At 37.0% G+C, this 72,089-nt stretch overlaps 2 long non-coding RNA genes across 2 annotated transcripts in view; both read left to right on the top strand.

Annotated features, from left to right (window-relative positions):
* The window catches only part of LOC148126842 (uncharacterized), a 51,972-nt gene extending 47,736 nt beyond the window's left edge, over window positions 1-4,236 (top strand). Inside the window, exon 5 of the long non-coding RNA XR_015741627.1 lies at window positions 3,646-4,236. This is a non-coding gene — a long non-coding RNA (uncharacterized LOC148126842). The remainder of the gene's footprint in view (window positions 1-3,645) is intronic.
* A 27,516-nt stretch (window positions 4,237-31,752) lies between these two features.
* On the top strand, window positions 31,753-69,742 carry LOC148126841 (uncharacterized). The gene is made up of 2 exons (XR_015741628.1): window positions 31,753-31,872; window positions 69,382-69,742. It is a non-coding gene; the product is annotated as an uncharacterized LOC148126841 (long non-coding RNA).
* Window positions 69,743-72,089: the final 2,347 nt, after the last annotated feature.

The following is a 72,089-nucleotide window of genomic DNA, read 5'->3' as shown; positions in this document are numbered from 1 at the left end:
TAGAAGGGCATGACTTGTTGCTGGGATGGCATGCCTTCCTCTGGTATAAGGGAACTAAAATGCAGGGGTAATTTAGAAGACATTACATTAGAGAGGCATTGTTTTTGAATTGGGAGAAGATAAAAAGATAATATTACTTAAAAATTCCATTATGGATATCTACTATTGAAGCTTTTTCTTATCCAATAATATACAAAAAGGAAAAGTTAGGTATGGTGAGATATTGAATGAAAAGGGTGAACTTAAATCTATGCAAGCATTGGAAGAACAAGGTGTAAAAATGAATTGGTTTTCATATTTACAAATACAATCTAGATTTGAAAAATATTTTAAAACAGAAGGTATTTATGATAAGTTGACTGATTTAGATAAAATTCTGATGGGTACTGATGAAAAGTTAATTAAAAAACTTCATGGACATTTATTAGAATTTAAGTTGGAGGAAGAACAAGTCAAACAAACGATGATTGCTTGGGGGAAAAATTTTTGGATATGGGATTGATTTAGAGAAATGGCAAAAATTGTGGTCTCAAAATTATAAAATGACAATGTCACCTGCATATAAAGAAAATTTGTATGTTTTACAGGTGGCACCTACCCTGACGCAAATTGCAAGAATGTTTAAGAACAAATCGGATAAATATTGGAAATGTCATCAGATACCTGGTTCATATTACTATATGTGGTGGACATGCTCGGATGGAAAAAGATATTGGACTAAAATCCACACATGGTTGGAAAAAATGATAAAACAACACATAGACTTTAAACCAGAGATTTATTGGGAATTATACTGGAAATATACAATAAAGAGCTGAAATATTTGATTGTAAATGTTTTAACAGAGGCTAGAATTGTATTTGCTAAGAATTGGAAAAATGAAAAAATTCCTATGCAGGAGGAAGTTATTAAGTTATTAAGAAAATTATGGACTGTGTTGAAATGAGTAAATTGACATTTGAAATTAGAGAGCAAGAAGATAAGCAATTTTATATGATATGGGATTTGTTTTATCAATGGTTGGACAAAAATACATGGTAACGTAATAGATTAGATAATTTTGTAATAGAAGTTTAATAGATTGATATAAAATACAATATAGACATATATAACCATTGGATGAAAGTACAATATAAATTTTAAAATAAAATTTGGAATATCTTGTATAAAATGATGGAATAAATAGTTTAGTTATGGATGATTAATAACTGATAAATATATAAGCGTATTTTACTTTGACAATGTGAAAAATTATATAAACTGTGAGTAATGACTATGAAAGGATAGCACAAAAGATTTGTAACCAACTGACACACTGTATGTATGTAGAATGGAAGATGGTTTTATGTTTTTATGTTTTTATCTTTTGTTTGTATATGTTTGTCTTAAAAAATAAAAACTTTTATTAAAAAAAGATAATTGGGATTTCTCCAAAGTTGAATGTCCAACCAATTGACAGATTCAATTTTGTTTTAATCAAAGAACTAATGTTGATAGCCCACTCAGATTTTCCATTTATGGAGGGCAACAGCAGAAGCACAAATGAAGTGCTCTTTCTTGTATAAAGGATGCATCTGGTCAGAAGAAATAAGGCTGTAGAGCAAAGGGCTAATGAAAATGTAGGCATATCAAAGGAGGACTCAGATGATTCCACGAGTATCTTAATTAGAATATAGAAGAATACCAAAAGTGTGCCAAAAGAAAACATGTAATCTTTACCAAGCATCTTTACCAAGACACAATGTCTTCTGAAAACACTTCCAAGTAAATAAAAATAGTTTTTCAGCTTTAGCTGGCAAGGTAACAGCCAATCTGCATCATTAAACGAAACATATTTGGGAGGAAAAAATGATGCACTGAAGATAAACAAATTTTAAGCACTGGGAGATATCCATTTTGCTCAAACCACAATCAATGTCTTTAAAAGGACACTATGTTTGCTTACTTTCTTTTCTAACCACGTTTGGAAATCGTTTGTTAACTACTGTTCAACTGTTAGAAACTTTTGAATTGACAAGTCTGAAAACAATGAGTCATCCTTAATGAAAGAAAAATTTAACTACAAGTTTAAGAGTTTTTAAAAATGAAATAAATAGCAAAAAACTAATTTAAAGACTTTGAAATAGGATTTTGGAATTAATTATAACTATCCTTCCTGTGGGAAAGTTGACTTGTTTTGAATATAAAAGAGATAAACAATTTCAAAAAATGGACATTAGAGGAAACTACAAAATTTAATTAAAGGAGAAGAATACATAAACCTGATAATCAGCTATGGAATGACACAAAATATTAATAACACTGAAAATGTTGAAGGATACTTTTGAAAAATGGAATCAGAACTTAATATTAACAATATCAATATCAATGCTTCTTGTGGATAGACTATATCTGAAATATATTTTGAAAGAAATGGCAGAAGACATATAAATAAAGATTATGTTTTTATTTGACAAGAGACAGAATTAACAATGAAGGGCTACAAGAAGACCTGGAAAAATATATTTCATCGGAAGTCAAAAGGAATTGGCTGATTTTTAAAAATCAAAGGGGAATTATAAATAATAAACCAAAAGAGTGACCTGGTTAGTTATTTTATATTGGATTTATAAAAGAGTTTTATTAAAGCATGGATCAATCTGTAAGAAGGGGTAAAAAATAAAATAAGAAGAAATCAAGTTCTATGACATTACTTCAGTGAACTAAAGATTAAGATTGTTAGAGGTAAAAGGAAGGAATATAAAGTTGACTTATTTGGTCTGATTTGACTGAAATGACAATGCTTTATGAATTTGTTTATAGATCAGCTGTGACATGGGATAAAGAGATTATTGGCTTTAAAAATTACTAAAATTGTTTATACTTGTGATGAATTTTTTCATATATATTCTTTTTCTTAACTATATTTTCTTTCTTTCTTTCTTTCTTTCTTTCTTTCTTTCTTTCTTTCTTTCTTTCTTTCTTTCTTTCTTTCTTTCTTTCTTTCTTTCTTTCTCTCCCTTTCCTTTTCATTTTCCTTCCCCTTTTCCCCTTTCCTTTCATTGCCTTTCCTCTTTCCTTTGCACTGTCTCGTCTTTTGTTCTTTCTTTTAATTAGTATTAGTTTTTACTATTCTGATTATAATCTTTAATTTAAAAAAATTACTGTAAAAAGAGTGCCAAAGTTATAAGGGGCTGTATGTACATGAAACACTGGCTCCTTGTCCTATCTTTTTTAGTCCCATTGCAAGTCATTTGCAATGTGCCACTAGCAACAAAAGCAAAAGCAGTAATAACCAAGTCATGCATTTAACTGGTGTTTGTTGATTCCCCCGTCTCAAAGCTGTAATTTGTGCTACTTACCCTCTCATGGAAGGCAATGGTCTCATTTTACATTTGTGTCTGTCCCAGTGACTTTTTTTCCTATGGTGCTGGTTGATTGCTACTGTTTTTCTTGTATGATTAGATTTAAATGAAGAGCAATTTTTTCACTGATGTGCTAGAGGCTTGTGACTATTTCGAGAAAAGAGGCTGATGTTGCCCAGTGAAAATTTCCTCAGGACAGCACCTTTCTAAAGCATTGGAGTATGATTCCTATTATCTCTGATAGGGCATATCTTTCTAAACCCTATGCCTTCTAAGGGACTAATCTCCCATCCTCCTCCAGCAAGCCATATCTTTCCAGAGAAGATTTCCTTAGCCTAACACCCTTCTGAGAGACTGTGCTGTGCTTTCATCTTCCACATCGATGGTCTAAAGAGAAGTTGGCTTGATAAATATTCCAATAGGAGAACACCAGGGAATAGAGGACTGTAGGCTTTGTTGGAAAGTTGAACAATTTTCTGGAAGAAAGGTGATAACAAGCCATTTCTGCAGTTTCTTTCCACACAGAAAACTACATATTTAAATTTATGTAGTCATCGAAAGCCAAGTTCAATTCAAAGGTGTTATCTTTCTAATGAAGATCTAATTAATCTCCATGACTATAATATAGAATTGCTGCATATATTCACCCAGGCCTCATAACATGATTCCATTTTTCCAGATGTAGTTTTACCAGTAAATGTTATAAATTATGAAAGGATATTCCTGCCTTATCTTTTCACTTGGCCCTTACCTAGGAGAGAGTATTTGCACAAACTTGTCACCACACAAGGGTCAATGCCAAGTTTAGGTTTGAACTTGAATCTTGATAGTCCTGATCGGTGGTGGGATTCAAATTTTTTTTACTACTGGCTCTGTGGGCCTGGCTTGGTGGGCTTGGCTTGGCTTGGTGGTGTGACTTGGTGGACGTGGTAGTGGAAGGATACTGTAAAATCTCCATTCCCACCTCACTCCAGGGGAAGGATACTGTGAAATCTCCATTCCCTCTCCACTCCTGGGGGAAGGTTACTGCAAAATCCCACTCCCTCCCCATGCCACTAACCTGCTTTCCAGCTCCATTCTCCTGCACAGAGGAACAAAAGATGACCCAGCCAAGCTGGGACTCAGGAGGCAGAGAATAGATGGAGGCGGGCCCAGTCAGAGGTGGTATTTGCCGGTTCTCTGAACTACTCAAAATTTCTGCTACCAGTTTTCCAGACTGGTCAGAACCTGCTGAATACCACCTCTGGTCCTGATGCCAACTCACACAGCTACACCGGTATGTTTCCATTTAGAATTCATTTAAAATATGGAAGTCAGCTCAACCCAACTTTTTGGATTTGACTTTTTAACCAAATGCTGGCTTTTGCAACAATTAATTCATAATTCCCACAGGACAGTAAATAATAGTGTCCCTTTCCAGTCATAAAGCTTCAATTCATCTTCTCCTGTCACTTTTATCCTATCTCCACTCTGGACACAATTCATACATGGAGTGACCATTAACCACAACTGATACCTCAACAGAGAAAATTATGGTTTCACAACTGTGACTGAATTTCACGTATGATGAGGCACAGGAGAAGCATCTTGGGAGTCTAATCTAAACAGACAGATTGAGGTCAGAGAGTCAAACAGATATAGAAGGGAGAGAGGAATGAAAGAGAAAGAAAAGCTGAAAGAGAAGATGATAAGTCCCTTGGAGGTTCTTCTGTTCCTTTTTTTTAACTGCATACCAATTTAGGCATGGGGGTTGGGCCCACCACCAACTACACAAAAGCAGCCAAAAACTCCAAGCATTCGCTTCAGTGAAAGACCCAAAATGACAGCATTTAAAATATTCAGAGCAGTACATCATGGTTGCTATTTTCTTGCTTCTAGAACATTTTGCTTTTTTTCAGGTTTCGCATTCACAAACCAAGCAGTAACTGCCGGTAAAGGATGCTGTCAAAGATATATTATTGATAGTGGTCAGGAGGGGAAAACACTATTAAATATAAGTTGAAGACTTGATATCTAGGCTTTATTCTCACTATTCAAAGAAATAGTTTTTTTTCAATTTCAACATGGGCATCAAACCTTGAACCTCCACCACAGTCGTATCTGTACAAATATCCAGGAGAAGCAAGCATATGCTAATTTGTTTTCTCAATTTACCAGTGCTTGTCTGGGTAATCTCAGGAGAGTCAACATAAACTCAGCCTCGAGCTCAAAGAAAGCCTCGAATTACACCTTTGCTATTGATTTAAGTTAAAAAGAATCAACTTCTGTGTGAATATTTTTTTGGGGGTGTGTGGGAAAATGGCTTTGTTACATTTGGCTTTCCTCATTTTAATTTTTTTATTAGGACTAGAGGCTCCAAGTGATGGAAGAGGTTTAGGGCTTATTTGAATCTCAAACAGAAGTTAATTCAGGGATTTTTCAGAAATACTGTACCCTTGCATGAATACTTAATAATGGAAGCAAACTCCTGGTATTCCTTGAGTGACGGTGGCCTTCTAAACACAATATTACCACCTGATTTAATAATTACCAGCTGTATGCCAGCTGCAGACCTTTTCCACACTGTATCTATCCTCACTTTTAAAAAATAAATAAAATAAAGTTTATTTAAGATTCATATATTTAAACCATTTAAAAAGAAAACAAACAAACATATAAACAAATATATATACAGCAAACACAGCAAACTCCAAGACCAATAAACACAGACCAAGACTCCCAACCAATCAGGATGAAGAAAAAACCATTCTGGCACAGCGTAGGCTAGCACCAAATTTAAAACAGAAATGGCTGTGAAAGTCTGACTCAAAGACGAACCCTATACAGAAGCCAGATGATGGCAGATGAAATTCTGCCAAAACATTGCTACAACTTTAAAAGCACAACTATAATGATGTGGGAAAATACCCGAACAAAGCTGAATACCATAAATATATATACATCTTGCAGCAGGTATTGAGCATTGGTTACATTTTTCTTTTCTTTTTTTCTTTTACCCCATAACATTGATGTGATCTACCTTGTTACAATACCTTCTCGTTCTTTTAATGTTTTAATTTCACAGAATACTTTATGATTAAATGCACGTCCTTTGTAGTTTCATAAGTTATTCGGTTGTCAATTGTTGCTTTTTCTTTAACCATTCGTACCAACAGTTCCAAACTTTGTAATATTCACTATCTTTGTTGTTTTTTAGTAATTTGGTTAGGCTGTCCATCTCTGCACACTTGTGAATTTTTTTAATGACCATCTCCTCTGAAGGGACAATAGACAGTTTCCAATTTTGAGCATAACTTATTCTGGCTGCTGTTATAATGTGCAAGATTAAATATTGATATTTTTTTTCTATTTCTGAGTCTATCATACCCAGCAAAAAGATTTCAGCTTCAGGTTTTACTTCTTGTTTAGTTATATTTAGAATCCAATTTTTGATATTTTTCCAAAACTTCTGAGCATATGGACATGTCGACCACATATGGAAGCATGTTCCCTGGACTCAGTTACACTTTCAACACTTTGGGTGGAGGTTCGGGAACATCTTAGCCAGTCTCGCGGATGGCAAGTGCCAACGACACACCATTTTATAGAGATTCTCTTTGTATGAGGCTGACATAGTTAGTTTGTAATTTATTTCCCAAATATGTTCCCACTTGTCTAATTCAATACTGTGGCCCACATTTTTTGCCCAAATTATCATACACTCCTTGACTGTTTCTTCTTTTAATTTATAATCCAATAGATATTTATATATTTTATTAATCAATTTCCTTTCCTCTCCATGCCAAATTTTATCTAATTCTTTGTAGGTCATGTTAAAACTTTGTAGGTCATGTTAAAACAAATTGTTCTTTATCTTTTTTATAATGCGTTTGTATCTGCGCATAGGGCCACCATGCTATCTCTTTTCCTTGAATTTGTATTTGATTCCTACCCTTTAACTCTCAGGTTTGATGTAATAGATCTTTATATCTTACAATATTACCAAAATCTAAAATTTTTGGATGTGTAACTGCCTCCATTGTAGATAACCACAGTGAGACCTTACAGTAATGTACTTTTTTATCTTTTCCCAAATAGTTAATAACACACTCCTTATATAATGCCTTTGAAAGTACAAGTGGTGTTTACTCTTTCCATCTCACATAAATGCGTGCCATCCAAGTTGGAGATCAAAGCCCTCTAATGTTAAGATCTTTTTATTTATCAAATTAACCCAGTCTTTGAGCCAGGTTGCTATCGCATCATAGTAGTATGTTTCGAAATCTGGAAGACCAAAGCCTCATTTCTTTCTATTGTCCTGTAATAATTTATATTTTATTCTGGGTTTTTTCCCCTGCCATATAAATTTGGATATATGTTTATTTAGTTCTTCAAAAAAGCTTTTTTCCAACTTGACTGGCACCGTCTGAAATAAGAACAACAATTTTGGCAAAATATTCATTTTTACTATTCCAATACAGCCTAATAGAGATATTTGTAATTTAGCCCAATTATCTAAGTCTTTAAATATTTGAATTGTTAATTTATCATAATTATCTTTTTTAATTGATGAGCACCTAGCTTTCAGCCATATCCCCAGATATTTTACTTTATTTACCACCTGTACCGCTAATCTGTTTGTTAGTTCTTCCTTTTGTTCATTTGTACATTTTTTTGTTATCATTTTTGTTTTTCTTTATTAATTTTTAACCTTGCCACCTTTCCATATTGTTCTATTTCTTTCATCAAAATGGGTGTCGTTTCCAGGGGATCTTCCACTATAAATGCCATATCGTCAGCAAATGCTTGAAGTTTGTACTCCACTTTTTAAACTTTTAACCGCCTGATCTCTTGATTTTGTTGGATTTGTACCAGTGGTATCTCTTCTGCTAATATATAAGGTAGGGGAGCCAAGGGGCATCCTTTTCTTATACCCTTATTATATTACCCTTATCCTTATATTATCTGTATTTTCCCCATTTATTAATATTTTTTGCAGTTTGGGTATTACATATTGTTTTAATGAATCCTAAAAAAAATTCACCAAATTTCATGCCTGTCAATTGTTTAATAAGAAAATTCCAATTCAAATTGTCAAAAGCCTTCTGAGCGTCTAAAAACATCAGTGCCATTGTTTTAGCTGTGTGTACTTCACAGAATTCTAAAACATCCATAATCATTCTTGTATTTGTCTTCATTTGTCTATATGGCAGAAACCCACTTTGGTCAGTATTAATAATCCTACTTAATATTTTCTTTAATCTTTCTGCCAATATTATGGCCAAAATCTTGTAATCTACGTTTAAAAGTGATATTGTCCTGTAATTTTGAATTTTTTGTGGGTCTGATTGCTCTTTGTGAATAAGGGTTATATATGCTTCGGTCCATGACTTTGGTATATTAGCACTATCCAAGGCTTCATTATATAAGTCTGTCATTAACTCCTCCAATAACTCTTGAATCTCCTTATAGAATTCAGACGGAATTCCATCCGGGCCCGGGCTTTTATTTAGTTTTTGGGCTCCAATTGCCTTTCTAATTTCTTCTATGGATATTTTATTATTTAAAATGCATTTCTCTTCATCCATAATTTCTGGTAATTTTTTTTCCTTCAAATATTGATTAATAAGTTCTTCTGGTACTTCTTCTTGATTGTATAGATTTGTAAAAAAGTCCTTGGCAATATCTTTCTTTTCCTTAGCCTGAGTACATACTTTCCCTTCTTGGTCTTGGAGAGCTACAATCATTCTTTTTCCTTGTTCTTTTTTTATTTTATGGGCTAACCATTTCCCTGGCTTATTTGCATTTTCAAAATAATTTTGTTTTACTAATTTAACTTCTAAGGACAGGTCTTCCTGCATACTTAAATTATGTTATGTTTTACCAAATCTATTTCTTTACTAGTATTTTGATTATTCGGATCAATTTGTCTACTTACTTCTAAATCTCTCCACACATTTTGTTGTTGCCTTTTTTCTTTATTCTTTTTAATACTATAGCCAATAGTTAAACCTCTAATGTAAGCTTTTGTTGTATCCCAGAGGTTTTGAAGGGACGTATGCTCTCTCTTATTTATTTCAAGAAATATTTTCAATTCTATTCTCACCATTTCAATATATTTGTTATCTTTTAGTATACTATTATTAAATGTCCATCTTCCAATCATTCTCCTTCCTTTCCACTTAATTTGAATAGGGTTATGATCAGCCCATACATTTGGCAAGATCTCTATATTTTCAGTGTTTTCCATTAAGCCTGGGTCCATCCATATCTGATCTATTCTAGACCAAGAGTGATGGGAATTGGAAAAGAAAGTATATTGCTTTTTTGTTGGATATAGTTCTCTCCACACATCCTTCAAATTTAATTCCCTCACCATGTTATTAAAAGAAGTTGGGAATAGTCTCCTTTTATTTTTTTTATTTTTTTGGAGCTTTTATACTCTTGTCTGAAACAGCATTTAAATCTCCTACAATACATACACTTGTATATTCAGTTTCTACTATCTTGTGATAGAGTTTATTACAGAATTCTTTTTGATTTACATTTGGGGCATATACTGTAACTAACAAAATCTTTTTCTGATTTAACATTATTTCTATAAATAACATTCTCCCTTCATCATCCTTGTATACTTGTTTGTGTTGCAGCCAATCTTTTATATATACTATGATACCCCTTTTTCTTTGATTTGAAAGAGCCCAATGCATTTTTCCCAAATTGGTATCCTTTAGGAGGTCTGCCTGTTTATCTATGATGTGTACTTCTTGTATACAAGTTATGTCTGCATTTTGTTTTTTAAGTTTTTCAAATGACTGGTTTCTTTTTAATGTTGAGTTTAAACCATTGATATTAACTGAAAATAGGGTGATTTCTCTGTTCGTGTTACTGTCTGTATAGAGCATTTTTTGTTTCTTTCCTTGTGCTGGGTTCTCTTGTACTTGGTCTGTTGTCCTCGTCTTTTCTAAGTTTCTGAGATTCTGACTGTGGTGCAAGTTCTTTCTCTTCGGAGAGTTGTTCTTCCTGACTTCTTGTACTTAAATCTTCTCCACTTTCACATTCTTCCTCAGGTCCCAGATATTGTTCGTGAAATTGATGTGCTTTCTCTATTGTATCGATTTTATATTTTTTATCCTGCCATGTTACTAGGAGCCCTTCTAGGGTGAGCCATCTGAACGATATACCATTCTTAATTGAGATGACAAAAACTGATAGCCCCTTTTTTGCTCCCTAACTCTCCTAGGTATTTGCTTCAATGTTACCACTTCATGATCTTTTTATATCAGTGGCTCATCTCTGGTCTTGCCATATAACATGTCTCATATCATCTTTCTTGTGAATCTGATGTGGATTTCTCGGGGTAGTCTGGGTCTTCAGGCGTAATGGGTATATACTCTATAGACCTCATCGATGTCATTCTAAATTTCCTGTTTGTCTTTCTGTAGGGCTGTTGCTATCAAATTCGCCATTATTTTACATAGATCTTCCTTTTTTATTTTTAACAACATTCTGGAATCTCAAATAAAATGATGCTTTTTCTAATTCTATATGCACCATGGAATCCCGAAGTTCACAATATAAGATTTTCCAATTTTGTTCCAATTCCTCTAATCTCTTTTCCACTACCTCAGTTCTTGTCTCTACTGTGTTTAATTTTTATTCACTTTTTGTCATTGTCTCTTGCATCTTTCCAATTTTATTATCCAAATTTTGTATCTCATTCTTCACTCCTCCTATTTCCATTCTCATTTCTAATTTCATGTCTTCGTGATTCCTCATTATCAGTTCATGGGTTTTTACCATCATTTCCTGCATCATAGCAAGTGTTGACTGTACTGCCTGCAAACTTTGGGTGGAACTTGTCTTTTCCACCAGTAACATTGCGTCAATCGATCTCTGTCCCAGAGGTAAAGATGTCACTGTTGTAGGTTTCTTCCCTGATTTTAGATTTGTAGTTGTTGTTGCCATTTTAACTATTTGTTGAAGCTCTCTCCAATCCACCATCAACTATCCCTAGTAAAGTTATATTGTCTTATCCTTTAAATACAATATACATATTAATATATATATATATATTGTTAAATAAGAGTTTTCTATTATAGATAGTCCCAGACAGATCTTATTTCTATTTCTTAAATGGTCAAATATTCTAAAGTTTAGAGAGTTAAATATTAATCCAATATATATATAGTTAATCCACTATAAATACAATTAAATAGATACCAGTATGCTTAACCAGAAAACACCAGACCTATATAATCATGTAATTAATGTAAATAGTTAAATCACCCAGTTCATTAATATATTTAAATATATGAATTTATCTATTTTCTTAAGATTATATATTTAATCGAAGTAAGTCTAATTTCTTTTTTCCCCCCTAGATTTCTTATATAGTATTTTTAAACAAAAATTGTTTGAACAATAAGATAAGAACGATAAGATAAAAATAATAATATTATATAATTATTCTTTGACCATCTAATTCATATGATTATAGAATCACTTTCCAACAATTATTCAATTAATCCAAACAGTTCAATCAGTATTAAGCAATATTCTGTATATGAATTTCTAATATATTTACCTCTATCAAATTAGTTTTCTACCAACGTCAGTTAAATAGGTTTGTATCTTACCAATATATATTAAATCAGATCCAGGGTTTTTTTGTTAACTGTCTTACAACAACTCTTAATTCCAAATGTCCTCATTCCAAGTTGCACAGTCACTTTCTCCGTTTCGTTTCTTCTTTCTATTTGTGCATTTTCTTCTTACTCTTTTGTTCTTTTACTCCCACACGGTCACAGTTCCACTTATAAACCTTAAATAGATCTTTCTTATCTATCCTCACTTTTACATGTAACATTTCTTGATTCACAAACTTTCATTGGACCATCGTTCCCATCAGGTATGATAAAGACTTTCCCAAAGTGCAATTCCTTTTTTTAAAAATAATTAAAAATTGGTTAATTTTTATTAAATGGTATGTTCCAAGCAGAGGGCTCTTCTACCCTGTAATATAAAAAGTGTTGCCTGTGGGGTTTATGCAAGTCTATGTATCCTTCCCTATTCAGTACGATGGTTATCCTCTGCTTAATACTAAAACCCATCCTCTACCTTTCATAGTGGTAGAATCATTAGGCGGGGGGGGGGGGCATAGGTCTTATTTAATAATATGTTACATCAGAAACTGCTTCTATTCGCCCTAGAAAAGATAAAATGGAACTGCCTGGAAAAAGTTAGGCATTCTAAAAGTTGTTTGGCATCTAAGCACTACCCATCAACAGCGATAGCACACTGTTTGTGACCTTGCAGGAAAATCAGTCATATATAATAGGCTGTGCATCAACCATGTCACATACACAAAACTTTCAGGAGTTGCCATTATACGTATGAGGGAATTAGTTCTCATTCTTCCTATGTTGAGTAACTCTGTCTAAAACTACAGTTAAGAGAGGTTGCACATGTGCTTCTTCATAACCAGAAAAACCAGAGAAATAAGATGGAAGCAGTCAGGTGCTGGTTTTATGATTATAAGATCACCCTTTACCTCAGCTCACTACACTATTGACATGGATGTTTTAGAAAAAGCACTCTCCCCCCACTTTTATGTTTTGAATGTAAGAATAGTAAGTGGTCAAATCATAATGTCAGATTTGCCATCATGTCACTTCAGCCCTGCTTCAGTTCGATGGCATCCATCCATAAAAGAGGGGAGGGAGGAACAAGGACATATAGGGAAGGAATATGACAGGATGACAGAAATCAGAGGTGCCAGCCTGGAGCAGAGCCTGAAAGATCCAAAAACACAAGTGTGAGAATCGAATACAAATGCCCATGAAAGAGGCACCAAACTTTGAGATTGTTACCAGAACACTTAGTTTGAATATCACTGGACATTTATGAAAGGAGCAAGGGGGAAGGGCCCTGGAGAAGGGAAAAGCACTGAGTTTACATGGGAACATTCAGATGTGGCTTTGCATACATTGTAACCACTTGGCTTTAGTAAAAGTACACATTTGATTAAAATGGAGTTGAGGGTCTTTCTTTCTTAAATGCCCAAGCTGGGACAGGCCTGACACATGATGCCAAGCCAGGAAGAGGAAAGTGGATGCTAGAAACAATTTCTCCAGAGACAAAGCATTCTAGGGAAGCTAGCTTGGATAGCAAGATGGGTACCATATCAATAAATAAATTCCTTACAGTAAGCGACATAGTTGACACAGAAGACACAGAGGGAATAGAGAACACCCAGCTCACAGCATCTAACACCATGTACCTTCTCCTTTCCACAAAATTTATGGAAAGTGGTTATGATGGAAAGGGAAAGAAAAAAGGGCTTAAGGTACTTCATCAAATCACTTAAATCTCCATCCTGTCGAGTTCCCTTTCACATTGCTCTCACTCAACTCAACCACTGAGGCAGACATCAAGCAGGTTATGGGCCTTACCATCATCAAGGACAGTAGCACAAAGATGTCACTAGTCAGCTGAATATGGTAGATGTGCTGTGTCAATATTTGCAAGGAAGAGGAAGGCAGATTTGGTCAGAAACATCACTACAGTTAAGTGAGATAGGTATATCAGCAACCAGGTACAGACCTGCAAATTTTATATTTCTCCTTCCTCTTCCCACAAATCTAACGTAAGCAGAAATGTGCCAAACAACCATTTACACAATTTGTTCTGGATGAATTTCATTTCTCTGGGTATCTAACTTTGTGCAGCTATTAGCATTTTTAAAATCCATGCTGAAGATTTCTTGCTATATACAAAATCTTTCCCTAAGACTAGAAGAACAAAATGCACTTGTATTACTCTGAGGAAACCCCGCTGCCTAAGTCCCCTTGAAAGGCAAGAGGCCACCAGCACTAAGCAGGCTGTATTGGCTGGTGAGGCCAAGTTCCATCACATGGAATTGAAACACAAACATGGAAAGAGGACACCAAAACAGAGAATCCTGGCATAAGAGCTCCCATATTCCTACTTGATGATATTTGCTCTCTTCCTCTTTGTCTGTCCATATCTACCTATGCCTACTCCATTCTTTGTTTCTCTGCATGATAGCCAAAAGAGCTGTGAAAGGTTTGGGATTTCTGGAGAATCTGTGTTAGTGCAAGACTACTGCTTGGGCTTCTATGACCTCCATGCCAATAGAGTTGTGTCAGACCCACAATATGGCCCTGGGGAAAGGGAGAAGATAGAGATTGGACTAGAGCTACAGGCACATTCATGGGGTGACCAGCAGGGCAGACTATATACATGTGGTGTCAGAGGATTATGAGTGGTTAGAATGCAATACTGCAGGCTACTTCTGCTGACTGCCAGTTGCCAGCAGTTTGGCAGGTCGAGTCTTACCGGTTCAAGGTTGACTCAGCCTTCCATCCTTCCCAGATTGGTAAAGTGAGGACCCAGATTGTTGAGGGAAATACGCTGACTCTGTAAAGTGCTTAGAGAGGACTGTAAAGCACTACGAAGTGGTATATAAATCTAAATGTTATTGCTATGCTATTGCTATTATACCTCCTCAAGCCCTCGAGCTGAACATGCCATCCATATATCTTCCTTTTGGAAATCTAACATCTCCATGATTGAGTCACTCATGCTGCCATATGGGTCTTGTGCCTTGTAGAAATGGGTCAAAACTTCCACTCACTTCAAATGGATTATATGAGGGATCATCATGAGGGTCAGAGACAAACAACCATTTTAGTGGTAGTTGGAATGAACTTATTTTTCCCCTTTTGAGAATGCATCCGTGAGGCCCATTTTCATAAATAGAAATGCTGGAATCTGACATGCTGCTGAATGCGAGATTCCCCTACAAGTAGCCCTCAACTTACAACTATTTGTTTAGGACATTTCAAAGTTACAATAGCACTTAAAAAGTGACATACATCCAGTTCTCACACAACTGTTGCAGCATCCCCATGGTCATGGGATGAAAATTTGGAAGGTTGGCAGCTGTCATGTATTTATGACATCTGCTGTACCCTGGGGTCATGTGATGGCCATTTGTGAGGCTTCTCAGTTGCTTCTGACAAACAAAGTCAATGAGGAAAGCTGTATTAGCTTAGCGACTGCATGATTCACTCAACAACTTAGCAACCATGGCAAAAGTAATACAATTGGCTGCTACTCACTTAACAATGCACAATGGAAATTCTGGTTCCAATTGTGGTCATAAGTCAAACATTATCCATATAGCTGTGGTTAACCAGAAATAACCATTCTACATTGACAAAGAACAAAAGCTGGTTCTTTGCTTGGTTTTCCTTTTTCAAAATTCTTTAATGGCACTTTACTGAACCACAGTCAGAAGTACTTTAATGTCTAGGTTGATTATTATATTTCCAAATTGTAAGGATTTACAATTTATAAATCACTTTATAAAGCCTTATAGTAAGGCCACACCTGGAATACTGCATCCAGTGTTGGTCACCACTTTACACACACACACACACACACACACACACACACACACACACACAGACACAGAAAAGATGAAACTTTGGGAAAAGTGCAAAGAGCAGTTAAGATGATTAAAGCCCTAGAGACAAAATCATATGAAGAACGCTTGCAGGATCTGGGTTTGTTTAGTCTAGAGAAAAGGACTGGGTGGGTGGGACATGATAGCAGTGTTCCAGTATTTGAGAGGTTGCCAGAAAGAAGAGGGGGTAACTTATTTTCCAAAGCACCAGAGGGCAGGACAAGAAACATGGATGGAAAATAATCAAGGAGAGAAGCAACCTGGAATCAGGTGGGATAAAAATAGATGTTTTTTTTAAAAAAATAAAACAAATCAGATATTTTTTTTATTTAAATTGGATTTTTACAAATTTAAATAGGATTTTTTTATTTTTATCAAATTTATTTTAATAAAAAGCTTTTGGAGTAAAATCTATCTAAAGATATTTTTCTATTTAAGATGCATTAATAATTTAGTTTATTCAGCATGAAATGGAGCTTAATTATGTAGCATATTCTGCCATATTTACATTTTTGGTAAACTCACTCAGTGAATCCAAGCTCTGCAAGCTAAATAGGAAACCTTCATTTCGTTTGCAAATAATAATATTAAAGATTCTAACTACTAGCAAGAATGAGTCCTTACATTTAAAGAGCACCTGTCATTTCAGATCCACCATGGCAGCGCCTGTTAGTGGGCATTCACTCACCTGCTGTCCGCCATGTCCCTCACCTTGTTGTGTCACCGCTGCATCACCAGCTGTCCCATTAAAGTGAATGGGACTGTTGATGCATCAAAAGTGAGTCAGAGGAGGAGCCACTATGGGACAGAGAAGATGACAGTTGCTCTTTAAAAAAAAAAATGATTTAAATCGAGTTAATTTAAATCAAGCCTTTTTACTACTGATTTAAATCAAATCCTGCCTGGAATTAAGGAGAAACTTCCTAACTGTGAGAACAATTAAACAGTGGAACAGCTTTGCCTTCAGAAGTCGTGGGTGCTTCATCACTGGAGGTTTCTAAGAAGAGACTGGACAGTCACTTGTCTGAAATGGTGTAGGGTCTCCTGTTTGAGCAGGGGGTTGGACTAGAAGTCCTTAAAGGTCCCTTCCAGCTCTATTCTGATTGGTCGATTGGATATTTTATTGCAAATTTGGTTCATCAAGAACTCCTACCTTACTTTTCTTAATGGCAGCCTTCCGTATGTTTCTCTGGATTTCTTTTAAAATTTGCTTCTGAGTTTTTGATCCTTGAGGTCAGTGGTATCAGAAGAGGGATGAGAAAATTATAAAAGTAATGCTGTGTTATTGTGGTATAATCCTTTTCTACATGCATTAGAAAATAGAATAGAATAGAATAGAATAGAATAGAATAGAATAGAATAGAATAGAATAGAATAGAATAGAATAGAATAGAATAGAATAGGTTTATTGGCCAAGTGTGATTGGACACACAAGGAATTTGCCTTGGTGTAAATACTCTCAGTATACATAAAGAAAAGGAACATTCATTAAGAATCAAGAATCATAACATACAACACTTAATGATAGTCATAGGGTACAATCAACAATCAAATCATACTAGGAAACAGTCAAGATAAATCGTAAGGACACAAGCAACAAAGTTACAGTCCTACAATCACAAGTGGGAGGGGATGGGTGATAAGGAGTGATGAGAAGATTAATGGTAATAGTAGTGTACACTTTGTAAATAGTTGAACAGTGTTGAGGGAATTATTTGTTTAGCAGAGTGATGGCTTTCGGGGGAAAAACTGTTCTTGTGTTTAGATGTTCTGGTGTGCAGTGCTCTATAGAGTTGTTTTGAGGGAAGGAGTTGAAACAATTTATGTCCAGGATGTGAGGGGGTCTGTAAATATTTTCACAGCCCTCTTTTTGACTCGTGCAGTATACAGGTCCTCAATTGAAGGCAGGTGGGTAGTAATTTTTTTTCTGCAGTCCTAATTATCCTCTGAAGTCTATGTCTGTCCTGCTGGGTTGTAGAACCAAACCAGACAGTTATAGAGGTGCAGATGATAAACTCAATAATTCCTCTGTAGAATTGTATAAGCAAGCTCCTTGGGCAGTTTGAGCTTTCTGAGTTGGCACAGAAAGAACATTCTTTGTTGTGCTTTTTTGATGATGTCTTTGATGTTAGGTGTCCATTTTAGGTCATGTGATATAGTAGAACCTAGAAATTTGAAGGTCTCTACTGTTGATACTGTATTTTCTAGTATTGTAAGAGGTGGTAGTATGGGAGGGTTTCTTCTAAAGTCTTCCACCATTTCTAGGGTTTTGAGTGTGTTCAGTTCCAGATTGTTCCGGTTACACCATGAGGCAAGTTGTGTAACCTCCTGTCAGTATGTAGATTCACTGTTGTCTCGAATGAGACCGATCACTGTTGTGTCATCAGCAAACTTCAGTATTTTAACAGATGGATCATTTGAGATGCAGTCATTGGTATATAGGGAGAAGGGAAGTGGAGATTGCACACAACCTTGGGGGGGGGGGGCTGTGCTGATTGTACAGGTATTGGATGTGATTCTGCCTAGCTTCACCTGCTGCTTCCTTTCTGTTAGGAAGCTTATGATCCACTTACAGCGGTATCTGAACACACCGCTACTTGGTTTAATTTACTTAGAAGAGTGTTTGGAATGATGGTATTGAATGCTGAACTGAAGTCTACAAAGAGGACCCTTGTGTAGGTATTTGGAGATTCAAGGTGTTGTAGGATGAAATGCAGAGCCATGTTAATAGCATCATCTGTTGATCTATTTGCTCGGTATGCAAACTGCATGGGATCTAACAGTGGATCCGTGATGGTTTTCAGGTGGGACAGCACAAGCCTTTCAAAGATTTTCATAACTACAGATGTTAGAGCAACTGGTCTGTAGTCATATGTCATATAATACGGGAGGTTTCAATTAACGTCAAAGCAATGTTTACTGCCTTGATGCTCTCTCTCTCAGGATGTCTTTTTAAAATGGGGTTGACCTGGCCGAAAGGAAGAAATCCCAGAAGTTGTAATTTAGCTCCAGGCTTGCAAATTACAGCAGCCTTTGGGGAGTTTTATGCAACATTTTGATCAGAAGTAAACCTAATTGAATTCAATAAAATTAACTCGTAAGCAAAAGTGTAGGATTGCAGACTTAGTGACTACATTTAGTACTTCCAGATTTCTTCTCAGCCCAGTTTCTGTTTTTGAAGCTTTTCAAAAACCGAATCGCTTGCTTATTTCTCAGCCCTGCATTGCAATAAAAATTACTTTTAATTCTTCTAAGCTACTTGCCAGCCTGGAATCTAAAACTTCAAAGTTAACACAGTTGTTAGCAATATTGGGATCACTGAAGTGGATATAAGCATCTATCCCAGCAAGTAAAAATTATTCTGTTCCTCTTTCCCTCTAGGACAGCCTGTTTACAAGATAAAGCTTAAATGGGAAGTGTTTTCTTCTGGGACACTGAGAGCCATGCCATCATTATCTCACAATGAAAAGAAGCCCTTTGCATTCTTTTTCTCATAAAGAAATAGGACAGAGGTGGGAAACAAACTTAAAATATAAATGGACTGCTATTACCGTTGCTCTGTCAATAGATGTCAGTAAGCCTATTATTGGGGCTCTGTTGAGTCTGGGGCTCGTGTCTTACTGAGGTCATTCTATAATTGTTCCTTTGATGAATATGGTGAAGATCTGAGGTACTGTATGATAAAGGTGGGAAGCTATGAAAGTGAAGTTTGAGGGGGGATGAATGGCAAAGACCAACTTTTATTGAGGAAGGGAAACTACTAATAATTTTGTAGTAGGATGTGAAGAAGGCTATTAAAGGTCTTCACTGAAGTAGAAAAAATATGTAGGAACTGAGTTCAGTTCATTAAAACTGCCTGAGTCAGTTCTTTCAGATTTTTTTATTTTTGGGGTGATCTGATGGATGGAATTTTGTTAGGACTGTTTGTCAATAATTACATCTTTAACAAATAGTAATATAGCTTCTCTTCTGGTGCCCTCTCTTTTTATTATTTTAGGGTTTTTTTCCCAAACACTAGGAGCTCTCCAATAACTTTGGCCTTTGCATTACTGCATATATCCCAAAGATTTCAGCATTAGCTTAGCTAGCTATGTTTTTAGCCAGCAGTCTGCTTTTGGTTCATGCAGAAATATTTGTTCTCTTGTGTGGACAAAGATATTCTCAATATTTTTCTCTGGTAACAGAGTTCAGAGGAATCTTTTTATTAAGTCCTTCTGATGGTCCAGCTTTTACAGCCATATTCTGTAACTTCTATAACATATACCTTTGTTGTTCATGTGAGGTCTCTGCACTTTAATATTTCGTTTAGATCTGTCACATTTTTCCCCAAGTAGGAAATGTCTCATTATCTCATGAGTGCAGCTGCCACCTGGGTGAATTTTAGATCCTAGTAAGATCGTCTGTTCTTCATCTTCTTTTCCTGCTATTTGAACAGGGTTGGCACTGCCGGTTTATGTAATTGTAGCTTTTTTTAATAGTGAGCAGCAGACCAGAATTGAATACTTTCTTCTTTCACCTTCTCTATTCCTTAAGTTTTCCTCAGACATCAGAGTAATGCCTCCAGCATATCCTAGGTCAGGGGTTGCCAACTTTTTGGACCTCAGGGACCACCAAACTCATAATTAAAAATCCCGTGGACCACTAATATGAATTTTGATTAACGGTGGCTTGCTGGTGTTGGTGAGAAAGTCAGTCCCATATTCCAGAGATGCATTAGTCACAGGACTGGCCCTTTGGTCATCCTAGAGCAGCTCATCCATGGCAGGCTGGTGCACCTGGATGGAGGAGCAGCTGCTCCAGGATAACCAAAGGGCCAGGCTTGTGACTACTGCAGCTCTGGAATATGGAACTGACTTTCCCACCAACTTCAGCAAGCCATCCTGGGGCAGATTTCCCTCCCCTGCCGTTGCTTTTACTTTCCAGTTCCAGCTTGCGTGGCTCTACTGAAGGTAAGGTTTGTGCTTGGCCAAAGATTGAGGGCCAGCGGGTGAGTGGGCCATGTGGGTGGCACAGCCTTGTGTTCCCATGAAGTCTGGATTAACTGCTTTTGGGGGAGTGCTTTGGGGGACATTTCTCTGTGGACCACCAAAACTTTCTTGTGGACCACCAGAGGTCCCTGGCCCACCAGTTGGTGACCACTGTCCTAGGTTATTGATATTTCTCCCAGCATTTAAAGTATATTTTAAAGTCGTTTGTTTAATCAGATTTAGCTCCATCTTTCATTCTAGCAGCATACAGTACATACCTTCCTCCTATTTTTCTTTGTGAGATAGCTTGGGCTGCAGAGAAGCTAGCTCAAAATCATCTAGTGATCTTCTGTGGCTGAAAATAGGATAGAATAGAATAACAGAGTTGGAAGGGCCCTTAGAGGTCTTCTAGTTCAAGCCCTTGCTTAGGCAGGAAGCCCTAGACCACTTCAAACAAATGGTTGTCCAATCTCTTCTTAAAAACCTCCAGTGTTGGAGCATTCACAACCTCTGCAGGCAAGTTGTTCCACTGATTAATTGTTCTAACTGTCAGGAAATTTCTCCTTAGTTCAAAGTTGCTTCTCTCCTTGATTAGTGTCCATCCACTGCTTCTTGTCCTGTCCTCAGGTGCTCTGGAGAATAGCTTGACTCTCTCTTCTTTGTGGCAGCCTCTTAGATAATCAGAACACAGCTATCATGTCTCCCTAGTCATTCTTTTCATTCTTTGCATACCCAATTCCTGCAGCCGTTCTTCATATGTTTTAGCCTCCAGTCCTCTAATCATGTTTGATTAGAGATGACTTGATCTTAGACTTCCTGGTTCTTATCCAGCCTCTTCAAGACTGCCCCCCATGTGTTTTTTTTTTAATTTAAACTTCTGTTTCTTTTTTCTGCAACTTTTGTACAAATCTTGTGTGGACAGTTAAGATACCACCCCTTTAAAGTAGGCCAGGTCAGAAAACAGCACAAAGACTCCAGGGATGCTACATTAGTTTTGAAGGGTGTCATAACAGAAACTTTAAATCCGGCTTCTTTCTGACCCCTCTTATGCCAAAAAAAAAATACAATACAAGGTTCTTTTGAGTTTCTTTCTCATACTTTCTCCAGATTCAGACATCTCATGTTACATAGTTTTTTGAAGATTATCTGTGCATATCGCTACATAAATAAAGTAGCAATACCTAACTTTGGTTCAGTCCTTTCCCCTTTTGGGGACCATATAGTTCAGGGGTCCCCAAACTTGGCAACTTTAAGACTTGTGGACTTCAACTCCCAGGGAGTTGAAGTCCACAAGTCTTAAAGTTGCCAAGTTTGGAGACCTCTGATTTAGCTGATCCATATTCTCTTTGGATTGTTTCTTCTTGATTGTGGTGCACATTCTTCATTAAGTAGATGTGATGCCTAGTACATTCATTTTTACAGGGCTAGTGATATATTTTATGGACTACATAATTAGAAGCCTTAGATTTAGAATAAAGGAAAAAACCCAAAGCTAGTCCTTTGCCTTTTCCACTATGTACTACCTATCAGTAATATAATTTTGGATGTTCTCCTATATCTGCTGAATTCAGCGTCTACACCTGGCAATTTTTGTTTCAGGTACTGTTAAAGTTTGGATTGGAAAATCTTCATTGTAGTATAGCACGGAAATAATTATTCAGCAGTTTAAGTATTTCTTAGTTGTTTTTCACTGTTAGCAATATACATTTATCTTTTCTAATCCCTTGACTACTGTTAGGTTTTTCATATCTGCATACAAACCACATGTGGTACTTCTACTGTGTCATCTAGTATGATTTTAAGCACTTTTTGCTGTTATTCGATCAATTCCTGCAGCTTCATTAGCAAGATTTCCTAGGGTCCATTTAATTCACTTTCCAGGATGTCTGGCTCTAGTTCATTGATCAAACTTTTGTACATAACATCAGTTTGAGATCTTGTTTTTCCAGTTCTACTGTAAATAATATTTGCACCAGCTTTTCTTACAACTTTTTTCTCCAATAGATATTGCATTAAAGTTTCAAACAAAAATCATTTCTGTACTTTGGTTTAATAAACTTCTTTCCGTTGAGTTGTGATTTTCCATTTCTTTGCTCTGCTTATTGAGATCTGGTTCTCCTCTTACTCTTTTCTGGAACTCTGCACTTAATTGGGCAACTGTCCTGTCTCTGTTGCCCTTTCCTTTCTACCCTTGTGAGTCATTCTCAGGGTGCCAGCAGCCAGCCTTTGGCCTTCTTTAGCTTCTTGCATTTCAGGATATTTTCTTTGCTTCAGTTTTAATGATGCCACAAATCTCAGGCCAGAGTTCTTCAGGCTGCCTATTTATCAGCTCTAATCCATTAAATCTATTATTTATTTTTCCCGCCTAATATAGAAGATTGCTGTGAGGTTGTATTTTGTTGTTCCAGCAATTTTGTTAGTTTAATGTGTAATTTTGCAAGAAGACGTTTGTGGTGTGGGTGGTAATCAGCACCAGGTCTATTTTCCCCCCCATTTTTGCTTTCAGAATATGTAGGTCATTTTCATCTAGTGATGACCATGTACCCAGCCATGTTTTAATTTGTTATAATTTTAAAATAAATGTTGAATTTTCCTGGCAAAATCTATTAGCCTCTCTCCTTTGTTTTTTTATCAAATATTCCAGGTACTATTTTACTACCAATTTCAGCAGTCCAACCTCCTATAATTAGCCTGATGATCTTTGGAGTTGTTGTTTTTACAAAGTGTTGCAAATCACCATACAACTACTGAGCTTCAACTACTCTGCATTTGTGGTTGAAATAAATCACTGTAATATTGATTGGTTGCTAATTCAAATTGAGTTCATTCTATCCTTTTTGAATTCTAGCAAACACTGAATTTGATAACTTTTTGTTAATAATGATGGCTGTTTTATTTCAACTCTGATTCTTTTTTGACTACAGTAAAAAGATCTGGTGCTTCTCTGATGGGAAGTGTCTCATTATGACCCATTTTAGTTCATTGAAAGATGCCAGGGCTTTTGATGTTACTGAGACCAATCTTTTATTTATTGCAATGGTAAGGTTTATGTTTTGGTTGTGATGATCATTAGCTGCAGGGATATTTTAAAAGTGAACGAGTGAGTCCTAGGGAACTTTAAGTCAGTACTAATGAAGTTTGTTTTTGTTTGTTTCTGTCTGGGCCAATAAATTTCTCAAAGTTATTTAAAAGTACATTGAGTGTGGTTCCCTGTGGTGTGATTGTATTGGATGCCTTTCAGTTGAATATGGTAGTGATGTAGCACTATACATTTTTATCCCCTGTTTAACTCAGACCTTATATTTGTTTAATTTACAGCATTCTTTTACTGATGGAATTCTCTGTTCATTTACTGAAAATGCTGTTGCATATGGTTGGTTCCATAGTAGAAAGAATTTCTAAAATTAGGAGCAGGATCATGTATAGCCAGTTTTGCCAAGTTCACACTCTGAGTTTGAACAGAACTGAAAATTACTCAAAATAACTCTTCCCATGGCATAACAATGGAACTGGCAATGGGACTGGCAATGTTGTCTATATTTATAAGCAAACTCTTCCCCATCATCATAGCTTTCTTTTCCTTGTTCTGTATGTTAACATGTACATGTAAAATATAACCAATGTAAAATAACAGATTGCAAGTGACTAGGTAAAGGTAAAGGTTCCCCTCGCACAAATATGCTAGTTGTTTCAGACTCTAGGGGGTGGTGTTCATTTCCATTATAAAGCGGAAGAGCCAGTACTGTCCGAAGACATCTCTGTGGTCTTGTGGCCGGCATGATTAAATGCCAAAGGTGCACAGAATGCTGCTACCTTCCCACCAAAGAGGTCCCTATTTTTCTACTTGAATTTTTACATGCTTTCGAGCTGCTAGGTTGGCAGAAGCTGGGACAAATAATGGGAGCTCACTCTGTTATGCAGTGCTAGGGATTCGAACCACCAAACTGCCAACCTTTCTGATTGACAAGCTCATCATCTTAACCGCTGAGCCACCGCATCCAAACTGCATGGATTTAGTTGACGCTAAACTATGTTAAGTGGCAATTGTTCTTCTATTTTGCAATTATTGCATCCTTCATAAATCATGAATTGTCCAGTGCTAATGGGGGAAACAATTTCCCTCAGTATACCTTTTTTACTACAATTTCTATCCTTAATTTGATAGTGTGCGAGTTAAAATTTTAGACTGCAACATTAAAACTCTTTTTTTAATAATTAAAAAAAACAAAAATAACAAATAAAGCCATCTTCCAATTCTACAGTGTGTTGGTTGGGTACATATATCCTGTGTAAATAATGATATTGTCATACATTTCTTATTTAATTATGCTTATAACCATTCTAATCAACATTTTATATCATATTGTTTGATTATTGTATTATCATTAACATTATAGTTGTTATCTTTTAAAAGTATAATCCATCCTTACTAAGTTATATTCATTCTCTTATTCATTCAAAATCAATCAGTTATAAGCAGGGGTGGGATTCTACCAGTTCGCACCTATTCGCTAGAACCAGTTGTTAGCATTCTAAGCAGTTTGAAGAACCGGTTGTTAGAAGAAATTACTGGCCTAATCCTGTAAGGAAGGCATGAAGGAAACATTCTGGTGTTGCTTACAGAAGCTGCCCCTCCGTTAACCCTTTTTACATTCTTGGCAGGACTAGACTTCCTGTCTCAGGAACCTCTCTGGAGTTTTCTTTCCCTCTTTTGCTGGTACTTTGCTTGTGTGGAGTGACCATTTAAAGTTACAATGGCACTGAAAAAACTGACTTATGACCCTTTTTCACACTTACAACTGTAGCAGCATCCCCACAATCATGAGAGGCCAGGTGAGGAGATGCGTGCCTCAATGTGAGTGATATTGAGTTGGCCATGCTCAGCCAATAACATGACCACCAAGACATGCCCACCAACTAAGCCATGCCCACAGAACCAGTTGTTAAAATTTTGAATCCCAACCCTGGTTATAAGATGTTGTTACTATTACCACATATTTCAGTTTCTTATTCTTCTGTCTAACCATTCATAAAATAAATTCCAAATCTTATAGTACTCTTTTTCTTCCTGTTCTTTTATTGCCACTGTTTATCTACTCATTTCCACACATTCCATTATTTTCTTAATTGTTTTCTCCTCTGTCAGAATTTTCTCATTTTTCTAATTTTGTGCAAATGCAATTCTAGCTGCTGTAAATATATTAATAATCAAATATGTTATCTCTCTATTATAACTTTCAGGCAAGATTCCCAATAAAAATATCTCTGGTTTTAAATCTATATGCTGCAACATTAAAACTCTGAGTGCCATATAGTATACACAATTTAAAATTAAACAACGGTAAAGGAATGTAAGAGGAGTGTGATGGGTCATTGGTTAAAGAAACTGGGTTTATTAGCTGGAAAGCTGACAATCCAGGTTTGACACACAATGGGGTGAGCTCCCACTTAGCAATTTGAAAACATGCACATGCGAGTAGATAAATAGGCACCACTTCAGTGGGAAGGTAACAGCATTCCTTGTGCCTCAGCATATAGTTATGCTGGCCATATGATCATAGAAGTGTCTTTGGACAACTTCAGACTCCCTTGACTAAGAAATTGAGTTGAGCACTGTCCCCTAGAATCAGATATGACTGAAGAGGAGAAACCTTTAACTTTACCTTAAAGGAATGTAGATTGTTGGGCTGACTGGCTGAGTGCCATGCTTGGCAATTATTTACAAATGTTTCATCACCATTCAAGGAGACATCATCAATGTGCTTTGAATTGGGCTTGTCTGTTAGAGCATTGGTCTTCAAATACCTTTTTATGTGATGCAAATTAGTGTGGATATTGTTTGTTCAACTACTTCTGAGTCTGAATTCGGATTGTTTGATTGGCTAGCTGTTGTTTAGTTTTAAGTACTGTCTCTGTGTTGTAAATTAATGTTGGAACACATTTCAACAGTCATTCAAACTGTCTGAAGTCAGACCATGAACAAACAATATACACAGTAATTTGCATCACATAAAAGACTAGTGCTCTGACAGATGAGTACAATTAAAAGTGCACTGATGATGTCTCCTCAAATGGTGATGAAACATTTGCAACCAAATTGCTAAATTCGGAGCTCAGACCAACAGCCCAGCTACCAACCTGAGCTACTTATATTCAAATACATTTCAGTGTAGATTGTGGTGTAATCTAAAGAAATAAGCCAAAGCAAGTGGAGAGATCTAGGCTTTTTTTATTGAACTAGCAAAGAATGAAGCCCAGAACCCCAAATGCACAGATCTTATATAGCTTACATCCCCTTCTAAATAAAGGCTACTTGAATAATTGTTTTTCTATTACTTAGATGAAAAAGCAGAAGGTGTAACCTGTGAAGGCAGGGTTGCCTGCTTATCAGAAGAAGAGAAATAGGCAGTAGGTTATTACCTTTTATTTTAATACATAGGAAAGTTCGAGTAAGCTTATTTTCTTTATTCTTCAATAAATCAGTACAACTAAAGGACTTTTGAGCTACATATCAAAGCCTCTGTTAGAAACAGGGAGGAAAAAAAGCAATTTAAAAATAAAAGTGTTTTTTTTTTTAAATGCTATTTTAAAAGTTCCATTTGATGATGGCAGGACAGGGAGAACGGAGGTGAAGAAGACTGTCGCAGTCTTTGAACACCTTGTTTTGCAATTTTCAATGTTCTAAAACATTTTCTTTGCATTAACATTAAAGGCTGATTTTTGCATAGTTTTATAGTCAGGTGTTTAGGATTGCTGTGTAACTCCAAGGAACTGAGGAGGTGACAATTTCTACTGCTCTACATCCTTTTTGGTGTGAAATATTATATAATTTCATAGATAGCTATGCACAGTTAATAGTAGGGTAATAATAAGCTGTAAAAGAGTCTTGTGCCATTTTAAGACTAACAAATTATATGCTTATATGGACTCATCCATTCAGGAGCATCAGTTGACAGGCGAGAGAGACAAAATGTATTTGGAGGGATCAAATGATAATGAAATGCAAAAGGTACAGATGATAAGTCAATTACAGATCAATAGGCGAAATAGACATATCTATTCACAACAGTCATAACGTAATTAATTTATGACTGAGAAAATCAGTACTAGGATATGTTAGTTTCTAATCATATCCCAACTGCTTCTGTTCATACAAGTAACAGAGGTGTTTAATCTTGCAAAAATAATTGTATTTCTCTCCTCCCCAGAGCTATCTGATCAATATAAATCAGGGATATCCAACCTTGGCAACTTTAAGACTTGTGGACTTCAAACTATCATGTAATCTGCAACTCTTACACTGCAAAAACATATGGACTACACAACTCGATCAGGGCAAAGCAATAGACGCAATCTAAATAGACTTCTGTAAAGCCTTTGATTCAGTGGTACACAACAAACTACTCCTAAAACTAAAATCTTACGGTATCTCTGCATAACTGGATAGAAGCATTCCTGTCAAACAGACAACAAATAGTCAAAATTGGGAACGTCCTATCAAGTTCTGTATCTGCCAATAGTGGTGTCCCCCAAGGCAGTGTTCTAGGCAGTGTTCTTTTCATACACTATATAAGCGACCTCTGATCATATTAAGAGCAACCGCGTTCTCTTTGCTGACAAGGTAAAGCTGTTCAATACCACAGACAATACTGCTACCCTTCAAAATGACCTCAACTATGTATCGGAATGGTCAAACAAATGGCAACTTCAAACCTCAACAAATAAATGCTCTATCTTACATGTTAGCAAAAAAAATCAGAAAATAAAATACAGGCTGAATAGTCAAGACCTTGTTGATGATCCAAACTCTGTCAAGGATCTTGGAGTACTCACCTCTAATGATATAAGTGCTAGAGCCCACTGTAACTACATAGCCAAAAAGGCATTAAGAGTTGTTAACCTAATCTTACATAGCTTTTTCTCTGCTAATATTACTACTACTAACTAGAGCATACAAAACATTTGCTAGACCAATACTCGAATACAGCTCATCAGTCTGGAACCCACATTATGTATCTGATATTAACACAGTTGAGAAAGTCCAGAAATATTTCACAAGAAGAGTTCTCCACTCCTCTACTCGTTGCAGAATACCTTATGCCACCAGACTTGAAATTCTAGACCTAGAAAACCTAGAACTATGCCGCCTTTAAAATCACACATTGCAATGTCCTACCTGTCAATGAATACTTCAGCTTCAACCATAACAATACAAGAGCAAACAATAGATACAAACTCAAGGTTAATCGCACCAAACTTGATTGCAGGAAATACGACTTCAGCAACAGAGTGGTCAATATCTGGAATACTCTATCTGACTCTGTGGTTTCTTTGAACCTTAGACTTTCTACTATTGACCTCACCCCTTTCCTAAGAGATCTGTAGGGGGCGTGCATAAGTTCACCAACGTGCCTACTGTCCCTGTCCTATTGTTTCTTTTATTTTTCTTATATGTATCCATGTACTCATAACTATGTTTTTACTTATACCTATTATCTTGTAAGCAATTGATAAACCAAATAAAACAAAAAAATAAACTCCCAGAATTCCTCAGCCAGCCATGTTGGTATAAACCATCCTAGAAAGAGATGAAAAGAGAGAAAAAGCATTCAGATGATAAGTAGCATTCTCCCCCCCTCCCCAAGACTTTCGGCACTATTAGTACTACAACTCTTGGTATATTTTAAAGAATAGCATATCCATGTTTTTCTATGAAAAGTCTATTTCCTGAATTGTTGAACATAGCAATTCTGTCATGTCATATCTGCAGAATGAGACAATGTAACTCCAACCTTATTTGAAATGGGTAGTCAAGGATTAAATATTATTTCTTCTCCTTAGCTTGATAAGTGGTTCTAAAATGAAGTATTTAAAATTGGGTAGGCTTATTCTGTATTATACCTAGGTCAAATGTTGATTATGAGTGTATGTGACTTTTTGAAGTGAAGGCCATAGGACCCATGCTTATTTTTCAACCACAGCACAAATGGACCCTATAAACTCTTTTGAGATGACATGTCCTCATGCCATTGCCTTCATCTAATTGTTAACCCTTGGGAGAGGCTGTCCTATCTCAATGTACTACATTTAAATAGCTTTTTTCCTCTCTCAACACAGCCTTTGCTGTGAATGTGATCTATGACACTTTCCTGACAATATGGTGAATATTGTGCTATTGGCCACTTTAGATTACTGTAAAAATAAGAGCAGGGGCATTTAATTAGAAACAAGTAATTACACATTAGATATAAATACTGATAGGGTTCAGAGGATGAAGTGGGGAGGAATAACCTTGACAGTCTGTGCAATGTTTCCTCTGTGCCTATGAGTATTTTTGAGCATAAGTCTAAGTAGTCCTCTGGAAGAGCACTAAACTAGTATCCAAAATTAAACTCTTTCAAGCTGCAGGCATGGACAAGTGTTGGAGAGGGCCAGTGTACTGAGAGACTTCCTCTCCATTTCCTGCCCTACTGCATACCTGTGACCTGTCATTTAGTCAACTTGACATGGGGCTAAATTATCTGACTGCAAACTCATCCCTGCCCCATTATCTGTTAAGTAAAGTGATTGGTGAAGGTTTTGGTAGTGGCCAGATGATGCTTGGGAGGAGGGGAAGCAAAGCTGGAGGGGTCCTTTTTTGTTATTAAAGCTATGAAAATGGCAGGTTCATTATTTAGTCAGAATAGGTGGGGCAGCATAATTTATTCTGGCACACTTCACTGACTCTAGGACTTTGTTGTGAGGAAGAACCCACTGAGTAGCTGTATGAAACTTCATGTTTTTTATTTCTAAGTTCCTGGAATCACCAGGATTTTTGAATCTAAGCTCCTGGAAATAAAGGGAAAAAAAACATGCATGTATGAAGAATAATTTCTTCTGTTAGCAAGTTCCTGTGTTAAAGGATTTTATTTACCATCGCCATGCAAATAGAACTCTAGATCACAACCTTTAAGTAAGCTGGGACTCAAGGCTAAAAGAAAAGATCACATTTCCTTTTCTTTTTGCTACTTAAAGCAATGGAAGATTATGAAAGATCAAATAGAACAGGGTGTCAAACTTGCATTGTCACGACAGCATCACACGACATATTGTGACTTTTTCCCCCTTTGCTAAATTGGGGGTGGGGGTGGCCAGTGCATGATGCATTCTGCCCGCGGGCCGTGAGTTTGACAGCCCTGAAATAGGACATCTTCTCCTGAGCTTGATAAGTTGTTATTGAATGAAGCATTTAACATTTGGTAAGTAATTACAAAGTTCAACATTCTAATCCAAGAAAAAAGTGGGGAAGAAGGAGATGGAGAGGGATGTCTTTGGAGATTCTCCGTCACCCAGTTATGGTTGTTCCAAAGGTGCTTTTTCAAGAGGCACCTGGACTTTCTCATTTTTCTCTGAAGATGTTTCCTTTCTCATCCAAGAAGCTGGTCAGAATTGAAGAAGCGTCTTGGATAAGAAGCCAAAGAAAAACAAGAAAATCCAGTTGCCCCTTGAAAAAGTACCTTCGAGACAGAAAGGGGTGGAGGGGAAAATCACCAATGCTAATTGTTAGATGATGTTAAACTCTCACCATCTTTGTTTTTCACTTATTTCTCACAGACAGGATCAGAGGTGCTGGGAAAACCAGGAACCAAACCAGGAACCCAAAACAGTAACCAAGAATCTTTTTCTTTATCCTTCTGTACACATCTCTGCTTTTACAAAACTTAGGGTTCAATGCAACCTTGACCCATCCTTCACGTTGATCCTTTAGCCAATATCTCTCTATATGAAATTACCTTTGTACTTTTCCCATATCCTCTGCCTGTGTAAAGCATGTTGCTTGTAGTTAACTGGTATTAACCTATTGTTTGTGATTAGCTCAGCATCTTATATCAACCTAGCTGCAAAATCTGAAGTGGTTTGGAAATAGGTCAAAGGGAGGGGCTGTTCTTCTACTGAGGCAAAACAAAGCTTCATGCTTTTGAAATTGCTTCTTTGGTAAAGCAGAACTGAGCCACTGACAAGAGTGAGATTTTCATGCTTTGGAAACTTATTCAGTAGAAAAATATGAGAGGAAAAGATATTTGGGGGATAGTTGGAAAAGATAAAATAAGTATGTAAAGGTAAATGGCAAGCAAAATGCTTTGCATTTAAGAAAGTACAAAGTGTTCCATTTGGGGGAAAAGACTGAAATTCTGAAGCAGAACCTTCCTTTTTAAGCAGGTTACAACGCAACATTCTGTTTTAAATTCTTGTTTTATGCATAATCTGGTAACAATAGAGGTGTTAAAATGGATGCACTGTTTTAGATAGTAAATACTGTTTTATGTAGTAGAGTTAGGGAGCTGAGATTGAATTACACATGGCTGCATGAGGATTTGTATTCATATACATATTACTTAAATCCATTGATGTACACTAACTGATTAATACATACATTACACCCTCTCTTCTGTGATACGTAACAGTGTCAATATTAGAAACATAAGGTGATTCATAGGTTTCTTAAACTGGGGGTTAATGGTAGATATTCTTCTAATACATAACTATTCTAAACTGATACGCAACCAAAAGGCACATACTGTTTGCCTTTACACATTCTTTGAACAAATTTGTCAAAATATACTTTTTTTAAGATAGAAAGTAGAATATTTTTGGTGCTAATAGAAATATTTTGATACTTTGTCAAAATGTTGATGTTTTCTTAAGTTTTTAAAAGTTAGATTCCTCCAGGGGATTTTTTTCCCCTACTTTCCCAACCAGCTCTAGTGTGAATCAAAAAGCCATATGTGTTTCATGAAGAAGCAGCACCAGATTTGTGATGTTGGGATGCTGATGAGAGGCGTGAATTCTAGAGTTTTGGAGCAGGTCCATCTAGTTCTACACCAGGGTCCCATTCCTGCAGTAATTGGAATTCTTCCCTTTCCTAGACATTTGGAGGGCTGGAGCATATTTAAAAGTTAGAGCTTTGAATATAGTCAGGTAAGTATTTGGTAAAGGCCTCAGCTTATCTATTTTTTTTTAAAATAACACCTATTTTTCTGTTTTTCTTCTTTTGCCTTATAGAACACTTTATAGAATAACAATAGCAATAGCACTTAGACTTATATACCACTCCACAGTGCTTTACAGCCCTCACTAAGCAGTTTACAGAGTGAGCATATTGCCCCCAACAATCTGGGTCCTCATTTTATCCATCTTGAAAGGATGGAAGGCTGAATCAACCTTGAGTCTGGTGAAATTTGAACTGCCAAATTGCAGGCAGCCAGAAGTCAGTAGAAGTAGCCTGCAGTACTACACTCTAACCACTGTACCATCATGGCTCAGAAGTTACAGAAACCATCCTTGGATGGATCCATTGGTCAGAAGAAGGTTGTTTATTGATTCCTATGGTTGATTATGGTCTTTCCTTGATAGTGTATAGGTAGTCATCATTTAGTGACTACAATTGGTTGTTAAGCAAAGTGGTCACAAAGAAAAAATGCAACTGTGCTTATGATTTTACTTCAGCTTTCCTTTGCTTTATAGATCTGAGAAAGTCATAAATATGAGGATTTCTCATAGTTACTTTTTCATCCCTGTTGTAACTCTGAACTGTCACTAAACAGGGCAATTGCTAAATGGGGACTACATGTATCTATCCTTAAGCCAAATAGACCTATGGATTTAACAAACTGGCCTGTATCTGTCCTTTTCACCTTGGTTTACATGTAATTTAGACACATATCTTGCTATCTAAAACCTGGAAAACTGGTGGATTATTGTTCCTAGTAGCGAGTAATTGGGAGGACCACATGAAAAATACCTTAAAGATATTATTCCAGGGAATGAAATGTGGAAGTAGACTGGAAATATTATCACTGGCAAAACTGGAATATGATATAAATTAAAGCTGTCTTGCTACCAGTGGAATATCCCTAAAAACCTGCCAAAGGTTTTTGTGAGTTTCCGCTTTTAAGAAAGTGTGGTACTTTCTGGGAAGCTTGAATACACAAAGTATGATGTTCAGTCAAAAGCTAATATGTAAGCCACCTAGAGCTGCCTCTAGGCAAAATGGGCGGCATATAAGTTTAATAAACAAACAAATAAAATAAGTTGATTTTCATTACAGCATGATAGGTATGAACTGTGGCATTGGCCTTTTCAATGAATATTACTGATAATAGGGCTATGCAGGACTTTGGATTTTTGGTGTATAGATAGTCTTGACTGACAGTTACAACTGAGCCCAAAATTTATGTTGCTAAATGAGACATTTGTTAAGTGAGACTTAAGTGAGTTTTTGCCCTATTCTGTGACCTTTCTTGCCACAGTTGTTAAGCGAATCACTGCAGCTGTTAAATTAGTAACATGGTTGTTAAGCGAATCTGGCTTCCCCATTTACTTTGCTCATCAGAAGGTCACCAAAATATGATCACATGTCCCCAGGAGACTGCAACCATCATAAATATGGGTCAATTGCCAGAGGTGGGGGGTCTGAATTTTGATCACATGACCATGGGGATGGTCTTATGTTCATGAGGGTGAATAATGGTCATAAGTCATTTTTTTTCAGTGCTGTTGTAACTTTGGTCACTAGATGAACTGCTGTAAGTCGAGGACTACCTGTCAGCTTTCAAGATTCCTTTCCTTTCTCTTACATCTTTTGGCTGCCATAGTAACAGGGGAGGGGAGAAATAGTTGGGCTTTGTGGGTGTGGGAAACGTGCTGGAGGTTTTAGAGCTGTATAACTTGGGGAAAAAACTTTATTGTTTATGCTTACTTGTGTTGAGGTAATTCCCTGTTAGGAGAATGAGTACACACAGGGCGATGTAGTGAGAGTAATGTTGAATAACACACACACATACGAGCCATAGCTTGTAATGTTTGCCCTCTTCGTTCTACAAATGAGTTATGTTGTGGTCTGTAAGTGCAGAACGTTTATGCGCGATACCAGCCAATTTCAGCATAGTTTGGAATCTCTTGTTAATAAACTCAGTCCCGTTATCAGTAACTAAAGTAATTACTTTACTCCTCATTTTTCTCTCAGCAAATCTTAGCCAGTTAAAGAAATGTTGGAATGTTTCTGTTTTGTTTTTCATGAGATAGCAGAAACCGTACTATGAGTAATGGTCCATTATACTCAAAACATAGCAGGTACATCCCAAACTGGGTTTTTTAGGATCAATTATGTCAGCAAAAACAAATGGTCTTAAAACCGTTCAGTTTGTTTGCTGGAGTAACCTTGCCTTTCTCCTGGCTACAGGCATTACAGTTTAAATACTTGCTACAGGGTTTTGATTTTACTCCCTCTGAAAATTCAACAGTTTGTTTCAACATTTTGAAATTAATGAGCCCCAGACGTCTATGCAGTAAATGTATACATTCGTCATGTGGCTTAACATCGTTATAAACTGAGTTAGCCATCTGCAACTGGTCATCATGTATCACATATAAATCATTCTCTAAAGTAGTAACACTTTCACCCTCTTTCTCTATTATACAGTTATCTCCCCTAAAGGTTACTACATAACCAAGATTAACTAAAGCCCTTACTGATAGCAAATTAAATTTCAGTTTAGGTACATATAACATAGTTAAATGCTCATTTATACAAGAACAATATGCAGTACCTTCACCAGATGCTTTCATCTTCCATCCATTTGTCAACAACACATGTTGCTTACTCATGGACATCTTTACAAACCTCTCTTTATTTCTTGTAATGCACTGCGATGCTCCACTATCAACTACCCACAAATCATGGTTTACAGTTGATTTGCTAGACATAGCTAAACTAACATTCTTCTTAGCCTTCTGGTGATTACCAGTATTCTGTCATTTTGCCTTCTTGCAGAATCTAGCTATATGTCCCCTAGCCCCACAAGAAAAACATTTCCTAACAGTATAGGCAGTTGAAGACACATCCTCTTCTTGTGGTTGTTTCTTCCTTAGTTGGTCCCTATCCAGTCATATTCTTGCTTCTTCTAACAATCTTCTGGTAATGTCAGTCAATGTCAGTTTATCTCTGGGCAGGACTTCCAGTGAAGATACGTAATCAGCATAACTTTCATCCAATGAGGAAAGAATGATGTAAACTTGATGCAGCTCTGAAAATATCAGTTCCTTTTCATGTAGCTCTTGAAAAGTTCTTTTCATGAAGTTTAAATGAGCTAACATATCTCCACCTTTCAGAAGACACGCTCTAAACAGTTTACGTGTAAGATGTATGTGTGCACCTACACTGTCACGAACATAAATCCTCTTCAAATTCTCCCAACACCTAGCAGCAGACTCTTCTCCATGAATATGGACTAGCTGTTGGTCACTCAGTGTTAGCCCAATTATACAAAGAGCTTGTTCGTTGTTCCATTTAAAGTCAGCAAGCTTCTTGGCATCATCCTCATCATCTGGATCCCAAGCATTTACATGCGGTGGATCCTGAACTGCATTCCATAACCCTTCTCTATGCAGAAGTAGACTGCACTTCATAGACTAGGAAACATAGTTTGTTCCATCCAACCAGGTTATCAGTGATAGATTTGTTGATGGGTATTGTGCCATCTTTACCAGGACAGTAACCTACAATTAAACAGTAAACAGCTAACTGTATATGGTACTGTGTATTCACACTAACTCTCAGTTATCTGAGTCTGGTATGGTCTGAGCCCATAACCAGTGTTGAGGTAATTCCCCATTAGGAGAATAAGTGCACACAGGGAGATGTAGTGAGAGTAATGTTGAATAACACACACACAGCACACAGCTACACTGAATAGTAAAATGTAGGTTTTACTTCCAGTAAATGGTTAAGCAAAGTCCAACAAACAGTCCAAGTCATACATGGTTATAGCAGTCAGTTTTCAGTCCAGGGATAATCCAATAACAAGGTCCAGTATCAAAAACAGTTCAGTAAAAGACTCACATCAAATCCAAGAATAACAATGATCAGTAACAGTCAATAGGGAAATGTAGGAACAGCAACACTCTCGGCAACAACAGAACAGAACAACCCAGATTTCTAGCTCCATCTTATGGTTGTTTGAGGAACCACACCCAATTACAATTTTAGCATTCCCTTAAAGAGACAGTATTAAAATGTCTATCCTGGTTTATATATTTTCCAACCCAACTGTTAGGTGAGTTACATTCCTAACAACTTGCTTGCTTACTGCGTAACTGCAGGTCTTTATCAAAATAGACCAAGGTCAACGGCCAGATGTCTGCATCACTACCTGAAGATGGCCCACATGACATTATGCACATCTTTGATCGGATGGACAGTTTGAACTATGGTGGGTGGGAACATTGCCATCACTTTATATATGTGTTTTTCACGCGTAATTCCTCAGATCTAGAATTACTTTGATGCTACCACTTGAATTCCAGTAAAAGTTCTTTTCTCTATATTAATGGAATCTAAGAGTGTCTTTCTTGGATTTTGAATGGAGCACCACCTGACACTACCTGTAGATGGGGATGTCATGGATCAACTGACTCTAACTCATGAAGGTAGCTGCATCATTTCCTAGCTGCACCTGCATCTCAGGAAAAGAATGCAGCTGCTTTCAGGAAGAATAGTGACAGGTGCTTTGTGAGCATGTTCCAGATCAACATTTCTCCTCAAAATCCAAAGCATGGCATAGTTGTATGTGGTAACCCTAGGCAGAGAATGCAGGAAATTACTTTGCCTTCTTATGTCTAATATCAATAAATTTAATTCTTGAGGTTCACAATTGGAGACTAATGAAGAAATGGATAGGTTGGCTTTGGAAGCCTTCATGCTCAGAAACTATAGAATTTCAAAGCTTTCCAACCATCTTGCAGTATCCAAACATTCTTTCCTCTTTTGGGGGGGGGGGGGTAATGAATAAAATGACTTAGATCGACCCATCGAACTAGTTACCATTCTCTCTCCTCACCCTGCTTTTACCTCCATTTCTCCTACAAATATAAGCTCCTGTTTTGTACGTGTTCCAGTTCCACAACACATCCAGAATTTAGTTTGAAGGTGTGAGGAAAATGTAAGTGCTGCTATACTTGTTGTACAAATGTCATTTTTGATGCACTTTGTCAGCATTTACTGGTCCTTGGTTTCCCTTGGGATACCTTGGTGATTTATATTTTTGGGGAACAGCCTCTGATATAGCATGTTGTGTTCTATCTTCTTGTTCTCTCATAAACAACTAAAGATGAAAGAGTAAGCTTGCATTTTTTTTCTTAGGTTTAAAATCTCTCCCACGCACTTTATCATCTATATCTATATCTGTATCTGGGGTGGAGGGAAGGAAAATGAATTATTGAACAATCCTGGTAGAATACAATTTTTCTTGTTGGCATTAGTGGCAAACCGATGTTGTACATGGGTGACTGGATTTCTAATTAGAGCCTCTTTCTCTCTTACCTGTACAAACTGGAAACTTGAGATCAAAACTTTTGGTTAATAATTGTGGGAAATTCACAGAAATTCACTGCTAGATGATGATAGGGTATAACCAAAGAAGATTCCCCAAGGACTCAAACATGTGCATATTGGATTATTAATTCCCATAAGGATTTAATGTGGCAGAAAATAGTTGGAGAGTGTGACTTCTTCTAGCTGACTTAGAAGAGGGTCTGTTTGAACAAGCTTCACCAACATTGTGGCTTTGCCTTCCAGAGAGGCTATGAAATTGTTGATATCATTTTGTAAATCAGGATAAACTGGACTGGGGTTCTGAGTGCTCTTTGCAAACATGCAACATTATCATATCTGAGATAAGGGCAGTATTAATGCTTGAAACGAAATGCCTGTTCTTATCTTATTATATATATATATCAGGGGTGACAAACTCGAATTCATTGAAGGGTGCATTAGGGTTGTGTTTGACCTTGGGGTGCGTGTGTGTGGCCAGGATGGGCATGGCCAGCTCAATGTCACTCCTGTTGGAGGAATCTGTGGTGGCCCATGTGCTTTACCAGCGAAAACGGGCTCCCGAACTCCATTTTCATTGGCAGTGGGTTGCAGGAAGTCCTGGCAGCCAAAAATGAAGCTCCGGAGCCCATTTTCTCTGGCAGAAGCACTGCGGGCTGGTCCTTTGCTGTTTCCAGGATGACCCCATGGCCCAGATCTAAGTACCCTGTGGGCTGGATCCAGCCTTGAGTTTGACATCCCTGATATAGATGAAGTAAGGAGGGGAGATCCAATAACAAAAAGGAGACCCCAGTCCTTTCTTTTTCTTCCAAATTGCTTCTCCCTCAGTCCCCAGCCTCTTTCTCTTCCATAGTTCCAAAAGGTTTGTATAGAAACATATATCAGCCTATTCTCTAAATCAGGTGGAGATTGAACTAATTTTTTGAGTCTTGTCCCTCCAAGACCTGAACAACAGCATTACTGCAGAGGTTTTCTATAACAATGTTGTTATTGTTGTTTCCCTCTTTGGTCTCTGTAATAGTCTCCTTCTCTGACCAATTATCTTGCTTTGAGGCAGCTGCTGAGAGATTTATATATATTTATTTCCAATAAATGATAAGGAGTTTTGCCACAAAATGGTCTATATGAAGAGACTCCTTAATCTTGCCTAATGGAATAAACTTGTTCCTTATTGTCAGGCCTGCTCTGCTATACTTTTTTAGAGGAAGGTCTATGTTGGGACAGGTGGGAAGCTGTCTCCTTAGTTCATGGTTGGAGATGTGAAAATTGGCAGCTCTGGAACCAGGATCTTCACTGTTAAATTTCTTTGCTTCAGAAACTTATTTTTCCTGAACCAACAGGAAACTCACCTCAAAACAGTAAATAAATCTTAAAATGAACAAAATCTGCCAATGTTCTTGACATAATAAGGAAGAAAACTTGAAAGAGATTTCTTTTTCCTCCTTAACTGAAATGTTTTCCTCTGTTATGTACTGTTATGTACTGATTGATGTTGTGTCTCACTGAGTTCAAGAGAGTCCTGCTGGATCAGGCCAGTTGTTCATTCCGTCTAGAACCCAATTCACAGCAATTGATCATTCTGCCACCAACATATCCAAATCACATCAATTTATAAGAAACAACTTAATATCACTAAAAATTAAGCAGTTGAAACACCACCAAGTTAATGAATTATTGAATTAGTTACAGCAGCAGTCAATGAGAAATAATCTTAAACCAAGTATTGTATGTTGAAATTGCACATGACAGTTGCCTAAGCTCTCTTGGACATCTGTAAGCAGAGCCCATAGATGTCTGTCCCCTCCTTTTATCTGTAATACAGGATGTTCATGAACAGATGACTTCCAAATATGGTGGTTCTATATTGATAGTTTGATTATTGGTCATTATGCTCTTTTGCTAAGTCACACCTTTGTCCAATTTGGTTTGTGCATAAGCGCACCAATGTGCCTACCATCCCTGTCTTATTGTTTCTTTTTATTTTACACACACACACACACACACACACACATATATCCATTTCATGTATTCATAAGTATGTTTATACCTATACCCAGAGGTGGGATTCAAATAATTTAACAACCGGTTTTCTGCCCTAATGATTTCTTCCAACAACCAGTTCACCAAATTGCTCAGAAACTTAACAACTGGTTCTCCCGAAGTGGTGCGAACTGGCTGAATCCCACCACTGCTTATACCTATTATCTTGTAAGCGATTGACAAATCAAATAAATAAAAATAAATGAATAAAATAAAAATAAGAGGATACCTTTTTCTAAGTCAGCCTGATTTTAATATGTTGGCAAAACAACTGGGAAATGAGCAAACAAAATTTGGTGATCTTCTGTATCAGGGATTGACTGCATCTTCATCCTGAAAGGGATTTGAATATTTTCAGCATATTCAGTCTTAAGCTTCTGATAAAACTTAATAGAGAACAGACTAATTTGTTATTGCTTTTTCCTCTATACTAAACAATCCATTTGTTCTATCTCCACCAGAAGTTAAGCCAGAAAATATTTATGTGCCATATGAATGACACCCCCTTGTTTCATAGAGGGGGTCTCCTCTGGTTTGATGTTCTGCAGTTGCCTCATCTGCTGAGAGATCAAATTCTAAAAAAAATGATTTTGACTTTACTCTTCATTTGCTATAGATGTACATATAGTTTCTCCAAACAACATATTTTCTCCCCAAGTGTAATGAAGAAAATTTGTAAGTAAGCCTATGATAAAGATTGAAATTATAATACCAGGCCTTGTAGCATAACAAAGAGTGACCAGAATATCTTAGAGACCACTTCCTTCCATATGTATTCCTGTTCATGGAATAAGATCATCTGGCAAAATGCTGTTTGGGATGCTGCCACCATCTGTGCTATTCTTTCGCTGAAATTGTACTTTTTCTCCAATGGCACCAAGAACAGGGAAATCTGCCAAATTCATGTCAACAGAATTCTTGGGCAATTAATAATGTACAAACAAAAACCTGTTCTATTAGACCTTTTGAAATCAAGGAATTCATCCTTTATATAAACGAATGAATGTTAGGGGGTTTGTTTCTTCCTTTGTTTTTCCTCCAGGTTCTTTTGTTATTTGTTAGTCTTAAGAGTGAGTAGAATATTTTTGTTTACTGATAATAAGAGACACTGTTACTATTTCAGTTTATTAAACTGCCAGCAAGATTGCCTGCAACACTTCGGGTATGATTTACAATTCTGACCCTGCCTTTTTCCAGCACAAGTTTGCCTTGAGGGTTTACACCGATACAGAAATTAGGATATGAGCAACTCTAGGAGGAATTATTTTCTTATTGTTGAAGGGGTTGGGTAGGATTAATCTTGGGAAAAAATTACTAAGGAGGGTAGATTGGATTCTTCAAATAGCTGAAAGATAGAAGCCATTAGCCAGAGAAATGATGCCCTCTTCCTTGCTGAATGTGGCTATGCTTTAATTTGAGTTCTTGCACTGAGCAGAAAGTTTGATTTGGTAGTTGAAATGGCCTTTTCCAATTCTGTGATTCTTTTCTCTCCAGAACATCAACATGCATCCAGTTAATGTAGTAGGAGTGTGTTCTCTATCCCTTTTTTTTTTAAAAAAAATGTTGCATTTATTCCACTCGGTTTATTGCCTTTTGTCTTTTTTCCTTTAAAATTTGATTTGACCCTCTTTTTTGTCCCTTCTGGGATCGTCATTACCTAGCGTGAGAGCCCTTGTTCACGACAGTTGTCTCAGATGGCAAGCACTAGGCACTGACGGGTGAACTGAGTTTGCTGAGAAACTCCAGCCTCGTTGGACCCCACTTCCATCTAAACCAGCAGAGCAGAGAAATTGCCTGTTACTTTGCGTCAATTTTTCATGCACTTTTAAAGTGCTTTGTATTGACACGCTGTCAGAAATGGATTGTCACATTAACCCGCTGAGCAAGGCATGGGTTCTTGAGCATGTGTGATTGCACTGATGTCGTCCCAGTCATAAGCTTAGAAGACGGGGGCTTTTTCTATATCTGCTCTCCCTTCTTATATCTCTAATTCTGACTATATCTTTATTAGCTCTTTACTGGCAATATTTATATAAGCCAAGTTTCCTTTGAGCTGAGCTCAATTCCTGGTGACTTAATGGAGAAATCTGTGAAGTTTCCTGTAGCACGTAAGTGCTTTGTTTTTGCCTTTTCAAATTCCTACTCTCATTTACAGACTAATTTACAGATGGTCTCCCTTCCAAATATTAACAGATCTGATTTTGCTTAGCTTTTGAAGATCAGCTGGCTACCTGATACAATATTCATTGAAATATATTTACTGTACAATATTTATTCATGTTTTTATTTATTTTTATTAACTGAGGGGTGGTAGGAATATGCTTTGGATACAAGTCTCCGGCCCACTCTCTTGTATCTTTAGTGAAAGATACCTGGTAGAAAATGGCAGGAAAGACTTCTGTGTAAAATTTTGGAAAATCTCTGCCAGTTGTTGTAGATCAGAGCTGGTAACCTGATCTATTGTAAGGCAGCATCCAGTCTGTTGGTTCAAATCAAAACTTTCCCAAGTGGTTCAGAGTAATACAATAATTCAAAAAAATTAAAAAAGAGATAGCAACTAAAAGAGCAACACTATTTCAATATCCAAATCTATCTAAAATCAAATATAAAAGGCATAATGCAATATAGTCACTCGTTTTGAAGAAACCCAAGGGGACTCTATAACCTATGGACCCACCACCAAAAATGCTTGTCTCTCATTGATCAACCTTCCCTAGTTTAAAGAACACAAGGCAGGGATATTAAACAAAACTTAATGCTACTTTCTCTAACAGAATACCTTTCATTTCCAATAGGCTGCAATGACTATCAATTCTAATGCAACATTCTACTGGTGAGTTGGGGCAAGTTATTCTGTTAGTCCAGTGATAGGATTTTTTTTTTTTACTACTGGTTCTGTGGGTGTGGCTTAGTGGGCATGGCTTGGTAAGCATGGCAGGGGAAAGATACTGTAAAATCTTCATTCTCACTCACTCCAGGGGAAGGATACTGTAAAATTTCCATTCCAACTCACTCCTGGGGGAAGGTTACTGCAAAATCCCACTCCCTCCCCACCCCACTAACCTGCTTTCCAGCTCCTTTCTCCTGTGTAGGGCAACAAAAGAAGACTCAGCTGGTACTTGGGAGGCAGAGAATAGATGGGGGTGGGGCCAGTCAGAGGTGGTATTTCCCAGTTCTCCCAACTACTCAAAATTTCCGCTACCAGTTCTCCAGAACTGGCCAGAATCTGCTGAATACCATCTCTGTGTTAGTCTACCCTACCTATTGGGTTGTGGTTGTGGGAAAATTAGAGGATAGAAAGCAGGATTATCATATCTGGAAATTAAAACAATATGGAAGGCTACTATAAAGTGTTGGGTCCTTGGTACTCTCTGAGCTTGGCTGTTTTCTTGCAGACTGCTCATTTCAACCCTGAGCTACAAATATTCTCCTACTATAAAATCTTGTGTGTCATGTTTTCTAGACCTCAGTGTAGCTCAAATGCACTATATATATATATTGCTCCAGAGCAGTATTTCTCAACCTTGGCAACTTTAAGATATGTTGAATTCAACTCCCAGAATACTCTAAGCAGCATGTTCAGTTCTGGGAATTGATATACACACCTTAAAGTTGCCAAGGTTCAGGAGCGGTGCTCTAGAACAGTGTAGTAAAGTACAGAGCAGTAGCCATGTGAAGGGATGCTTGCATTATAATCCACCATGTGCCAGGAACTGTGTGCATTGGCCTGCTGAACTGATCTGCCCTCATCAACTATTATTCATCTGGCTAAGAGAGAGAAGCAGAATCCATGATCCATTCATGAAGCGATATCCCATGATAATGTTTTTTTTCTCTGATATAAACCTTGGAACTCTTTTCAGTTCTGCTTCAAATACCAAATGATGTTATGTAGAAATGATGAGGAATAAGAATTGTTAAAGATGCCGAGCTGGTCAGCTGAAAAGCTGACAGTCTGGGTTTTAGACCCAAGCGCTGTGCAACAGAGTGAACTCCCATTCCTTGCCCCAGCTCCTGATCACCTAGCGGTCTGAAAACATGCAAATGCGAGTAGATTAATAGGTACCACTTTGGTGGGAATTCTTTCTGATGATACAACTCTGGTTAAAAGACCAGCTTCTCAATGTGAGCATGCAGGAGAGCGGTGCTGAACAAATTCTGGAAATAGAGCTTGTTTTGTGCCTATTGGCTTGTTTTGTGAACTGAGATGTATCTTTTTTTGCAACTCATTGCTTCATTTTCTATCCTTCTTGTCCCTTTTTCTTTATGGTCCATTATTTTCCCCTTTCCTCACCCGCCCCACCCCCATTTCATTAAGGCTTACAGATTTGGTTGACAGCCAGGTACTGTGTTTCTTGACCTCTTCTTATCTCTCTGGTCATGTTCTCATCTCAAGAAATAAAGGAAGAGGGGCTTTTTGGTGCAGGAGAGAGAAGAAAAGGAGAAACTTATTGGAACAGGGGTGAAGGGTCAGACAAGCTACAAAATTGCTACCCAAGAACCGAAAGGTAGGAAATAAAAATGAAATGCAGATCGTATCATTCGCTGATTGCCAAGAGAGCCTTAAGAGAAACAGACAACTAATGGCACTTTACGATGATCTGTAAACCAAGGTTGATATTATACTTGGCGTGTCTGTTCCCTATTTCTGCAGGGGTTAAGACATGCATATTTTCTTCTGTGTGTGAGGGTGTGAAGTTGGCAAAGCAGCTGCAGCCAGGCAGGAGAAATGCTCCAAGCTCCCTCCCTGTCCACTTCTCTCATGCCTTCAAACATCCACCCACAAGCATGTTGTTACAAGGGATAATGGAGCCATACCTGGAGTTTTCAAAGATGTCCAGAGGTATCCTCACCACACCCAAGCCCTTAGCTTACAAACACTAGTGCTAACACAGAATTGGGAGGGGGTATAGGAGGAAAGGAGCAAATAGAATACAGACAGGAGAACAGAGGTGATACCTGGAGATTGGCTGCTATTACAAGGAGGTAAGAGGACTAGGTCAATCCACAGCCAGCACCACAAACTCTGGTGAACAACAGGGCGGGAGTCTTGCCTCAGGCTTGGAGCTTTCACAGAAGAAACTCATTCAAGAAATGTCTGGTTTGTGAACCGTTCCAGATATTTTTTGGAATTTTAATTCTACCTGTTAAGTATGTTAAGTGGGGGAAAATATTTACTGCACCCCTGGGTTCCCCCTGCTTGGCACCATTTCCTGCAAATTGTTTAATTCATCATAATTAAAGACAGGCAAAGAGAGATGCTGCTCCTTTCCAATCTCTTTTCACCAAATCTCTCTCTTACTTCCCCTCCGGCCCCTCTCCAGCCTATGAAATTGATGAATGCTTCTTTAAGGTCTTGTGCCTCATCTGTCCATTTCATAGACTGAGACCTTTTTTTTTGAAGTCAGCATTAAAAAGACTGAAGGACTGAATATTAACAGCAACTTTCAAAACCTAGAAGGGTGGAGTTAACTTAAAGTAATAGTCTGGTGCAGTGGTGGAATTCATTTTTTTTTACTACCAGTTCTGTGGGCGTGGCTTGGTGGGTGTGGCAGGGGAAGGATATTGTAAAATCTCCAGTCAGAGGTGGGATTTGCCAGTTCTCTGAATTACTCTAAATTTCCGCTACTGGTTTTCCAGAACTGGTCAGAACCTGCTGAATACCACCTCTGCTCTGCATCGGACAGGGACTATACTCGATGATCTCCATGGTACTTTCCATTCTTTGCCTTGTTTCTTCCTTGCTACTAATTAAACAATACTTTCTCTCTTCCAATTAAAAATAAAACTGACATTTGTTTTAACAAAGTTTTGCTTGTTTTGACAATGATCAGAACAAGATCTGTAAAGAGTTTAATGCAAGGAGATGAAATACATACAATAGCTCAACTTCCAAACTGCCTCAGATTTCACCCACCAAAACAAAAATGATTTGACAAGACAAAAATAGAAAGCAAAGTGCCATATCCAGTTCAGAATGGGGCATTAGCCAGCATGAATACATTCAAGTTTACCAAACTTGAAATAGATGTAAGGGAAAATATATGCAATTCAGTAACAAAGTCTGTCAATTCACAGGTGATACAAGCTGCGGTATACTAATTTCCTTGTTTGGGGCTATTAACCACTCTCCTACAATCCACACCTCCATTATTGTTCTTGGGATAAGTTTCCCCTTGTATAAAAACAGATTTCTAGCTTACTCTTGGAATAAAAAAAAAGTGCAACAATACTTGGCCATGGATATCTGAATGGTGCTAAATCAAAGCACAGTGACTTTACATTTGCACATCTGAGACCTGTTTTGCCTAGTAAGATACAGTATCTGCATTGCCTGTGCAGGAGGACAGAATTACAAACTAGGTTGTTTAGAGGGAATAAAGTTATTTACAGCCATAGCTTAACTGTGTTTACTCAGAAATCAACACCCACTATGCCAGTATGCCTTTTCCGGATCAGTGTGCAGAAACTTTAAATCTTTACAAGGTTGTAGTTCAGAGCAGCCAGAGCTAGGAACTCCTTGCTTCATATGGCACCATAGATAGCAGGGTCCATTTGTTTGCTAAAGTGTGATCAGCAACAGAGGCCAAGGAAGATGGGTCTGGTTGCTCCTGCTATACTCTAAAACAGTTTAAAACAGACAGACTTCTCCTCCTGGGCTTTTCATGTGGTGATGGATTATTCCTGAATCCATACAACTTTAAAATGTTACTAGGTTGATCCTTGTCGCCTCAATTATTTTACAAGTCACCCCCACAAAGGTAATGGAATGTTTCCTGATATCTAACAGTCATAATTCTCACGCGATAATTCTCAGGGAAAGTGCAGCTGCTATGATAAAAATAAAAATGAATCTCATTGTAATGAGATTTGGGCTTCCTGATAAAACCATTTTTGATAAATGGTATTAATTTTCTGTGAGCTGTATTTACGTAACATATCCTAGTTCTGCTTACTATTCTTTCTTAAGGATACTATTAGCATTTGTAAGGAGGATCTTCAGACCTTCTTAATGCTAGAGATGGAACTATATTAGGAAGCTTTTTAAATCACGTGTGACAGTAGTAGATTTTTGTTTTTGTGGGGTAGGGAAACTGTAGCTGTCAGGGCCCTAGGTTTTTAGAATGACTTTTCTGGAACAATTTTATTTGTTATTTTCTGCAGACTGAAGTACACAAGGCAGAACTGTGACTGTTGTTTTAATGGGGGAGGATGGGTGATTTGAGGGGAAGGTCAGAAATGAAAGTTTATGCAATAACCTTTTCTGCTGAAAAACAATTTGTAAGAATACTACTTTTCTTAGAGCTAAATCACCAAAATTTGTTGACATGATTTTTGAGGCTCCTCAGAAGAATATTCAGGCAGTCTTCATTTTGCCATGTGAAATATAGAGTGCATGCACTTAGAAATATTAATACAATAAATGATTTCTGGCACCTGATTTTCCCTAGATAGTAACACTTATGCGTGGCAGTAGGGCATCCGGCCAGTAAATGCTCAGTGCCATCCAGTCGCCTGAATTAAGGGATTGCAGGGTCATAAAAAGGGGAATTTTAAAAATAATATCTATGCTATCTTTCTTTGATGTGTATTTTCAGGATAAGTGGAGTGCTGATGATGCAAAGGAGGGCACATCTCTTGCTTATGTTACATGAATTGTCAGACTGGCCACTGCCTGCTCCCTAGGAAAGAACGACCCTTGACTCCATAGATGTTAGAGAAAAGGTACTTTTACTAGAGGTGCAGGGTGCAGCACAAGCGAGGCAAACTCTGAAGAAAAACCATGTGAAAATCATATATTGAAGGCAATCCCCAATGTCCCAAACCCTTCCCACTGTGTGAGTAGTCCAATCAGGTTCTGTTCTAATATTTTGATAACCTGGTGCCTCAAGCACCACTGTAAATTCCTTTCCCAGGGATAGTGGGCATCCTTGAAGGCAGGAAGATGGCTCAGTTTGGCACCTCTGGTTCCTGTTAGTGTTCCTAATTTCCCACAACCTACATTCACACATCCAGCACTCTTTCCCTCCCCAATGCCCCCCCCCGCCCTTGGCAGTTGCTAGTGAGCTTCAAAGAAAGTGAAGATAGGCAGTTGACACGAATAGAGAGACTCAAATTGAAGCATACAAAGCTGAGAAATCTTCTCATATGTCTTCTACTTTCCTTTCTTGAAGCTGGTTCCCTGAATTTGTGAATGGATGCTAAGATATCTAGACTAGAATGATCAGGAGAGAAGATTACTGCTGAATCAGAGCCAAAGTCTTCTTACTCACTCACTCACTCTATTTAATCTATTAATTTATTTATTGGATTATAACCCAGAGACAGAAATCCATTCATGATAACACGTGCAATGATCATCTATAAAAATTAACTTACTTATCTACTTACTTGTTCATTTTTATACTGTAGATGATTATTGCATGTGTTTTGATGGATAGATTATAAAGCAACCAAATCTCTCTTGCTCTCTCTTTTGCTGTGGGTTATAATCCAATGCAATCAATCAAATATACAAAATCCAATAAATAAAATCAACAGCAAACTCAGTAACTAACCAAGCCTCTTCAGTCAGGGTTTGAAGGCAGGGGCTCTTACCTAGCATCTGACCTTCAAAGGCAGAGAATCATTGAATAGAGATGGCATAGAGATTCAGATCAGAAATCACTCTTTTCATGGGTAGCATTCTACATAAAACTAAACTCTAAGCTGCTAGGTTCTTTTAATGTGTGACTTCCCCAATAATGTACTTCTGCTGCCTGTTATGAGAAAGCTTTTAGGAAATGCTTTTGAAAAGCAAAAGGTGATTGCCACATTGACTATTTGACATATTCCTGTTTTGTCTGTCTTTTCTAATTTCTATGTTCAGATGCTTTTCCTTTCAGATGGTGCTTTTTCTCTCCTCCTTGCACATTCATCCTAATTCTTTCAAAACGTGATGTGTTGTGACTGGACTTGATTGACAGTGCTTCTTGCCTGCCATACTGTTTAGCTGTGCAGCCAAGGATCTGCATTAGAAAGCAACACTGAATTCTGAAGAGCCATGTGAAAGATTCTTAGAGGGTAAAAAAGAGAATCAAAACAGTGTCAAGCTACTGCTCTGTCAAGAACCATTGCATGTCACCTGGTGTCACTTAAAGAGTTCAGTGAAGATAAGTTGCAGCATGCAATGGAAGGTCTGCAATGTGTCACCCTTGATGATGTCAGAAATCTGCTCTTAAAAGCATGTATATAGCATGTGTATATGTGCGGGCTATGGGTAGATATATACTTTCTTTTGAGACCAGGCAACAGAATTTCATTTTTAGTGTGTGTCAGTGTGCTCATAGTAAAAAATGACAATAAAGGTTATCTCAACTCACCTCACCTCATCATCTCATCATTGCAATCATCTCTCATCTCCTCTTGCCTCCCCTCCCCTCCTCTCCCCTCCCCTCCTCTCCCTTCCCCCTTCCCCTCCCCTCCCCTCTCCTCATATCCCATCCCATCCCACCCCACCCCACTCCACTCCACTCGACTCCACTCTACCCTACCCTACCCTACCCTACCCTACCCTACTCTCTTATCTTAGGAACCATAGATTGATCTTTAGTGTTCACTCTAACTCTAACACATTTCACTCTAGGTAAAATGTCCAATTTCTGGTCTGTTAAACAGTTTCAACCATTCACCTTGATGAATATGGTAACAGTGAGATAACTGTTCTGAAAGTGTGATAACAGTGAGATATCTTTCTTGATCGGTGACGTTTTATGCTAACAATCACAGTGGAATTTCTGAAGTAAACTGGTACTAAACATGCTTGCAAAACCAGTTATAATGTAAATGCATGGACCATCTTGAAATATATTTGAAAGCTGTAGCTATCATAACTATCTTGCTTGCATCTTTGGTGTAGATATTACAGGCATAGTAGAAGAATTTGAACCCTTGCCTTCTAATTTTCATTATGAGAATCTAAATTATTGCATCAGTTTACAATGCAGCATGGGTCAAATTCTTAATGTTTCACCATATCAACCTATAGGCAGTAAGATATAGAAGTGCACACGGCAATGCCTTCTGGCTTATAAAAATCAATAATTTTTTCAGTTCTTGTTTTCTTTACTTTCTTTACTCTGTATGTGTGCATTATGTAGAAGGGGAAAATGTTCTTATTTTCTAAGAAAAAATAATTTGTTTCCAGGTCTGTAGGCAGATGAGTATTTAGACATCAAAGGCAGCAAGTAATCCAAGTTGGTTTATCTGGATAGCTGTCTCTGTTGTGTTTATGTTACTGATGTTTGCTACCCTTGAATAAAGTTCACACCTATAAAATCCTGTCTGTTGGTTCCTTGTGGGACCCCAGGTGTTTCCTGGAAAACTCAAAAGACAAAACAATAATCCTCTCCAGATGGCATCATCATTCATTTCTTTGCTTGTGTCATATTTCCTATTCGTTTTTGTGTTTGGCAGGTTCCCCAAATTGCTTTAAGGATGGCTTCATTTTTTTCATTCAGTTTTTTTTCTCTTTCCCTTCATTTCCTGAAGCAGGAAGAAAGTGAAATATTGGACATTCCAAGGTCATCTTTCATCCTTTGTGTGAAATGATGAGCTCTTTCCATGCCTATTCCTGATTGAGGAGATCATATTTGGAAAGTGAACCAATAACTTATCCTGGACACTGGCCCAGCTTAATTTCTTTTTCCATTTTTATAGCCAGGTTGAGATTTTGTCTGCTCTCAGTCTAGATGAACCAAAAGAGTTTGTCAGAAGGCAGATACTCTCCTGGACAAGAATGAAAAGCAAGTACTGAGTAAAAGAATTTTGTACTCATAGTCTAGAATATCTGAGATACACTGTATCTTAAAAAGGTTCCCTTCACACATATGTGCTAGTCGTTTCTGGCTCTAGGGGGCAGGGCTCATCTCTATTTTACAAAGCCGAAGAGCCAGCGCTATCCAAAGACATCTTTGTGGTCATGTGGCTGGCATGACTAAATGCCAAAGGCGCACGGAACACTATTACCTTCCCACCAAAGTGGTACCTATTTTTCTACTTGCATTTTTACATGCTTTCGAAATGCTACATTGGCAGAAGCTGGGATAAGTAACAGGAGCGCACTCCATTATGCGTTGCTAGGGATTTGAACTGCCGAACTGCTGACCTTTCTGATTGACAAGCTCAGTGTCTTAGCCACTGAGCCACCACATCCCTATGATTGTATCTTACAAAAGCAATATAAGCATATAATTAGTCCTGAGGTTACAACAGCAGTTGGGGCTGGAATTTCCTTTTCTAAACATGTTTATTTATTTTTTATAAATAAACTACCAAAAAAAGATAAACTACAAACAAAGAAAAAATAAGAAAAATCTAACAAACATCCAACACTAACCATAAAAAGGAAAAAAGTGTAACACCCCCCACAAATATATCTAACATTAAACATAAGAAAAAATCCACCCTAGCTGAATGCTGAAAAATATTTCAAAAGTCTAATATTCCCCCCCCCCCCACATTACGGGTCTACAAAGTTATAAATATTTCCATCTGTATCTAACAAAAATGCTGCATTACATAAACAAATATCTTTGATATGGAAATCTATTTAGCTAATAACTGAATCAACTCAACATCTGTATGTGTGTGTATAAACATTCTATAGGTTACCCCAAAGTTAAAACTAATCTTCAAATCCTTCTGTTAACCATCTGTCATTGTATTTAACATGTAGAAAATCCACAAATGACTTCCAGTCTCTTATAAACTTGTCTAATCCATTGTCTCTAATCAAAGCAATTAATTTTGCCATCTCTGCTAATTCAGTCAATTTTAAAATCTGCTGTTTGACAGTTGGCATCCTGGGGCTGGAATTTCCATTGCTAAGTGATGCAGTTGTAAAGCACAACCTCATGTGACTACATTGCTTAGCTGTGACATTTCTGGAACTCTTGGTTGCCATTTAACCTGAGGACAGTGAGGGCAGTTAAGCAAGGACCTCATGGGAACAGGCAGGAATCTAGGCAAGCAGGCTGGCAGCTGAGACTGCAGGCAAAAGCTGTGGGCAGGTGCTCTATAATGTGGACAGGTGGGTGCTGTGGATGAACAGTATGGAGTACATATAGGGAAAAATGGCTAGAGTGGAAATGACTTGAGGGAGTGAATTGTGATGTCCTGCTGGGTTCCCCATTGACTTTGCTTGTGGGGAACCAGCAGGAAAGTTCATAAATGGCAATCACATGACTGTGGGATGCTGCAACCATCATAACTGTGAACCAGTTGCAATCACTTGAATCACAATGTTGTGACAATAGGGATGCTATGGTGGCCCAAGCTGCAAGAGCCAGTTGCAAATTCAGTGCTGTCATAATTTTGAATGGTTGCTATCAGGTAGTTATAATCTGAAGAATACATGTATTACAGAGCTGTCAAACTCCCGGTCCGTAGGCTGGATGTGCCATGCCCAGTTTAGTGAAGGGGAAAAAAAGTCCCAATATGTCACATTATACTGCTGTAACGACATGAGTTTGCCACCCATGATGTATTATATAAATATCTCAGGATATGAGTGTCATTGGTTTATGTGTAGTTGCACCTGCTATATATGAAAAAAAAAAATAGAATGAGCATTCAAAGATCAGTTGTTATGGAAATAGAGAAGAAGTTAAACAGCCTTTCTGGAATAGTGAGCACATCTGAAAGATTGAGCACTTAGTTTGAGTCCTTTTATACAATGCTTCCCATAAGAGGGTTTCTGTTTATAACATGGATGCCAATGTAAGGATGTGAATCACAAATAAACATTTTTTGTTTTTGAATAGGTAGGTGCGTTTCTATATCAAACAGTGTACTGCAGCCACTCACCATTTTTTACTTTCTAAGAAAGCCTCTACAAAGCCTACAAGGTGTTTGTAACATGCTAGCTTCTCATTTAATTTTAATTAAAATAAATTATTAAAATATAATAACAGCTTGATATGCTCTAAGGATATCTGTGAGTAAATCCGGCACCGGATTGTTATATCTGAACTAAATAGTGGACAAAAGTTCTTTTTTTTTTCCCCTCTGTCCTTCCTTGGGGCAAATTCCACAAAGTAAGACAAAAAAGTGAAAGAAATGAACAAGTGACACTTGAGGTATTTAGCTGTGAGGTTACCTGGAGTTGAAATGGTTAAATGTATGAATATTCTTTAAATCTTGGATTAGCTCATGCATCATGAGAAAGGTGGTCTGAGTGGGCCAGATAACAAAGAGAGGAACCTTTAGAAGCTAACTGGTTCAATTGAAATGAAGGTGAGTAGATTTAGTTAGTTAGTTAGTTTATTTAATGTTTACATTACCCATTGCACTATTCAAAGCAATCCTGGCCGGCTTTGTTTCTAACAAGAAGAGCTGCCTTTCACAACACTTAGCTTTTAATATTCCAGACCATGCTTTCTTTTGCAGCTGGTGGCCACCCTAGAAAGTGCATCTGTCCAAATTGATTTCTGCTGTGAGAACTCCAGGGAATTGCCTTTGCTTGGAATAAATCCTGATGAATCCTGCTATTCTGCTACCCAACAGGAATATTTGTAAGCTTGAGAATGTCAGAGTTAACTGTGGTCCTGGTAAGGTGACCTTTTGCAACAACACTCAAATAGAGCTATAAAAAGGTTCCTGATTGATAATTTATCTTGGCTAAATATCAGATCAACAGATGACTTAGGCCTACTAGTGCTTTTTAAAAAACTGTGACAGAGAGTTAGGGGAAAAAAAAAATCAGGTATAGGAATTAGCAGTCAGTTTGCACCTGTTACCACAAGAGACTCCAGCTGAAAAAAAGAAGAGGCACTTCAATTTACTGCAATTATCTCCATTTTCCCAGGATAAGGATCCTTGAGTTATTTATCTGATTTACAAGGGTGTTCTGTCGAGGTGGCAGGCATAAGACCTTAAAGAGGCATTCATCAATTTCATAGGCAGGGGAGTCGGGGGAAAGTATGAGACTTGGTGAAAAGAGGTTGGAAGAGAGCAGTGTCTCTCTTTGCCTGTCTTTAATTATGATGAATTAAACAATTTGCAGAAAATGGTGCCAAGCATGGGGAACCTAGGGGTACAGTAAATATTCAACCCCCCCACTTACATATGTAACAGATAGAACTGAAATTCCAAAAAGTATCTAGAATGGTTCATAGATTAGACATGTCTTGAATGAGTTTCATCTGGAAAAGAATTCTCCATTTCTTTCTTTGCAAGGGCCACAAAAGGAATATTTAGGTAAAAATGTTGATAATACTTATGAGGGAGCAATTTAATTCAATCACAGACAGGTTGCCTGGGTTCACACACACAGTGTGTTTTTTCTTGGTCATTTAATTTTATATCTTTGTGTAGGATATTGATTCATAATCTATGGAATGGGCTGTGTTTGTAGAGGATGGTAACAAAGACCCAAAATCTGAGGTGAAACTTGCCATGTTGTACAAATTCAATCTCTACCTCTTTCACTTACCTGGTTAATTTTGTTACAACTTCATCATCATCATCACAACAATAGTTCCATCACAGATGATATCTGTTTCACTGTCAAACATTCAGATTTGCCTATCTCAGGTCTCAGGTTCTTGGGGAGAATTTGATAAAAATAGACAAAAATAGCAAACCCAGTCTGAACATTTGGCTGACTGTGCAAATAATAATAATGATAATGATAATGATGATAATAATGTGGAGAAGAAAAAAGTGTGGATCATCGACATTGCCATACCTGGTCACAGCAGAATCAACGAGGAACAACTTGAAAAAAAATCACCAGATATCAATACTTGAAAATCGAACTGCAGAGACGCTAACATAAACCAGTGCAGGTGGTTCCAGTGGTACTCGGCACACTGGGTGCTGTGCCTAAAGACCTAGGCAAGCACTTAAAAACAATTGGCTCTGACAAAATCACCATTGGTCAGCTGCAGAAGGCCACCTTACTGAGATCTCCTTGCATAATCCGCCAATACATCACGCAATCCTAAATGCTTGGGAAGTGTTCGACTAGTGATTTATGATACGAAACCCAGCATAGTTATCTTGTTTGCTGTGTACACTGTAGTTTTTTATTATTAATAATAATAACAATAACAACAATAACAATAACAACAACAATAATAATAATATAAGCCAATTTGGTCTACTGGCTAAGACAACCTCAGGCTAAAAAGTATAAGGACTAGACTGTAAGTTCTACTCCTGCCTTAGCTATGAACACTAGCTAGGTGATCTTGGACCAGTCACTTTCTCTCAATCCAACTCACCTCATAGGGTTGTTATTGTGGGGGAAATCTAGGAGGAGCAGTGATGAGATTCAGTTGTTCACATTAGTTCAGGCGAACTGGTTGTTAAATTACCACCACCACCACTCTGCTATCCTGGAGCTGCGATGTGTTGCAATGGAGAAACAGGCAACGGAGTGGCTGGTGTGAGGGAAAGAGAAGGCCGCTTTCCCTCTTTCTTTTCCCTCCTCCTCCTCCTCCCCTCGTGCCAGCCAATCCATTTCCTGTTTCTGCATTACAGCGCAGTGCCCAGGATCCATTTTGATAGTGTGTGTATGTGGTAATTTAACAATTGGTTCACCCTGGGTCAGATTGGCCATTGCAGGAGGCTCATCCCACATGTGCCACACCTGTTAAATTATTTGAATCCCACCACAGAGGAGGAGAAAGGAGTATTAGATATGGTTGCTGCCTTGAGTTAGTTGATGAGGTTTATTAAAAAGTTTATTTAAAAGAACCTTGTCCGAATCTGAATACATTTACACTTTTTAGTTTATATGCCGTCATTTTCAACAGGTATGTCTTCTAAGTTTTTTCCCCCTCAATGTGGAGCTATGATAAATTTTTAGTGTCTTTCTTAAACTGGATATGGTTAAACTATCCCAATCAAATTAATATATCTGGCAACATGTCATTCCTGTCTACCAAAGCACTTCTGAAAGAGTTACATGCTACTTCATGATATCTGTTTATTTGATAGCAGAACTTAAGGGCTTTCTTATTATCCTATCATTTTTTGATATAGTTACCAGTCTGTGTCATTTAAAGTAATATCAGTGGGCAAAATTATTCCTTTTTTTAATGATAACAATTTTTAAAACATTGCAAAGAGTTAAAATCTGTCAAGGTAGATTTTTATCAAGGTTAGGAATAAAATAAAATGGTCTACCAAAATTTCCAATACCATGAAGCAGAACTGAAGCTTCTTCAATTCTGCTTCTTGAATGAGAAGTGAAATGTCTTCAAGAAAAAAACAAAATCCAGTTGCCTTTCAAAAAAGCAGCTTTGGAGCAACTATGACCTGAATGACTGAAAATCTCCACAGATATTGTGTCTCTTACACAATGGTGGTGATAAGGTCTTGAATGCCTGTTGTTGAATCAGTGGCTCCAGCAATACATGTATACAATATGAGACAGATTATAGGTATGTGTGACTGGTAGATTTCCAGGAACTCAAACAAACTCTATTTTTCTCACTACACTAACCTTCACTTGGAGAATCACTCAATGACTTTGTCAATCAGGAAATGGAAATGGGAGAAGAACAAACAGTGCTGTAACTTAATTTGATTGCTGAAACTTAATTTGATTGCTGAAATCAACCAAAGGAGTCATTAGCTCATATGGGTAAATATAAGTAATAAACCAGTTTAAGAAATGGTAAGTTCAAGTGAGACAGTGGGAAGATCACCATTATTGTACTTGTGGCAAATATAATTTGCCAGGGTTATATAAGTAAGCTCAGGTCTCTGACCAGGAAAAGTAAGAATTTTATTTTTCTTCATCCCTTTAAGTTCATTGGTGTTTTTAAAATGTGCTCTTATTTATACATTTACCAAGTGACCATGCTGGTAGCTGCCCTATCTTGAAAAGATTTATGTCTCTTATAAAAGACTCTTTGACAAAGCCTCATTTAACAAGGCACTTGTTGAGGCCCTGGGTGTGATTGGTCTTTTTTGGTGAATATAAATAATTGCTGCCTTCCTTTAAAGACCAAAGAAATCACAGCTAAGGGCTCTGCCTAAAGCACTGAATTCCACCCTAACTCTCAGCAAATCACTAACATTGTTTTTCTCTTATGTTTTCTCCCCTGGTTGTGCAAAAATATTGAACTGGCACTTAAAATCTAAACATCCTGTTCGTGTTTGTTGCCTGAGGCCAGATTTCTGTTTCCAGTTACCTCAACAGCATAATAATGTAAGAACCTGTCTGGCTCAGACCAAAGGGCCACTAATGCAGCAATTTTGCTCCTCCAGATGCTAACCTGTTGGAAGACCAGAAGGAAGACACCAGCATAGTAACAGTACTAGTAACTGAAATTAATATAACGACTGCTAGTTCTTGATCATTTTATCTTCCATGAGTTTGAAAATCCATTTTGGTAAGCTTCACTATTTCTTGCAAGAACAAATCTCATGCTTTTTCCTGTCTGAATCATCAACTGTTCTGACCCAATCCTGGTTCCAAGAGAGCAAACATAAGACAAAGGCAGCAGCACAACTTTTTAATATTTCATCTATGAATTCTGTTTCTTCACAGATAAAAGGCTGCTTCCAACTAATTAGCTCCGACAAGAAAGAGCCTTGCCGAGTTTTTACAAGGCTGCAAAAAAAAAAAAGAAAAAAAAAGAAAAGAAATAGTTTACAATGCAAGAGTCTTCAAATACCAACTGTAATGAACTCGAGGCTGAGTTTCAAAATGTCTTTGCTTCTTACAAAGAACGTTCACTTCACAGCTGGCTTTTATCTTCTTGAAGGAGGGGCCATTACCTTGCAGCCTTACTCCCAAGTTTCCCATGCTGTTCTAGCTGCTCTTTCCTGCAAGCAATCCTGCGTGCATGTGCACTTGGCACAGGCTCCTCAGGAACCTCCTCATTGCTGCTGCCAGCCTCCACAATCTCTGAAGGCAGCAGACCACTCCCTAATGGTCCTGGCCCTTAATCTGAGTCCTCACTCTCCTCAGCTGTCTGCACCTGCTGCCAGCTAACCACAACATCATCAAATGTTCCTCAGTACATCCTTTTCACCTTTATTATTTGAGAAAAAAAAAGATAACAGAATAACAGAGTTGAAAAGGACCTTGGGGTATTCTAGTCCAACCAGTGTAGGGATGCAAACTTTTTTTACTATCAGTTCTATTGGCTCAAAATGAACTAAAGCTTGCAACAAAAATCAACAACAACAACACCAAAAAGCTTATTTCAACATGTAAAAAACAAGGAAAAAGTCAAGGAAACAATTGGTCCATTGATGGGAGAAAATGGCAATGTGATGACTCAGGGTGGGATACAGAATAAACACAGTCACAAAAAACAGGTGAAGACCCTTTTATTCCTTCACTTTGCTTCCAAACTCCAAATATCCTTGATGGGAGACAAAAAACTCCCACACAAACAGTTACAAGAAGAAGGAAAAAACCAACACAAACCAGGCAAGAGAAGGGCTGGAGGACACCCACAGATAACAGAACACACACTGGGAAGGACGCCAAACTCAGAGAGGAACCATAGAGATATTTCCACGCTTTGTTTCAACCACTCACCCGTACGCAGGTGCATCCTTTTATCCAGTTGTCACAGCTGCAGCCCATGAAGAGGATCAAGGCCCTCTCCTCCCAAGTAGACCACATCTCTCTCTTATCCTCTCCTCCCTGCATGCCCTAGGATGGAGAGGGGATGGGCCTTGGTCCTCCTCTGACTGCCCAGCCAGCCTCTGCCCTTCCCCAGCCTCCTCCACGACCTCCGGAGCCACACTTCCACTCCCTGTTCCTCCTCTCCCTCAGAGTCAGTCTCCACCAGGGGCATGACAGGCAAGAAGGTGGCAAGCAACAGGAATAAAGCAGAACTAGGTGGCCTACAAGGTCCCTTCCAACTCTCTTAATCTGCTTAACTCATTTTTTGCAAAAAAAGGAAAAATAATCTGACTATAAAAACCAGTAACATAAAAAACAGGTTAGGAATACAAATTAAACTAAACAAAGGTGTCAGAAGGTTGAATCATGGCAGCTGGACTAATTTTTGAATGAGCTATCTGTCAAGATCTTTTTTCTGGTTTGTCACTGCTACTCAGATCATGGATGCATATAAATGTTTGATTCTTCATAGTGTGATGCATTTTATACTTGCTTTCATTAACAGGATTATATCTGTCCCAAATTTGTTAACTTTGTTTATCATACATGTGTTGGCTTGTTCTAAGAGTTCAGATTTTCCCAGTAGTATTTTGATTTGCTTTTGTCACAGATTTAATATGGAAACCACAATTCCTACATCCTTTATAATATTACTTGATAGGAAATTTTGGATAGTTTCTCATGAATTTCCATGAGGCTGTTATCATTATCAATGTTAGTAGATAAAATGTAATTGTGCTGTAATCTATTGACTTTATTTCTGGAGATTAATATGATTCATAATATCGTATACTTGTGACTTTTAGTTTGAAAATTCTAATAATAGGTTAGATAATGTTCTGCAGAGCAATAAGAGACATTATGAAAAGAGCAGCTGGACCTGGACTGCCAAAATCTGTCTGAAGGAAGAAGAGATATTTGAGATCACCTATATGTACTCTGGACCAGCTGTTTTATGTGAGCAAATGGCAGAAACCAAGGTTTTTGTCATTGCTTGCAATCAGCTAGGATTTGTGTGATTTGATTGAACTTATAGCCATTAATGCAGACTTCATGGATTCAATATTTGAACAAATTTCACTTCTTAATCACTGGTTTTTACTTAGAAATATATGCTTTTTAACAATTGACATCCTTTAGAATTTCAAATTTTATTGTATTCAACTGGGTGAGTTTTTTCTTCAATTTTTTTAAAAAAATGATTACAAGGTTAAGGTTTTATTTAAAAAAAATATTTTTTAGAGTAGATGGCAAAAGGGCAATTATTAACTTTAGAAAGTTTTAAATAGATTAAGGATTTATTGGGACTTGAATTAAGATTTTGAAGTTAATTAAAAGAATCCTTTCCATGGGAAACTTTGTATGTTTATATCTAAATAATTGATGACTTTGAAAACTGGTCATTAAAGCAAAAATGATTGTATCAATGGAGTAGCTAAGAGTGATCTAAGATTTTGGGACATAGAAAATATATTTAAAATTATTTGTTATAATAAATAAACTGGATTCTGTAACCGAAGTTGTGGAAGATTTATTGAATATAGTTGAAATAAGTGTAAATGTGGGTTTAAAAAGGAATAAGCAGATGAAAAAGATGAAAAAGTAGATACGCAAAAAGATAAACCATTAGATGTACAAGTGAAACTGGCTTTGGTTTAACAAATACAAATATAAATATGGATACAAACATGATATGGATAATATTTTTATATTGGATTTACAAAATAATTTTGATAAAGTTGTCAATGATTTTGTAGTGAGAATACAAAAAGTGATGTGAATAATTGTACTTGATCTACAAAAGAGGCTTGGTAAAATTGCCAACGATTTTCTGTTAGGAAACAAAGAGACCATAAAAAGGAAAATATTTTTGGATATTATCTGAAGCAATTAAAGATTGTTCTGAAAAAGGGGAAAGAAGAGTTGGTTTATCTAATCAAGGTTGAAGTAGATGGATTGTTATTTTTTGTAATGCTTCATGGGTTTATGTGGACTAGGACTGGTTTTAAACATTTTGTTTAAAGAAATGGTGGGAATATATTTGAACAGAAAGTAAAAAAAGTAAAAGGAATAATTTAAAGTGGGTTGTTTAGGTAGAGTTTGTGCTAAATCTGCCATGACTTCTTAATGCTTAATGGATTTAGCTGATTAGGATGGAGTTATGCAGTTCTAAATACTTGTTTATAGAGAATGGCATGGGATATGGGATGAAGTGATGGCTAGTTGTATTTTAAGAGATGGTGATAAAAATGTTAATCTTAATTCTGCTCACTAGAGTTGAAAGGGAGAGTTTCTTCTTTCTTCTTTTTTGTACTTTTTAATTTTTTTCTTTTATCTCTCTGATTTTTAAAAATCTTTTGTACTTTGTATATTTTAAAATAACTAATGCGGATTGGCTTGATACATTATCTTTTTTATAATAATTATATTAAGAATTACATTATAAAGATAAAAATCTTAATACAATTATTATTTTAAAAAGATAATGTATTAATCCTATCTGCATTACAGCTATTTTAAAACTTAGATCAAAAAAGTTTTAAGAAGGATATTTCACCCAGAAGTACTGGAAGTTAGTTAAGCAAATGCTTAATCAGTTCCTTCAGAACTTTTAAATTTGGATATGGTTTAAAATTCACCGTTTAAGCATTTGTAAAATAGAACTATTGTAACTTTTGAATTATAAAATCACAAAAAAGAATGGTAAGAATAGTTATATTCTATGAGGGATGCCATCCTATGTAAACTTTTAAGAATTGTAAAGAGTTTCACAGAAGTATAATACATTTATACATTGAACAATTAATCAGTGGAACAACTTGCCTCCAGAAGTTATGAATGCTCCAACACTGGAAATTTTTAAAAAGATGTTGGATGACAATTTGTCTGAAATGGTGTAGGGTTTCCTGCCTAAGCAGGGGGTTGGACTAGAAGACCTCCAAGGTCCCTTCCAACTCTGTTATTCTATTCTATTCTATTCTATTCTATTCTATTCTATTCTATTCTATTCTATTCTATTCTATTCTAAACATTCAGCCTGATATGCTGCAGGGTTTTTTCTCCCAACCAGCTAGATATTATTGGTATGATTGCTGAACAACCAATCTATACATTCAGTTCCAAAACTGTAGATGATTAAATAATAGGGGCAGCATATGGTTGCAAGAAAGTGTTGGGGCTCCCGGAATGTAACTTGTAAATGTAAATACAGATTATTTACACTGTTCACTGAATTGTTACTGTCAACATTTATGTTCTTTCTTCTAAACATTTTTCAGATGTGTGTGAGTGATCTCTATTGTTCTAATAGGATTGTTGATAAACTTCATATTGTGTGTTGTATTGCATTGTGTATTATTTTCTCGCCAAATTTAAGGTACCTTTCTAGGTACAGTGACATGTAGATGAGAGTGGCATAGTTCTTTATTTAAAAAATAAAATAAAATCAGCATGCATGGTATTCACTGTAGTTTGATCTTTGAGGAGCCTTGAAGAAATCTCTTTAGGCCCTGGTCTTTCCCCATAGTGCTGGTAAAGAGATTATAGGCCTAGTATATTCAGAGAAAAATGCCAGGCCTCTGGGCCTAGCATACTAATCCATACAAAGGATAACAGAAGCCTAATTAATTCTCATGTCTCAAAATCTGATAACAGCCCCCCACACAGGCAAGTCCATAAGGGCTTAATGAGTTTAATCGACTGCACTTGATGATTTTATTTGAAACCCTCTGCCACAAATTAAACTATTAAAAATGCACTTGAACTTGATTGGCAGCTGTAATCCTAGCAAAGTCTATTTAATCCATTGAGTCAGAGAGTGTAACTTAAATACAACTTTTTTAAAAAATGCATTAAAGAAAGAGGTAGGGTATTCTGCATTCCAGGAAGCCTACTCAGTTTATAATGGCAGATTAGGTAAATTTGGAGAAGCAAGCAACGGAGCAATTAGTTGGAAATGGGGAGGATCACCTAAGACATGAAGGTCATTGCAGCTACTTGGCTAAATCAAGGCAATACTCTATATTGAAGGGTATTGATATAGCAAGGTGTTGGAGGCAGACAATCACTTTAGTGAGGACAACAAATGAATCATTTCACACAGAAGGCAATAGTAAACCATTCCTGTATTTTAGAAAGAAAACCAGATGGGGAGACAAAAGAACAAATGTTGATACAATGACAAATGATAGGCTGCTCAGGTCAGATGGCACTCAACGCGATCCTGAAGAAGAGCTGAGGATCTTTCAGAGAACTGATGAGAGTCCATGATATGGTTAAATTAAAACCTTTTGGACCATACATACCTATATTACCATACAGAAAAAGAAAACCTGAGGTGCAGAGACAGATTGGAGTAGGAGCATGGAATATTTATTTATTTATTTGATTTGTCAATCACTTACAAAATAATAGGTATAAGTATAAACATAAGTAAGAATACAGAAAATAGGTATGATTAAATGGGGACAATAGGACAGGGACGGAAGGCACGATGGTGCACTTATGCATGCTCTTTACAGACCTCTTAGGAATGGGGTGAGGTCAATAGTGGATAGTTTGAGGTTAAAGGAGTGGGGGTTTGAGGATTTAACTACAGAGTCAGGTAGTGCATTCCAGGCATCGACCACTCTGTTGCTGAAGTCGTACTTTCTGCAATCAGGTTTGGAGCAGTTAACATTGAGTTTGTATTTGTTGTATTGTTGTGGTTGAAGCTGAAGTAGTTATTGACTGGTAGGACATTGTAGCAGATAATTTTGTGTACTACGCTTAAGTCCGATCATAGGGGGCGTAGTTCAAGATTGTCCAAGCCCAAAATTTCAAGTCTGGTGATATAGGGTATTCTGTTGCGAACAGAGGAATGTAGAGCTCTTCTCATGAAATACTGCTGGATTTGCTCAATTGTATTAATGTCTGATATACAATGCGGATTCCAAACAGATGAGCTGTATTCGAGTATTGGTCTAGCAAAGGTTTTGTATGTCCTAGTTAGCAATTCAATATTTCCAGAGGGGAAGCTTTGTAAGATTAGATTTACAACTCTTAATGCCTTTTTGGCAATGCTGTTACAGTGAGGTCTGGTGCTTAGGTCATTAGATATGAATAAATAGAAAAGAGGAGCAAGACTTGCTACCATGGGCCTCCTCTGTCAGAGAGGTGAGATAAATTTGGCCCATGTGGAAAGGGAACAAATAAAATATATGGAGCATTTTGAAAGTAATCTGACCCAAGACTCCTCTAAATTTAAAGCCTACACTACCTTGATTTGACTTGGAAAGTTTCTTCAGAGATTTTTGGCTCAACTTTTTATTTGCTTTACATCTTCAACCTTAATTTTCCACTCTACAGATTTCTTTTTTCTGGGTGATTTGTCCCCTGTAGAATGAAATTAACAGTATTTAATCAGAAGTAAGTTCGATATATTCTGCAACAAGGGACTTTAATTCAGAATGATGTGATCTGTTAGTTCCAAAACTTATTTTATTTATTTATTTTATTTATTTATTTGATTTATCAATCAAAAGGCATGATGGTGCACTTATGCACACCCCTTATAGACCTCTTAGGAATGGGTGAGGTCAATAGTGGATAGTTTGAGGTTAAAGGAGTGGAGGTTAGAGGATGTAACAACAGAGTCAGGTTGTGCATTCCAGGCATTGACCACTCTGTTGCTGAAGTTGTATTTTCTGCAATCAAGTTTGGAGCGGTTAACTTTGAGTTTGTATCTGTTGTGTTCTCTTGTATTGTTGTGGTTGAAGCTGAAGTAGTCATTGACTGGTAGGACATTGTAGCCGATAATTTTGTGTGCTATGCTTAAGTTTAACCATAGGTTTGTAGAACTCTTCTTGTGAAATACTTCTGGACTCTCTCGATTGTATTAATGTCTGATATCCAGTGTGGATTCCAGACTGATGAGCTGTATTCGAGTATTGGTCTGGCAAAAGTTTTGTATGCTCTTGTTAGCAATTCGATATTTCTGGAGGAGAAGCTTCATAAGATTAGATTTACAACTCTTAATGCCTTTTTGGCAATGCTGTTACAGTGACCTCAGGTGCTTAGGTCATTTGATATGAGAACTCCAAGGTCCTTGACAGAGTGAGGATCATCAATGAGGTCATATCCGCTTAGTTTGTATTTGGTGTACTGATTTTTTTTACCAATGTGTAGGACAGAGCATTGGTTGGTCGAGATTTGGAGTTGCCAGATGTTTGACCATTCAGACACATAACCAAGGTCTCTTTGAAGGATAGTAGCATTGTCAGTGGTGTTGAATACTTTTATGTCATCTGTGAAGAGGACGCAATTGCTTATAAGGTGATCCCAAAGGTCATTTATATAGAGTATAAAGAGGGTGGGTCCTAGAACACTGCCTGATTGTTCAATTTCTTACTGTGAGTTATTTTTCTATATATAGAGGGAGTTACCCACCTAGTTATGTACACTCAAATATTTATTATAAGCCTGATTATTGTTCTTTTCTCCCATTCCATGGTACATAAATCTTGCAGCATGAAGCTTCAAAAGACTAATTTTCCATTTATTTACATTGTAGGAGGCTCAAGCTTTTTGACAGAGCATAACCTGTTACCCTAATCATTATTCTATTCAAATCAAAATGTTATATTTACTCCACTCCTTGCAAACATTTTAAACCTTCCAGGGAAAGAAAAAGTTATCAGTATGCAGGTTTTAGCTCCTGCTGCTAATTCCATCAGGGGCAGCACCCTGGGGAAACCTTCAGTTTTCAGACTGTCTCAGCCTGTTCAGGCATATCATCCAATAGCTGATCCAGGAGGCTGGTTCCACAAGCAACAGTGTGGGGGAGAGCAACTGAGAAAGTAAACACTATTTTATTTCTGCAGTCTGTAGTTTCCCGATTCCCCAGAGATGAATGGAAATCTGTGTTTTATTTTTAGGATAAATTTGTTTTTACCACCAGTTCTGTGGGCATGGCTTGGTGGGCATGGTAGGGGAAGGATACTGTAAAATCTTGATTCTCACCCTACTCCAGGGGAAGGTTACTGCAAAATCTCATTCCCTCCCCACCAGTGGTGGGATTCAATTTTTTTTTACTACTGGTTCTGTGGGCATGGTTTGGTGGGCGTGGCAGGGGAAGGATACTATAAAATCTCCAGTCAGAGGTGGTATTTGCTGGTTCTCCGAACTACCGAAAATTTCTGCTACCGGTTCTTCAGAACTGGTCAGAACCTGCAGAATACCACCTCTGCTCCCCACCCCACTAACCTGCTTTCCAGGTCTGTTCTCCTGTGCAGGGCAACAATAGAAGGCCCAGCTGATCAGCTGGGATTGGGAGGCAGAGAATATATGGGGGCGGGGCCAGTCAGAGGTGGTATTTGCTGGTTCTCTGAAGTACTCAAAATTTCCGCTACCGGTTCTCCAGAACTGGTCATAATCTGCTGAACACCACCTCTGATTATTGGGTTCTTCCTCCCTCCTTATTCTCCTTTGATTGTGTTGAAAGCCTTTGATAATTTGACCATTTTCGGATATAAGGAAGCTTTTTGAGATAGGGACTTATGCCAATTAGAAAAACTTATATTCTGAATTGGTTTTGGTAGAGATTGTTTTGCAGTATCAGAGCAGGTCTATTCTGATCTATATCAGTCTGAAATGGATCTGTGAGGTCCATTGTTTTTAACTATGCAAGATCACAATGGATTTAAATTGTTTGGAAAAACTTGTATCCAACTCTGTTCTGTTGCTAGAAATGGATATGTTCTCCTATATGAACGTAGCAGTTGTGTCACATCAGGGCAAAGCGTCATTGAGTTGTGCATTCAGTTTTCAGATTAGATCACTGGATGCCTAAGGGAAGGGAGCATATAAATCACAAACCTAGTAGCCCCCTCTTGTTTGTAGTCTTCAAAAGCTGGTATACAGACACAGAGAAATTGTCTAGAATATATAATGGGACTTCAAAGTTATGTTGGGAATATGAACATTTTATCATGTTTATCAAGAAGAAACATTTTACCACGTTTAAAATGTTGACACCGAATGTGTAAAAAAGCTAGAAAATTTTGGATTCAAATAAATACATTGATTCAGAAGATATTAATTGTAGAACTTTTTTATATTTGATAAATGCAGCAAGATTATTGTGTGCACAAAGATGGAAAGATTTGGCATTGTTCACAATGAAAAATGGTTGGTGAAAATGATAGAACGTATTAAATTAACTCCTTTGATCAAAGAAAAAATATATTTATTCCTGTCTGGGGAACCCTTATGAACTTTTTTGGCAAAACAAAACCATTCATTTCTAATTTATGATTTTGATTTTAGACAGGATAGATTATAAAAAGAATCTATAGAGTAGATAGATTAAGAAGAAAATTCACAGGTATAATTGCCGTAAAAAAGATTAGAAGCCATTTCTTTATATCGTTTTTCCAATTTTCTTTTTGTTTTTTACATTTTTTCTTTTTAGCACCTTTAGCTAATAATTTATTTATTTTTTCTTATTTACATGACCTTTAATTGGTATTGTATGTCTATCATTTATCATCTACTGGTATCTATATTTCACTTATATATGTATGTATATGTATATGTATATGTATTTTTAAGAACCTGGTAGTATACAGAGGCATCACAAAAGAAAGTCGTCATGATGTCCTTGGTAATTATGTCCTTCATGAATTTTTTTCTGAAGCTGTAACATCTTGGCAATATTTAATAAATCCAATGGTAGTAAATTCCATTCTTTTTTTAAAAAAAATATTCCCATTCATCTTCACTGAAGGACATAAGTCTTAGTATTACAAGAAAATCAGGAAGGTTTTATGCAAAGTGAAGAAAAGCAGCTAAATTTTTCCATCTACTATTTTATCCTTTGCATTTAAAAAAAAAATGAATCGCTTTTATGCTGCTCTTTCATCAACTTTTTTTGGCACCAGATCTGTTTCTACAGTATACATTTGGAGAGAATGTGGCTCAACATTCATGTACTTTAATGTAATTTTGTATAATCATTTTATAATATTGGTAATTTATTTTTAGACTTTTTTTCAGGAGTTAAGTTTTTGATTTAAGCAGTCATTGAGCTATATGCTACATCTCTTTAATGATCAACATCATGGAGTTGGATTCCATTAACCCATAAGTGAAGTTAAGATTTTTTTTTCAAATGTACTTACATTTATATATGCTTACATTGACCCTCACTTGTTATTTTATAAATTCCATGGACTGGGGAATACTTCAGGATTATTTCATTGTTTTTTATTTTTTTAACTGCTGCAAATAACTTGGTTCATTAACAAACATGATCTCTTCACTGCAGACACTGATTGTACGACTTAAGCCCAACAGTTGGACTTTTGTGAAAGAGATGCATGGAGCTTTTATTAAATGTCTTTTGAAAGCATTTAAGCTGATTTTGCAAGATCCCATCCTCTTAGTTTCACATTGATATCTTCAGCAGAAAAATCAATGTGGGTGCTTCATTAAGTATCAGGCAACTTGCAGTAACATTACATTTAAGTGTGATGTTTAATAATATATAAGATGTTAAAAATATCTCCCTATCCAATTTTTCTATAGGAGGCATTCTTTTGTATGTCTCTATCATGTCCTTTAACATACCTTTAATGCCTGTTATCCTGTAAGAGTACAGTCACCTCCTCCATAGTGCAATTATGTTTGTTTGGAGAGAGTTAGGTTAGCCTGCAGATGTGTACACAAGTTTAAAGTAAGGGAAGAAATTAGCTTTACAAAAGCTAGTTTGCTTCTTGCAGTGTTTGTCTGACAAATATTGACATGCAATAACCCCCTGAATCCAAGGCTATGAATACTTGCACTACATTGCTCCTGGAACACAGTTCATTTTTTGTATTCAGTGGACCACAAGAAACCAGATTAGATGTGGTAATAATAGAGATGTGTGTCAGAACAGGGTCATTGCTGACTCTATGACAGTGAAGGAGATTTTTAAAATACAATGTGAGGAGTTGGAGAGGTAAAAGTATAAAAGAAAAACCAGCCTTTTTCTCCAAACATCCCTTTACTTCTGCATAAGCAATTGTTGAATTTATAGTACCTGGTTTTTGCTTCTTCCTATAAGTATTATGTTTTATTTCCTTTCATGAAACAAAACATGAAATAGCTTAGTACTAGGGACCAGTTTAAGTACACTTTTGATGGAGTCCAATGAGATCCCTCAGTGTATGTATCAGTCATTATGTGATTTACAGGAGAGGATGTTAAAAAGCATTGCAATTGTCAACCCCATTAGGTAGGCCAAACCAGGAAATCAACTCCAAGTGAAAATTAAAAGTACTTTTTTCGTATTAATTGTAATAATTAAAATTGTAATATGATTTTAATTGTATTTTATAGCATATGAAAATTCCAATTTCAATTGAACAGTGTGTTGTCTGGGTACAAATCATTTTAGGAAAGAATCACAGTATTTACAACAATATTCATTGCCTTAATATAAATTATATTAACAATAATCATACTATTTGTTTAACCAAGTTAACGTATCTTCTTTATATCACTAATCCTTTCATATATTTCCCTGTTACTAGCTCCTGTTTTGTCAAAATTAAAACTACTTTTATTGAGATGATCTGAAACAGAATTCTGTAATCTCCTCTTCTGATTTAGGGAAGTATTTATTTGAGTAAATGTCATTTCATTGTGAATTTAAAAATGCTTCAGTCCCTTTTTCCTAACTAATAGATCCTGCCTACCTTCTTGCTTAGTCTTTACAGTAATAAGACTGCTTTCTGGTTAAGTATATTCTGTACCCAAGGAATAATAATATTAAATATATGTAAAGCTATATGCAAAGATGCATGAAACAAAATTAAAATAGGCTTGTCCTGATCTCCTCTGTTATGCTTTAAAATGCAGACCTGACAGATAATTTAATGATCAAGTGTGACCGTTGGCCAGAAAAATAGGGCATCTCTATTTTAATCCTTTATTGTATTTTCAGCAAATATCATGAGGCTGGACTACTGCAGAGAGCTCTATGTATGGGTGCCCTTGAAGCCCATCTTGAAGTTGCAGGGTGGTTTAGTTCAGAATGCAGAGGCTTGTTTAAAGAGTGGCCCTAGCACTGCTGATGTTACCTAATTTGGGTAATGAAACCTCTGGAAAAACAACCAAGCTCAGAGAACACCAAGGACTGCCCATGGGTGATACTTGCTGCCATGAACATATTATACTATACATATTATATTATGGCTCCCAATCAGCTTTCGAGTACAAGATGCTTCTGTGGTTTGGCCCCCAGCTTCAGGACAACCTTTGCCAAGTACAATTGCCCTGCTTTTTTGTCCTAGGAGAAATAGAAGGTAGCTCCCTATTTTTATGGGGTGCACAGTAGAAGTTCATAGGTTCTATTTTCCTAAATGTATAACTAAAAAAACCAAATGTATGTAGGTGAAATGTGTATCATTCATAACTACATTAGCATTTATCTGCTTGGATGTAAAGTTTCTGCCCACTCAATTATTGGACTTGGAGAGGAAGATTTTGTCAAAAAGTATACTTTATTTTGTTTAGATGACATTTTCATCTGTGACACTGATGGTTGTTCTTTGTCCTTCTATTGCAGAACATCTTATTATCTACTTTATACATCACCGTATTTTTTCCCCAAAGGCTTTCCAAGGATAAATTGCTCAACTTTTGAGCAGATAATCCTACTTTTGAGTAGCAGGGAACCAAAGTTCCTGAAAAGAATGCACATGGGTGATAAGGGTGTGATTGTACTCCATCATAGTCACATTTTCACTTCTGTGATTGGGCACAGCTGTGACTTGCCTATAATTACTTGCCTGAAGTTCAGACAAAGTTCCTCAATGAAAAGCCAGTTTTTCAGTTCAGGAGCCTATATTGTGCTCCTGCTATAATTCATACAATTTGGAAAGCATGCATCTTTGTTATCAAGCTAAGTGTCCTTGTCACTCAGCTTCCTAACAATTAGGTAGATTTTTCAAGGGGCATGATCTAGATGTCCCAAACAGTCTGTTAGGTAGCCTTGGTAAGTGCAGTAAAAGGCTCTTTTGAATATAACTATATTTAAAAAGTTCTTCTTCATGCAAAACACAATTAAGCTATGGAATTTGCTACTTCAAGTATACTGATATCCATCAGTATAAAGACAAATTCAAGGATAGGCATTATTAGTTATGGCATTATCACTTTACTTCTAGTATTAAAAATGATGTAACTTTGAAAGATATTTGCTAGAAATATAGTTGGCAGATATATTCAGATGCTTAATACAATCAAATACTATTAGTGTAAACACTAATAATTAGAAACAAAATTCTATTGATACTGGAGTTAGGCTGCAAATCAATTTACCGTCATGAAATGATAATATCCTGAGATGGCTCAACTACCAGTTAAATTGGGGGGAGGGGGGCAGAGAAAGAAAGAAACATAACAGTATATTAATTACAGATGAATTCTACTTGTTATGCCAAAGAATTTGACAAAATGTTAAGCTAGAATCTTGGTCAGACAGAAGAGTGTTTGCATAAGATCCATTTGATTATCAAGAAAAAGAAGTATTTGTCATTATTAATGTGTTGCCCACATCTCTGTTGAAAAGAGTATATTATAAATGATACAGATTTTGCTGTTCTATTACCATAAGGACCTAACTTTTTAGGACAGCAAATCTTCTTAAATCTGTCACTGAGAATGGCTGAAGCTAAAATATTGAAGTGATAGTTGTGACATTTAGATATAATAAATTGATCGAAGTACTGTATGCAGCTGGTTAGAGCTTACTCAGCTCCAACTCTTTCATGCAGCATATTTGGATATTCTGTTATGTTCAATATTGAATTCCATATCTAATATCTTTATCAGAATGTGTACATGTCAGCCTTTTGGGGTAGACTGTCAGGAAACGGCATAAGGCTTCCAGGAATACTACTTTATTGTTGTTCAGTTTAATAACTGAATCTTTTCCTCTGCCCACTCTTATACCACAAAGACTCAGAGCAGGGTTATTTTGAGAGAGGTGTGTGTGTGTGTGTGTGTGTGTGTGTGTGTGTGTGTGTGTGTGTGACAAGCCTTCTCCTTTCTTAAAACTGAGTTGTCTCTTATTTTGCTTTTTTCAATATTATTTTTGAATTCCTCTATGGTATTAGACTTCTCATAATTCACGATCAGCAGTACCACCAGTGGATTAATATATCTAAGAGGACTGATCGTGATTAACCTAGGTTAAAGGGTCCATAGAGAGCAGAAGGTAATATGTAGTAGCCCA

This window comes from Pseudonaja textilis, chromosome 2, assembly GCF_049901715.1.
Source record: "Pseudonaja textilis isolate UNSWEBS1 chromosome 2, rPseTex1.2, whole genome shotgun sequence".
NCBI lineage: Eukaryota > Metazoa > Chordata > Lepidosauria > Squamata > Elapidae > Pseudonaja > Pseudonaja textilis.
The sequence above is the reverse complement of the archived record's forward strand: the minus strand, read 5'-3'. Positions and strand labels throughout refer to the sequence as shown.